The 72,089-nt window shown below is 44.2% G+C and overlaps 1 protein-coding gene across 2 annotated transcripts; it reads right to left on the reverse strand.

Annotated features, from left to right (window-relative positions):
* Window positions 1-12,885: 12,885 nt before the first annotated feature.
* Window positions 12,886-45,125, reverse strand: SLC16A1 (solute carrier family 16 member 1). Of its 2 annotated transcripts, none has more exons than XM_083172780.1 (5): window positions 44,970-45,125; window positions 28,049-28,294; window positions 20,966-21,109; window positions 17,711-18,571; window positions 12,886-15,702 (listed from the first exon to the last, which is right to left on the reverse strand). In XM_083172780.1, exons 2-5 carry the CDS (start codon window positions 28,263-28,265, stop codon window positions 15,446-15,448), a joined length of 1,479 nt encoding a protein of 492 aa, XP_083028906.1. In that variant the 5' UTR covers window positions 28,266-28,294; window positions 44,970-45,125; the 3' UTR covers window positions 12,886-15,445. The 2 variants fall into 2 exon arrangements, with proteins under 2 accessions (XP_083028906.1, XP_083028907.1); XM_083172781.1 differs by lacking the exon at window positions 44,970-45,125 and adding an exon at window positions 44,636-44,849.
* Window positions 45,126-72,089: the final 26,964 nt, after the last annotated feature.

The raw sequence follows: 72,089 nt of genomic DNA on the forward strand, positions 1-72,089 counted from the left end.
AATATACGGTACACTGGACGCTGGAGGGGGGGTAGTAGGCAGACGCCAACGTTTGACAACATCAGTGGTGATAAAACTCTCTGCTGCTCCTGAGTCGAGAAGAGCTGGCAACTGTCTGAACTGATGTTTAACTTGTAGAGAAACTTGGAGAATACAGTCTTTGTTATTTGGAGAGGTGATAACAACCCCTAACCTGCCCTCTCTCTTACAGGTTAGGTTCTGGCATTTCCCGGCTTCTTAGGACAGGAATCAACGGCACAATAGAGACAAAGGCGCTCGTCATGACGACGTTTACGCTCAGCTGGAGTCAATTTGAAGCGGATAACCTGCATAGGTTCCTCCGCTGCCAATGAAGTTTAGGTGCATGAAAAGCTGGACTGGGAGTGACCTGGTTTCTCTCTTTATTTCTCTCTATCTGAGTCTTAGGTCAATCTTAGTACAGAGAGAGATCAGATCTTCTAGTCTGGAAGGCAGATCTCTTGCCGCAAGCTCATCTTTAATTTTATCTGAGAGTCCATTCATGAAGGCCGCAAGAAAGGCCTCCTCATTCCAGGCCAATTTGGCTGCCAGGATCTTAAATTGAATTAGGTACTGTCCTACTGTCCTAGACCCTTGACGTAGGCGTAGAATTTCAGTTGCAGCTGAACTGAGTCGACCTGGCTCATCGAAGATGATTTTAAAGGTGGAGATAAAATGAGCATAGTCAGCGAGGAGGGGGATCTGCTTTTTCCCACAGGGGAGATGCCCAATTGAGAGCAGAGCCAGTAAGGAGGGATATCACATAAGCTACTTTGGTTCGCTCAGTAGGAAAAAATGAAGATTGAAGCTCAAAATGAATTTCACATTGGTTAATGAAACCTCTACAGTTTTTTGGATTGCCATCAAACTTGGTTGGAGTAGGAAGTTGTAGATGAGCAATGACTCCTGTCGTTGGGGACATGGGTCTAGGCGATGGCGTCGGTGTAGCTATTGACCCTTGGACCTTCTGCAAAGTTGTTTGAATAGTGTCCAGTCTTTTTGTCAGGCCCTGGAGGGCATGAATGACTTGCTCCTGAGCGGCCTCCTGTTGATCCAGACTAGCCGCCAGTTGTTGTACTGGAGCAGTTACTCGCTCCTGACCTGATGCTGGATCCATGGAGTCAGTACAAACTGTCACGTTTCGTGAAGCACCAGCTGGAGTGTAACAGAGGCTGGGTGCTTTGATATAAGGTTGTTGCATTAACGACAGAAGGGAGTAAAGCAATGAGATAAAATAAACCTTATTTAATGAAGATACTGCGATACAGGTTATGAATAATGGCACAATAGTAATACTGTAGTTTGTGAGATGATAAAGTCAATAACATACAATACTTTATTGAAGAGATTGAAGATGCTTGATAATTGAGAAGAAGTATTGGATGACTGGTTGAAGAATTGGATGATTGGATTAGGGTTGGATGATTGAATGAAGAATTGGATAATTAGATTAGGGTTGGATGATTGAATGAAGAATTGGATGATTGGACGAAGACTTGGAGAATTGGATGAGAATTGAGGGTTTGTAGGAATAATTGGATGGTTGAATGAAGAATTGGATGATTGAATGAAGATTGGATGAAGATTGGAAGAAATGAATAAGGATTGGGTGGTGGAGTCCAAATGATCTTGCCGAGTAGGATCGTGGCTGCAGAACCAGTATTGACCACGGAGAATGACCGTCAGGAATAAGGATAAAGATAATACCCCTTTGGGGGGCTAACCTTGTTCAGTCCGTATACGCGGCAGCAGGTTCCGTGATGGTGAGGTATAGCAGTGAGAGGATCAGCAGGGAAAAGGGATGACTTCACCGGAGGCGCAGGAACTGTAGTGAATGCTACAGAAAGCCTGGAGAGCTCAATGATGTGTGTGGATCGACATCATTGTACTGACTGCCGGTCTTGCCCAGAAAGTCAGTATTTGAAGGGTGAGCTGCGTGCTGATTGGTTGCTGTTTGACAGTACTGAGTGGAGCCGCGCAGCATAGGTAGTTGGATCCCAAAAGATGGCCGCCGCCAGAGAAGGTGACAGAAACCAGCCGGCGGTGATTGTGCGCGGATGCGCTGCTGCCAGCATTTCCAGCCAGAAGCCTGACCAGACACAGATCCATCATGGCGGCTCATGTCTCACGCCACCCGGACCCCGCATGGCACCGGAATACACACCACCACTGTCACCTGACGGTGACAGCGTGAGAGCATGCACACTACCAGCATGGGGCACAGCAGTGGAGGAGAGTGCCAGGGCAGGAGACACGCTGATATAGGTCTTAGGGCTAGGCACAGCACAGGGGAACCGGGTAGCAGCCATGGTGGTCGTGACATCTCGGTTTTGATTGTAATAGGTTTGTAATATTGGGACAGATGTGATTGGCTGGATGTTTATCTCTCTTTATCACTCTTGAATTTATCTCTTGTTAAGGCTTAATACATCTGTCCCATACACTCCTAAGTATTTCACTTGAGATTGGGCTATTTTGAATTTATTGAAAGAAGGGGGGAGGGAGAGGATATTAGGGAATAGTACAAAGCAATCAAATTAAACAATCATATAACAGTCTATGACTTCAGATTAAACTATTATATAGCAGACTGAGACCTCAGAAAGGAAACCTTTATAGTGTCCATACATTAGCGGGGGATTAAGAGAGGTAATTAGGTTGGTTGTGCTGTGTCAGAAATGTCTTCATCTTTATGGTGGATTTCGCTGCGTAGGAATTCGATGGCATCAGCTGGAGATGTGAAGTCATGCTGAGCATCTTTATAGAAGATTCTAAGCTTGGAGGGGTAGATTAAGGCGAATCTGATTTTTTCAGTGATCAGCTGGCTGCAAACTGGGGAGAATGCTCTTTGAGCCTTAAGTGTACACACGGCAGCGAGAGGGGCTGATATCACTGGGAATATGGTCGCTGGCGGCCATATTGCAAGCGATACAGAAATTATACAGTGATGATTATTGACTGACTATTGTATGTCCATAAAATTCTTAATAATAATTTTTTTATGTATGGAATTCCATAATTTTAACTACAGCTAAGTAAATTATAAATAAATTGTAAAAGATTCCATTCTAATAGCATTTTATTATTTCCACAAGCCTGCGCTGGTACACCATTCTATTTTCACATTCCATTTGAGTGCAGCTATTTTCCTTGAGGCTCTCCAGATGATCATCTTATGGGTATAATTTAAACATTTGAAGATGAGGACTCTGGGGCAAATTTCATTTGGACGTGGGGGAGCCCAACCTATGCGCTCGTTCGATAACCATAGATGCGCATTTGGTTTGGATGCCTAATAGCTGTGGCAATGTGTGGCCTACAAATTATTCCAGGGCCTGTCCCTTATGGATTCTGGTAATCCTATCAATCTTAAATTGCTTCTCCACAACCTGTTTTCTATTTCTTCCAGCTTATTAATATTATAATTTTCTTTTTCAAGGCGTCTAATTTCTCATTGGGCTTCTGCCAAATTGTGTGCCAGGGAACCAATGTTATTTTCTGTAGTGTCTACCCTGTGGCCAGTATTCAATGCCTCTGATTCGCCATATTTTCTGGGGAATCAGGCAATTCCCCGGGTTTACAGGGAATTTTCTCACAGGAAAAACAATTCGCCCTATTCAATGGACACAATTCTCTGCAAATGAAGAGCGAATGTCTGGCGATTCTCTGTTTGTGATTCTCCGCGATTCGCCAGTGGTTTTCATTGGGGTTTTTAGTGGAATTCGCTGAGAGTGTATTCAATGCTGAAGTGGAGAACTGCTTTCTCCAGTGATTTTCCCCGGATTCTCCATTTTACATTCCTCATCTTTTTCTGGAGAACTGGAATGTGATCTTTGAAAATAAAGCGTTTTTTATTTTTATTTTGGTGTAAAAAAATCAGAATTTTTTTCCTGTGAAGGAGCATGCTATTTTAATTCATGTGCTTGCAGCACTTGAATATAATTTAATATTTTTTTTTTTAAACTATATATATTTTCTTTACACATTCACCAGCAGGGGGCCGAGCCGGGAGCCGCTCATTAATATTCATATATTCACTGCACACTGATCCCGATCAATACACATGCACTATCGGGACCAGTGTGTAGCGGCTCCCGAAAACAGCACCCTGCCAGCTCTGGGGGGCTCTCCCTGTGTCCCCCACAGCCCTCCTTCCCCCCCAGTGTCCGGCGCAGGCAGGGAGGCTTCCATCTCCCTGCCTGCAGCCGTCCCTCAGCTCCCCGGCAGCATTCGCCGCCGGCCCTCCACCCTGTCACATTCGCCGCCCTATTAGTGCCTCCTGGCTCCAGGGAGCTTTCCCCCACTGTGGAGCAGAGCCAGGAGGTGAGCGCTAAACAAGGGCGGGAGGGAGTTCAGCGCTGTGCATACTCCCGCCCTGCGCACTGTCTATCACCGCCCGCCCTCCGCCCTGTCATTCGCCGCCCCCCCCCCCCCCCCCCCGGTCTCCTGATTCGCCCCCTATTCGCTCGCAGGGACGGAGAGCCCCTGGTGAGTTGAATAGGGCGGACAGGAGGCTGGGCAGCGAATCTCCTTACAGGGAGAATTGGGGGGAATGTGCAGAGAATCCTACACAGGATTCGCTGCCTTCCCCCCGTGAAAGCATTGAATACCTGCCTGTGTGTCAGGTTTTGTATTCTGCATTGTGATGTTACTCACCGCCTTTGTCAAGAGGGGGGCCATGGTGGAGGTAATGGCATCTTCCATGTCGTAGGTCAGTGGCATGCTGTGATGGGATGGCATCCCATCACTGTCATCTTCTTGAGTGTCCGGTGTTGATTTTTTGGAAGCCGGGAGAAATGCAGACGTCTCAGTGTCTGACGCCATTGCTGTGACCAGGCCTCTCTTTATCTGCCGTCCGCTCAGTTGTTGGGAGCGCGGCGGTTGCGGGGTGGTCATGTAGCAATCCATCGGGAGGGAAGGAAGGAGATTGAGGGGGTGAGGGCCCTGGTGGTCGGGAGGTGAAAAACGCCATGTAAGCAGGGTAATGTGCCGGTACACAGAAACACAGAGTGGAGCTGCGAGAGAAGCGTCTCACACCATGCAGTTGGAACCTGGAAGTCAATATAAGGCCATGTTAAATATAGGCACGAGGGTCTTTGGTTCATCAGTTTTCTGGCCGCCAGCATCCTCAGCCCCGGTCATCTGTATGGATCAGTTATAGGAATGAGTAGATAGCAACATGTGGTTTTCTGGATGCAATGCAACTTCCTATGTTTACCACATACTCCTCCTGTAACATTGGCAAAAAGTCTGCAAAGCCACCAAATAGAGGCAACTTTATGGAGTTGAAAAACAACCAGGCCATTTTCTACCTTAGAGCAGATCCTAATGCTCCCCCATCGGGGAACATGTAAAGTGATCAGGTGGAGAGGCCATGTATATAACTGCACCATCTGCACACATTACACAGAAAAAGAAAAACCATTGCATACCGGCTACTGAAAAACGTATTTATATATATATAAAAAAAAAATTAGTATGGAACGCTATACACAGAATATTTTAAAATTGCATTTCTTTGCCCAGTTACAATTTACCTAGATCAGTGGTTCCCAAACAGTGTGCCATGGCACCGTGGATGACTTGGGTTGGTGGTCCAGGACCAACTCAAATTATTTATACCAAGTCTAACCTGCAAAACCAGTGCTTTTTGCAGCAGATTAAGAATTAATTCCTGTCCCTCCCCACAATTGAATGAACCTAATTGTGCTCATACACTAGGGCGATATTGCATACAATCATTTGAATTTCGAATGCAGCGGTGCAATAAATTGGATGATTGGCTCTAACCGAATCAGAGGGCCACACAGTGTTTACATTTGTTTTTCAAATTCTGCTGCCGCTACACTCCATCACAGTGCTACGCTACTCAGTCTCCCTTTTCCAGCACCTGATGTGGCATCGCAGATGGAATGCGCTATCGGGTGCTGAAAGAGGGCACTTTAGGCACCATAAGATGCAATGGGACATTGCATTGCAATTCGTCACATCGCATCCAATCACATAAGTGTATGGGTACCATTAGAATGACAAATAAAATTTACTTCATTTTATATTTATTTTCAGAATTTCTCAGTTACAAACTTTTGACCTAGGAGTGCTGTGAAAAAAAATGAAGACAAAAAAAAAAAAGTTTTGGAACCCATGGTCTGGGTTCGTACATACAAACATTCCACATTTAGTCAGTCACTTAACATATTTGACTAGGGGAGAACATTGGAAAACTCAGGAGGACACACTCAAGCAAGAACTTACACACTGCAGATAGAGAAGGCCCTGGACCAAATCAATCTTGTGACCCCAGCAATGGGATTGAGTAATGTGAATTGAACAAATCTGAAATACAGAACAGTGCCAAATAGTGTCTGAAAAGGCAATTAAATCTTCAAGTAATCATGCATGGTACAAAGAAGTAAACATAACAACAGAGCACATGTAACCATTAGCAGCACATTTCTTAGTACACAATACAGCTGAGAAGCAAAAGAGTTGCTGCATACGACCAGGGACAGGTTGCAAGACAAGAGGGCTGTGAGAACAGTAAAGAGCTTAAGTCTAGACAAGGGAGGGGAGAGACTGACTGGTCATACAAGGAGCAGGCAAGGAGGCCTCAAGGCAAGACGTGAGCATGGCAGAAATAGCCAGGACATGAGTGGGCAGCCTCGGTACTAGGTTATGCAGGGTGGTACGCGTTGATGAACAGGTTGGGTTTCAGTGAGCAAAGGGAGCGCATTCCCGTGAAGAGGGCAGCTCGGGAATAATCTTTGATACGTACATGGGATGCAGTACCCAGCGAAGAGCAGAGGCAACTGTAATGGTTGACGAGATAGAGACAGACAGAGAAAGAAAAGAAGGTTGGAAATGTAGAGAGCAGTGGAGTTATAGAGGGCCCTTTATGCAAGGGTGAGTTGCTTGAGGAAGATTCTCTAAGGCAGGCATATCCAAACTATGGCCCTCCAGCTGTTTTAAAACTACAAGTCCCATCATGCCTTGCCACAGTTTTGCTATTAGGGAATGGTAAAACTATGGCAAGGCATGCTGGGATATGTAGTTTCACAACAGCTGGAGGGCCATACTTTGGACATGCCTGCTCTAAGGGAATGAAGGAGCAGAAGTGGAGCAGCAGGAGAGGAAGAGAAGTCTAGCTGCAGAATTGAGGGCAGACTGGAGGCTCTGGATGGAGGAAAGGAGTTTGGTTTTGTCCATGCTGAGCTTCAGAGAGCACAGACATCCTGGAGGAGAGGAAGCTGGGTAGCCAGGAGCAGAGAGGTACAGATGCATGGCAATCGGCTTAAGAGGGGATTTTGAAGGGCAAATGAGTTTGAGCACACACACAGGGAAGAAAAGGGTGTACAGGGCGAAGAGAAAGGAGTCTATGACAGAACCCTAAGGCCGGTTTCACACACTCCGGCTCCTGCCAGACGGTGAAATCCCGCACGGCCAGGGAGCCGTGCCACACACATTAGTTGTGAATGGACACTATTGTGTCCATTCACACGGGACGGCCATGTCCGCACGGCTGCAGCCGGATCCCACCACTGGAAGGGACGGCTGCCGGGCTGTGGCCATCCCCTCCATGATAAACTACTGTGTGCGGCACGGCTCCCTGGCCGTGCAGGATTTCACCGTCCGGCAGGAGCCAGAGTGTGTGAAACCGGCCTAAAGGGGGGAGAATACTCTGTAATAAAAAAGTGCTGCAATATTTTTATCATGGGTAAAAGGAGGCAAAAGCTACATATTACTATATAATAAATCAACTGGTAATTGAGCCCTTACATGCACATAGAAAACCTCTGTAGTTACACCAAAGTTGCATCAGACTTAATTGTTGAGTAATATAGCATTGTTCTCACATGTCATTATGTTTAGGTGATGACAAGTGCATAGAAAATTGCTTTTTTTATATTGTGGGTTTAAATCACCTGAATTTATTATTTCCCTTCTCTACTGTAATCAGTTCCTTTTCTGGGTTACATAGTTTCAACATAATAACCGCCAGACATTGAATGAGGTAAAAGACCCAGCCATTAATATACATTTAGCAAAGTTCCACTGGAGTTAAGTAGTGTTTTATAATTCCATGAGGAAGGAATTCCCAATTGGAACATTATTATTAGAAAATGGATTGCCATGTCACTTTCTCCTTCCGCTACAGAAGCTTACATAAATGTAACGGAATCCAAAGAGCGTAAAACACACAGAAAATAATTGAAAGCTTTAATAAAATTTACTTCTGCGCTATATTCAATTTAAATAATTTATTGTCACTACAACATTAAAAACGCATAAGTGAAATTACATAGTAGAATACTCACAATTTATACAATGATGCTTAAAATTCAAAAAACTTAAAATAACAGAATTTTTTTTTTTTTGCAACCGGCAACTATGGCACCCTAGGCACCCACAAGGTTTCTTAGAAGGCAACAGGAGAGGAGGGGGGGGATTAATTGAATAGCATAGATGACTAGGGTCAGAAATAATCTTGCTTTTACCCCTACTAGTAAAAATATCATCCACCCTAGGCAAAAGAAAGGCCAATGATTTTCTACGCAGCCTTAAAAGGCCCTTTCTAAGGGCTTTGAATTCGCATATCATGCCAGCATAAGTCAAAATATTTGATCACACAGTAATAGACATTGGCAAGCATGTGCTTGGATAACCCTGCTGCTCAAATCCTCCACAGGAAGAAAGGGCGTTGCTGAGCCTAACCAATGGAGATATAGGAGGATCATGGCATATGCTCTGTAAAAGGAATCCCTAAAAATGTGATGCCGCTGACCCTCTCTGCCTCCATTAAAAAAACAGCGGTTTAATGGTGGATCCCCTACATCTTCTCTAAAGCTATTACCACCTATTTAGTATTTAAGAATAAATTATTAGTCTCTCCCCACTTAACAAGTTGCTGCACCTCTGCTCTGTAGCTAGCCGTCTCTCCATTATCGTTCGGACTCACTAACATAGTATAAAAGAGTATTTAAAAAAAAAAAAATACTCAAAAACACATCCTTTGGATATACTCATGTTTAAAAACAAGGTCATATGAAAAAGATACAGACCATCGAAGCAGACTGGCCTTTGAACTGACCGTCCACGATTACACATGGGCACATTGTAACTGATCTCAAAGCTTTGTGATCAATACTGCGGGCACAACTGTGCTGAAAGCGGAGGAGCAATAACTTAATGCACTTACAAAGGAATCAGTTCTCTAAATGGCAACGAATCCTATGGAGAACAGTAAGAGCAGCATCCTCTGTAAATCTATTGGACCTATATGCAAACTGAAACTAATTACTACTGCTAATTAAGGGATAGGAACAATCATAACTTTATTTTTAAATAAATTGTATTATTTGCCATATATTTCCATAAGTTTACAAATATTTAATAAATTTGAATACTAAAATATCATTTTCAAAAAAGACAAACAATACAATACAGTTGTCACATAATGCATAGGACTTGGCCTATTCTAGATTTAACATATCAGTTTTACATTCACAAAGAAAAGGAAAGGGGGGGAGGGGAGACACTCACAGATATTCCTAACTTTGGGCCTTATTCTGATCGGTGCGGCCGGATCCGAATATGCGGCCAGGACCGTGCGTGCGAAACTCCGCCTTCCATACGGATCGCCAACTCCGTCCGTACGCGGTAAGAAGCTGGCCGAACGGACCGCACGTGTATTTTTCATGGAATACGCCTCCTCCATCTCAGGGAACCTCCCCCATCATTCGATGGTCGCAGACCATCGAATGCAGGACCGAGTGGTCCACCAGCTCCCGCAACCTCAGACCACACGGACATTTTTCCGTGCAAAAGCAGGGATCTGGGCGGGCAGCTGACATCCGGCGATGTCATATGTCCGCCCCCTACACGTGCGTCACGGCCGCATTACCATACGTACGCCCAGCGTTTGCATGGGACAGCCCATGAAACGCGGGGCGTATGCATATGGTAATGAGCCCAAATAGCCCTTCACGCCCCTCTCCACCCCCTGTTCGGAGTGTTCACATTTCATGCGGGATTTGGCCGTACGCCCCGCTCGCACATGCGCAGAGACGCCTCTGCACATGCGCAGACACAAAACATCGGCGGCACGAACGCACGCGGATATTACCGCACCAACCAGAATAAGGGCCTTTATCTTTTTGCCTATTGCGCAGTTATCGGATTTTGCTTTTCTCATGTATTGCCCATTTCTTCTTTCCTTTCTCGCTCATGTATTTTTATTTTGACGCTCTACTCATTCTTTTCAAATATTTTATTTATTTCTGCTTGTTGAGGATGTGTTAGTGAGTCTATATATGGTTTCCATTTCCTTAAGACAATTTTTATACTTAATTCTGTTATTGGAAGAGGAGAATCTGTCAAAGTATAGTGTTTTCAATAGAAGATTATGCACTTCAGTTACTGTAGGTACTATCGGTGTTATCCAGTGGTTTAATATTATTTTCTTTGCTACCGTTATCGAAATTGTCAAAAAGGGAGTCAGCTCTTTACTTTTATCTCGGGTTAAGTTTGTCCAATTTCGAAAGTTTACGCATGGTAATGCTGTTTTATCTAGTGTAATTTCTATGTGGAAAGTGCGTGTTTATATAATCTTTTATTTTGTTCCAGAAATATTGTATTTTTTTTACAATTCCAGAAATTGTGGATAAATGTCGCTTCCTTGTGGTTGCATTTTAGGCAAGTGCCTGTCTTTTTCTACATAGTTTAAAACATTGCGGGAGGACCTAATAAGCAAATTATCAACTAAAAATCCTGGTAAAAATACCAGATAACTTATTAGCACAAACGTGAAAGACTCTGCCTGGAACACAATCTGGACCAGGGGGCTTTTCTAACATTAGTTTATTTGTAGGAAGAGCCTAATCCAAAGTGCTGTCTGATGGAGGATCATAGATTTTAAATGCAGGTATCAGGTTCCCCTCCTCAAACCTGGCATAAAAGTTTAAAAAAATAAACTGCAGAAGGGCTATTTATTGTATAAAAGAACAGTTATTGGAACCTAGGTGATCAGTTATGTGCTTAATCACTTGCCACATTCATCTATCATTACCAAAATCCCTAAAAGGACTTTCAATGTTTTCCCGAATAGGCCTCCTTAGCCATGTCAATGCCCTTTTTCAGGTTTTATTGAGCAATCTTAAGGGCCCCATACATCAGCAATTAATTGTGACAATTTTCAGATATTGAGAGGATTGCCACAATTAATTTTAGATGTGTGGGCTCCCCCCTTTTGGCAATCCCAATCAAAATCGCCAATCGATTGCTTAATCAGGTTTTTAAACATGTTTAATAATCTGGTATTATCTGCAGATCTTTTTTATATGTGTGGGCATTCCCAATTCGTCTTCATCTATTTACATTATGAACAGCAATCGATTGGGCAATTTCCAGATATGAAGATGCAATCTTTAGATGGAAAAATCTGCCGATCACTGAAATAAATCTGTAATGTGTGGGCAAAGTCAGATAGATTATAAAATCCATTTATCTGGCCAAAAAATCCCTATATCTGGAAATCCATAAATTGTGATTGCTGATGTATGGGGCCCATTAGATGTACTGTAAGAGTCTGATGTTTGTGCAAACACAGACCAGAATATTACGCGTCGGAAAATCAGGCTAATTTGGAATGTGTACTCCTTCAAATTTGTATAGACTTTAAAAATCAATAGCCCCAGCAATAATGAAGGCACACTCTGGATGCAGTCTCCAATTTGAAAAAAACGTCAAACATGGTGCCCAAAGCTATAGAGAGTTTAGCTTGAGACAGGATGTAAACCGCTGCCACAGAAATGAGCAAAATTCCAAGGGCATATGCATAATTATATATACACACACACACACACACACACACACACAAATCATAGGCCATTCTATTCCAAATCAGCCAAGCAGTAGTTCTTAATTAAATCCACATCCGAACAACAGATGGGTGTATATACAAAGACCACCACCTTTTTTTCTTGCCAGACTCTAAACAGAACCCTCCCAGTTAATTCAAATGGACAGACATGGTCACCTATTCCTAGCCAGGTCTCAGTGAATATTAAATATAGAACAGTTATTTAGTGACTGAGAACCATTTATCCTCAGCCTATTCTTATCCATTTTATTAGGGAAAGCTCTCACATAGGCTTTTAAAAAGATAGGGTTTAAATTACTGCTGCCTTAATCTTGCCAAGGTTCCATCTCTTACCCCGCTTATGCTTCCTTAGCCTCTGTGGATACCACAGGCGCTGCAAATAGAATAGCTGCCTCTCCTTCTGGTTCCTAACTCGACCCATGTGAAGATCTGTGCCCCTAGCCATGATCTTGATGGCTCCTTTCTCCATCCCCAATGCCCCTGCCTGGCATTGGAAAAAGCAGGGCACCCAGCGTCTTACACCATGACCGCCGTGACCACAAGATAAACTGTCAATCTCCACAGCTCCCACTCCCCGACATCTCAGCAGGTGGTGGTGGTGGTTGCGGGCAGGCATACTGGATCTAGCCCAAGCCCCAGCAGCCTCTGCCCTCCAGGACACAAGAGTGTGTACGAATAATCCTGCATCTAGGTCGCCATCAGTGCACTATAAATCCAATAAACGGTTTAAAGTTATATACTAAAAGCATTGCAGTTAATAGTACATATTTCTCACTTGGAGTAATCCATGAATAAAACACCTTTGTGTAAAAGAAAAGCAGAAAAACATTCAAGTTCCAGTAATGCAAAGATGTAGTCGGCACAAAGTATTAGCAAGAATTACCGTTCTACTGGCAAGCACTTCTGTAGAACACGGTTATGCAAGAGTCCCAAGAGACACTGTTTTATATACATACAGAGCAAGAAATTTTATACACGAGCTAAAACCATTAGAAAACCCAAAAGTATTTTTTATTTAATTTCAAAAACAAAAAGTTACATAAAAAATACATCAAATCTTCCCAATGGGCTCACATCAAAAGTAAGACATAAATTCCATGTTGTTGCCAATGGTCCGCTGCTCTGGCAGTGAAGCAATTAACCACGACAGTGAGATTTTACCAGTTACAAAACTGTGTGAAGCAGTTTAGTTTAGGATGGGAGGCAAATCATGTCATAAATAGAACTGTTAATATGCTTGGGTTGTTACAGGTATTCAGTGAAGAATGCAACTGGGGAGAGGTTGAGCTCATGACCTTAAGCAGCATTTCGGGGGTAGGCTACTTTCTAAAATGTACAAGTAATACTTTTTAAATGGTGGGTTAAGAGAAACAAAGACTACATATAATGATGTAAATGATTGGATCTCTGTCTAATCTGGTGAACAGTGCTTTTGCAGTCAAGTCCGTCAGCACAAATAAAGGATCTGTGGTTCTTAATGTTAGCAGTAGATGTTGACACTTGACCTGCGCCTGTAAAATCACAAAAATGTATAACAGGGAGTTTGGCCATTCAGTATGTAGGGGAGCAGGGAATTTGGCATGATCATGTTTTAATTGGGTGGGGAGTAGAACCAACACATACCTATTGGTGTCCAGAATTGCCTTACTACTCTTTACATTGTTTTTTAGGATAAATACAAATGACAGAGAATGTCATAATTATAACAGTATAATTAAGCATAAGAACCACATTGAGTAGTTATCTTTAAAAAAAGATAATCTTTGAAGCTCTGCCATGATTTAACAAAAAGCAAAGCAGTTAAAGTTGTAGAGCTCAAAATATAAAAAAAAAAAAAAAGAAGGGGTACTTTTCACGGCGGCAGCTTACACTACGTTTGATAGTACGTTATCAGCGTAGCCCAACGGCTGCCTGACTGGTGTAGTTTCACGGCGGCAGCCTAAGCTACGTTATCAGCGTAACCCAATGTCTGCCTTACTTGTGTAGTTTCACGGCGGCAGCCTAAAGCTACATTATCAGCGTAGCTTAGGCTGCCCCAGTGAAACTACACAAGTAACTACTGTACTGTTGCCAGGAACTGCAGGCGTCCCTGGCAAGCCTGCGGGTGCCGGCAGAGAGGCGCTCCATCTGTCTGAGACGCAGGTGCGTCCGAGACACATATGCGTCTGAGTAACTACTGCTGCAGGGTACAGCAATAGGGGTTCGGTAGCCTGTGCGTCTCCTGCACAAAGTGGGGGTGCGGACGCAAGTACGTCTCATGCACAATAAAGGAGGCATTGGCCAGTGCTCCATGTTACATACTGGCAAATGCCTCCATTTGATACCCCCACTATCCACACCAGCCCGAAGCGTGGCGAGCGCACACTTTATAAAAAAATCAACTCCACGCCGATGTGGATAGTGGGGGTATCAAAAAGGTCGGGAGGACGTGTAACACGTCCGCTCGCCACGCTTTGGGCTGGCGTACTGCTGATTGATAACGCTGCCCGAGGGTACAGTACGCTACGCTGTTTCTGACAGGGACGTTCGCTAGGTTAAGCGGCCGCTGGAACACTACGCTACGCTGATTCTGACAGAGACGCTCGCCGGAACACTACGCTCATTCTGACTGACGCTACGCTGTCTACGTAGCTGCCGCCGTGAAACTACACAAGTACCAAAAATTTTGATCAACACAAAACCTCACTACACAAGTTACTAGTTGTCAAAAAAATATATATTTTTTCTTTTTTACAATCGGTCTCATTGTGAGTATTAATACAATAAATTAAAGACAAAAAACCCCTCTCATTAAAGTTGTGTGTGATCATGGATGGACTGATAAATTATTAACGAGTAAGATTTTACAAGGTTATAAACCTTGGAGAAGAGGTAGGACACAACGGATTAGGAGAGTTTATATTGATGCCACAACATTATGTCACTGAAGGCTTAATACTGTAATTGCATACCAAAATCTACACTTCTTAAAAACAAATCCACACAGCTTCTTCATTAAAAGGTTAACTATTAAAATATATATTAAAATAGATTAGCTTCTCTGCCATGATTCTGAAGCCTGTCCTCAAGGCCCATGAGAAAAAAAAGCTCACAAGCCAAGATTTCAATGCCGATTCATTCTAGCAGCATCTCATCCAATGGAAGACAGAATCCAAGCGTTTGATGGATTAGGTTTTTCCCACTTGTTCCTGTTAAATACAGTCTTCCAGTGGTTAGCAAATGCATGGCCACTCAAGTCAAATACAAAAATAAAACACTAAAAAATATATGCCTACATTTGAAGAGTTAAAAATGGTTTGTGAATAAACAGCATTATTAAGGCACGTGTTCATTCATACAAGGTTATAAAAAAAAAATGCAACAAGTTTTTCTGAAGAAATGTTTTGTAGAACAGCTAGGGAAATAAAACTAAAAAAATTAAAAGAATAAAAAAAAAAAAGATTCAAATGAGGCTTAAAAAAATAAAATAATAATAAAAAAAACTATCCTAGTTTGGGGTAACTGTGCAGTTTTAGGGTTTATCCATACAGCATTAGTTTTAATTCAGTCTCATATGTGGCTCTCTTCTTCTTTCACAACATCATCAGAATTCTGTGGAAGGACAGACAGTTCATTGTTGACCTTGTTTTCTACTTCGCCACCATTTGCCTCTAGGTTACGCTTTTTCTCTTCTGCTTTCGTCTCCCTTGCTACTAGTCTGTAATGAATGGTCATGCCGATAAAAAGGTAAACTGAAGCAATGATCAGCACTATCCCACAAGCTTGATAGGTGTACTTGTAGTCTCCATATATGTCATTTAATTTACCTGAGGGGAGGGAGAAAAAAAATGTAAACAAGTGTAAGCAAGTCAGAAACTGATACGGATATATTGCCACAACAATCATTACCTGCAACTTAAAAAATGTCATGAACCAACATCCGTAAGGTGATGCTCAGTACATTAGACTACAGATAGATAATTTTTTATTTATTTTTTTATAAAAATGGCACCTTACATAATACATAAGAAAAAATATATATAAAATTAGAAGATTCTAATTGGTTTATGACAACTATACAAGTTTGATTGATGTGAAAAATATGTTGTTTGAGTGGATTATAGTGGGATTTATGGTTCTATATAAAGCCCACTGTAGCGCCTATATGGCCACAACCACTGACAAAGACCAGGTTTCATGAAATGCAGTTGGAGTGCCTTATGCAGTACCAATACTACCAGTACCAAAAGAAGCTTCCAGTGGTTACATGCTGGAAGCTGCACAAGTCTCTAGGTGTCTGGTTACCATACTAACATATGTTTACCAACTGGAGTCCTGGATAATAGAAGGGACTATTGTGCATCTTCTGAGTGGTGCGTATAATAGAAGAGTCAATATTTTATTTTTATCAATTAATAAAATGTAAAGTGAATAAACAAAATAGAAATGTAAATCAAGTCAATATTTAGTGTGACCACCCATTCTGTAAGTGTACCTAGAAGAATGCGATTTTGAGGGCAAAAGCCCTTATTCTGGTTTACTTGCAAAGGAAAATTCCTTCTCAAATACACAAAACCATGTGCAGTGCAGGTGGGGCAGATGTAAAATGTGCAGAGAGAATTAGATTTGGGTGAGTTATTTTGTTTCTGTGCAGGGTAAATACTGGCTGCTTTATTTTACACTGCAATATAGATCTCACTTTGAAGTAAAACCCCACCCAAACCTAACTCTGCACAAGTTACATCTGCCCTCCTGCAGTACACATGTTTTGTCCATTTGAGAAGGCATTTGCCTTTGAACTAGAATAAGGGCCAATGGGGCAGATGTATTAAGATTTAACAAGAGATAAATGCACGGGTGATAAGGAGAGATAAACGTCCAGCCAATCACCTGCTAACGGTCATGTTACAGGCTGTGTTTGAAAAAAGTCAGTAAAGAGCTGATTGGCTGGACGTTTATCTCTCCTTATCACCCTTGCATTTATCTCTTGTTAAGGCTTAATACATCTGCCCCAATGTGTGGTCACACTAAATATTGATTTGATTTAGATACAACTAAAATTTGAAATACTGACTTTATTTTTCCTTTAGGTTTTCTGTTGCCCAATGGCTGTGGGGGACATTGTGGCTTAGTAGAACTAGAAAGGAAGGAGGATTCTGGCTAAAAAATACATCAGTATACTGCCAGTTGCGGTGGACTGTAAAGCGGAAATCAATCCAGCCATTGCGGCTATCCAGTCTGAGTCTTGACAAATTAAAGTTTGGTACAATAACTTTTTGTCCTATTTGAGTGCATGAAGTCACTTCAGATTTTGATGAGAAAGACGGTTAATAGTTGTAAGTACTTATAGAGGTGCTGGGCACTGGGGTGTCTGTGTCATGGGATATGTTCTGACAAAGGTCACTGTGCGAACCTAACACTGACCTCTAAGTGAGGACACCTCTACGTAAGTAATAAACTTGACTTTTGCAAAGACTCTGGTGAGTGCACTCTGCTTTTTACAATGAGAATCTCTAAATATTTCACCTAATGACAAGCATGGAGCATGCGTCCCAGGCAGTTTTAGATTATCTATGCTTGTGTGTGCCAATCTGCATGTGGAGATTTATTTTAGTATAGTTTAACCACAATTATAAAGAAGCTTGCATCAAGCATGCCATTCCTGTAGAATTTTGTTGGTACTAATTGATGGTGGGTTTAAAAACAAGCTTTAGAAATAAGCCACGTTCATACATAAAAGTGAACATTAAATAAAAAAAAATAAAAAATAAGTGCATATATAAAAAGGACACTTGTCATTTAGGCAAAACAAATGACTACAAGTTTTTACTTTACCTAGAAGGGGTGGTCCAAGAAGAACAGGGCAACATTCCACAATTGTAACCAAGCCGACAGCACTTGAGAACCTCTGTGCACCAACCAAATCCATCAACGTTTCAAAGAGGACAGAGCTGAGCCAGCCAAAAGCAAAGCCAAAAAATGCAGCATAGATTGCAAAGCCAACATAATCGGATGACATAGGAGCCAGCAGATGACATACCCCATTGTAGAGAACAGCTACAGCAAAAAAATACTGCACCTTGGGCCTTACCCATTTAGTGTTTGCTACAATCCCCATGGAAGGTCTTGCAACCATGTCTACAAAAGCAAGAATTGAGAGCAAAAAGGCAGCAGACTCATTGGAAATATTTTTGCTTTTTGCATAATTGCTGAGAAACACTAATGGTGCAAAAAGTCCAAAGAACATAATGGTGTGCCCGGATAGGTAAATCAAAAATCCCCGATGAGTAAAGAGAGAAAAATCCAAGAATTTGTTGATTGTCTGAAAGAATGTTGGCTTGGTTTTTGGCTTGCCATCAATTAAGTCTTTGTTGGCATCACCATCTTCTTTTGAGACACATTTTCCAGCTTCCTCCATAACTTCCTTTGTAACTTTCTTTTTGGAATCGTCAGGCTTTGGTCCAATTGGGCGCATCAAAGACCCAGCAACACAGCAATTCAATAGAAGTCCACCCAAAATTAAAAAGCTTCCTCTCCAACCAAATATGCTATATAAGTACTGATTCATAGGAGCTAGTGTTGACAGAAATACAGGACTTCCTGCCATGGCAAGCCCATTAGCAATTGGTCTCTTCTTGTAGAAATATTTTCCAATCATGGTCAAGGCTGGATTCAGGTTAAACGCTAGACCAAAACCTGCAGAAAACAAAAAATAAAGCTCTGTTCACGGGTTGTAATACACATAAAATAAATATATATATTTAAAAAAAAAAAAACGCAAAATATATAGATTTTCACAAAAAGAATAGGAAATTAAACAATGTGTTCCATATGCAAGAAATTCCCAGTTAGTAAGCAGAGTTTAGCTTTCTATTTAATACATTTTATATATTATGGGTAAGTAGCTCTTTCAGCAGTTACGTTGAATCAGGCATGTCCAAACTGCGGCCCTCCAGCTGTTGTGAACCTGCAAGCCCTATCATGCCTTGCCACAGTCTTGCTATTAGGGAATGCTAATCACCTTAATTTTTAGAAGCGTCAGTAAATTTACCCCTAAGTGGCTACTTTACTAGGTGCGTAATTCTGTGGAAAAGGCATTTTTGTTAATTGTATGCGGTCACTGGGTAAGACAATGTCTAGGTTGGCAGTCACTAGGTCGACCACTAATGGCCGACATAACCAAGGTCAACATAAGTTTTTCATGTTGTTTTCTTGTTTTTTCGAAAGAAGGGGATACTTTATTAAATACCCACTTGGTGGTAGTGTGCAGAGCGCAGCAAGGTACAGTAAGTGCCAGAAGCATGGCAAGTGCAGCGAGCCATAAGGGGAGACACAGTACACTTATACAGGGTTCATGTCGACATATGTAACAAAAACGTGAAAAACTCATGTCGATCATATTCATATCAACCATAAACATGTGATGTGTAGACCTTGGGTACATCGACCTAGTCACTGTCAACCATTTATACCGTAACCTTTGTTAATGAGGGGGTCAGAGGAGAATTGCCAGTCTCATTCATGCGAATGTGACAGTACCACACATAACCATGCACTACGGTATGCAGAAGAGCAACTCTTAACACAGCACACTGAACTGCCTCCACTCAGGTCAGCTACATAAAAAACAAACAAAACAAAACACAACATTATTGCCTGGTCTGCTGCAACATGCAGATGGTAAGGCCAAAACATGTTTTCATGGATTTGCTGGTGATTGCAGTGCAATGGTGCGGGGAAGGTTTTGCACACCTTTATAGAAATGGAGCATGGTTTTAAAATTCCACAGCCTACCTCAGTGTTGTTGCAGATTATTTGCATCTCTTTATGGACACAGCCTACCAATCTTCAGATGGCTACTCCACAAGAAAAATGTACCATGTCACAAAACACATCATCTCAAGCTTGTTCCACAAACATGACAAGGAGTTCAGCGTTCTCCAATGACCTTCAAAGTCCCAATTCTCAGACCAATAGAGCACCATCAGGACAGAACAGGACATTTGCAACATGAATGAATGCCAGCCATCACATTAATATGGGTCAGAATGTAGGGACTGTATACAGCAACGTACTGTATCCACGTCATGAATATTTGAGACTGCACTGGAGGAAAACTGTGGCACTCTTCCAGTGCCTATTTACCCAATGTAGTGGAGCTACTGAGCACATTAGGCCTAGCCAGGTGAAGATATTGTCCAAATATATATGAGTAAAGGAGAGATTTCCTATATAGAATCAACACTGTACCCAACCTATACTGTAAAGTGTTGTTCAGCAAACAATTAGAGTAATGCAGCAGTTCTCAAACTGTGGGTCCCAACCATCTCAGCATGGAATTCCGACTCCATGTTGCTGACAACCCGCTAATAACTTCTCTGATATCTCAGTCGGTGATTCAAGGAGTCTGAAAAATCTGTTGTTACCTCAAATGCTCGAATCATTTTGTGCCTCCAAAATGCTGCCATGTATGTGCAGTTTAAGACCGCAGGTTTCAGGACTATTCTGCTGTAGCTTGCTGGGGACAGGTAATCCTTTTTTATTGCCTGATGGGGTCCCAGAGCAAAATATTTTGAGGACCCCTGGAGCATTGTATGCTACATATTGAAGATTAAGGTTATTATGCAATTTGGGCCAATAATTCAAATTCTCAAAAGTGATAAAATGGAGAATAATAAACAACCAATCAGCTCATGCCTGACATATTTAATGTCTGGTAGGAGCTGATTGGCTGGCTGTTTATAACTCTCTGTTTTATCACTTTTGAAGTTAAGTGCATCTGGCCCTAGAAGAGATTGTAAACGATACTGCTCAGAAGGGCCCTTCAGTGCAATATCATTTAATACCTTGTCTAATGTGTATTGGATTTTATGCTCACATGTCAACTTCATATTTAGAGATTTTATAGGATACGGACAACCTTGGTATTAATGCAAGGATTTAAAGCTTAATTCAGTATTAAATTTAGGAGGGGAGGATGACTTTCCTCAGCTGGCTAGTCATTTATTTTCTGAGGAGTTGACAACACCTCTACCACCAGCCAGATCTGCGCACCACAAATAAAAAAATAAAAACACACCCACACCTTACCTCCAACAACTCCAATACATAAATATAGTTCAGTCACAGTGTTACAGAATGAAGATGCAATCAGCCCAGTTCCAGCAAGAAGGCCACCACACATCATGATGGGTCTGCTTCCATACTTGTTCACCAGAACACTGCTTATTGGACCTGAGGAGGAAATCGTAAAGAAAATCAGTAGTTTGTAGAAGACAAAAAAAGGAGTTTTATACTACGTTTAATTCAAATAAACATTAATATGGCTGCACGCTAGGCAATAAGAGAGAACAGTGTAAAGTATTGCCACTTTGCTTTATTTACAAAATAGCCACTTCAGCACTCACAGCCATCAAATGTCAGCAATGGGGTGCTGTAACAAATTCTGTTCCACATATCCTTAGGGCCACTGGGGTCCAATTAAGGGCACTTACCAAATTCTTCAATAAAATGAAAAAACTTTTATTACATCACCATTTTCTCAGTTTTTATCTCCTTACTCAAAGGCAAGTTGTTTGAGGTCGACGTTTCAGACACGTATGGCCTTTATCAAGACTGCAACTGTTGACAACCTTTCAGTTCCAGAGACCAGGGTATTATAGATTATAAAAATAAATTTGAGAACTAAAGTTTCTACTCACATCTGCCTCACAGGGGTGATACACACTGGGCGATTAAATCCCATTTCTAAACAATCTGACTAGATCGCTTAGAAATCAAGCGCGGATGTGTGTGTGTGTGTGTGTGTGTGTGTCCACCAGCGATACATGGTCCTACCGAACACCTGACTAGATTTATACTGCTCGCAGTATAAAATTTGGTAATCGCGTGTGTTCTCTCTGCAGAGAACGCTGGCCATTACAGATTGCTCAACACAACACTGCTCAGCATGGAGGCTCCTTCGCTCCGTGTTTATGGGGCATTATGGTTTAGAAGGTTGACCACTATCAAAAAGCTTTGCAATGCTTAATTGTTAGATTTTATGATCGGAAAGGACCTAAAAAAAAAAGGCACACAAAATTACACTGCAAACCACTCATTCATTAAACTGTTAACATGCTTTCCCTGGAAAACAAAATAACTTAATGAGCGCACACAGTCCATTAACTCTAAGTAATAAGTCAGCAGTTACTACAGCTTGCACTGAATTGAAAAGTTATAGTGTAAACGAAAAAAAAAATTCCTAACTAAATGACCATGCGTTTAAATCTGCAGTCATGCACGAAAGCTGTAAGTTCTGACGTTCACCATTAAATAGCTGTGCCACCTTAATTACCAGAGACAGAGGGCCAGATGTACCAAGCTTGAAAAGTGATAAAATGGAGTGATAAATCACCAGCCAATCAGCTCCTAACTGCCATGTCACAGGCTGTGTTTGAAAAATGACAGGTAGGAGCAGATTGACTGGTGGTTTATCAATCTCCATTTTATCACTTTTCAAGCTTAGTATATCTGGCCCATAGAGTTAAAATGCTGTTAGTTTCCTTGTATGTTGTATCTACGCAGTGACCTTCAGAATCCAAATTAGAGGACATGAATGATTACAGTTTCTAACCAAGTATAGCTACATGCACAATACAGGCAGTAGCTGGACACACAAGTCCCCAGATTTTCCAAGCTGCTAAACAAAAAGGGAAACATACTTTCAGAAGAAAAAAAGCAAGCATTTCTTTTATACACATCTAAGGCAAGGGTTAAAAAAAAAAAGAAGGAGGAGGTATAAAAATGGTAGACAGTGAAGTCCACCCTATTAGCCTTGGATGATTCATGAGTGCAAATCATCACGGCACCAGACGCACTTTACGGTGGGCAGAATTCACACTAAAGTGCTTGCAGCCCCATAGGGTTGCGAGCAATTTATGATGAATTAGTCCCTGCGAAGTTTGCAAGATCGGGTCAATTCAACCCCATTGTCTAGGTTGACAGTCACTAAGCAGACACCTTGGTCAACTTAACCAAGGTCGACATTGACAAAATGGTCATACAGACATCAATAAGTTTGATGAGTTTCACAGGGTTTTTCGTATCTATGTCGATCCATATAAGTGTACCGCATCCCCTCCCATGGCTCGCTGCGGTCACCATGCTTTGGGCACGGGGCCTCGCTGGACTCTGCAAACTATTATATTCCCAATTTATGCACACTTGGATAGTAAAGTATGAAAAAAACACATACATAAAAAACCTGATGTTGACCATAAGCTTGTGTCAACGTTATGGCAATGTCGACCATTTCAAGGTGTCGACCTAGGGACTGTCGATTTAGACATTGTTTGCCCAGAGACTGCATACCCAAGGCAATCCATAAAGAAATTAGCAGACAAGAGCAAAGTCTGGTAGTATAAATGCCCCCGTCATTGGTGTAGCCTTAACAGATGCTCCATTAGTCAATTTGAGACAATTAAACAAGATGCACATTTGTAATCAGTTTTAGGTGTAAGATAAATTAAATTAACAAGGAGGAACAGACAACAGTTATAGGAAATTCTCTGAATTTAGTCTAGTTACCTTTCGGCGACAACAGAATCACCTTTTAATAGCAACCGTACATCGCTTTAAATGCCATTAATTGTGAGATACAAAATGATCACTTTATTTAAACAGACCGCTGAAGTCTCAGTCTCATTGCCTTTCAATTGAGGTACTTGTGTATTAGCACGGCGCCCATGATTTCCATCTTATACAATTTAAAATTGTATACCATTGTATATGGCATACAATGAGAGGAGATGATATTTTAAATTGTATAAGCACACTAATGGGTGCTTTCAATGGTAATTGGCCCCCCTATAAGATTTTTAATTGTATAAGCACCCTAATGGGTGCTTACAATGTTAAATGCACCCCCACGCCACCCCCACTATTAACGCCAACCCGAAGCGTGGCGAGCCCGCGAGGGGCAGCGGTACGCGTCCTCCGACCTTTTCATACCCCCACTATCCATGTCGGCGTGGAGTTGATTTCATATAGTGTGGCGAGCGCAGCGTGCCACCGAGCCCTACGAGTGGCGAGCATCGCGTTTTACGTTACATGTATTACGCGTGCGCTCGCCACGCTTCGGGCTCGGTGGCTCGCTGCGCTCGCCACACTATATAAAATTAACTCCACGGTGACATGGATAGTGGGGGTATGAAAAGGTCGGAGGACGCGTACCGCCGCCGCTCGCCACGCTTCGGGTTGGCGTTGATAGTGGGGGTGCATTTAACATTGTAAGCACCCATTAGGGTGCTTATACAATTAAAAATCTTATATTGGGGCCAATTAACATTAAAAGCAACCATTAGTGTGCATATACAATTTAAAATCTCATCTCATCTCATTGTATGCCATATACAATGGTATACAATTTTAAATTGTATAAGATCGGGTCCCATCGCAGCACATCTCATCTCATTGCATACCATATTAAGCCTTATGGTATGCAATGCGATGGGCGCCGATAAGTATCTCAATTGATGCTCCATGAGTGATTAGCCGCAGGTAGACATCTCAGCATGCAGTCCCCAGGGGAAGGATGACCCATTTGGGCAACCTAATGACACTGCATCACGCCCATTAGTTTCGAAGAGTTAGGCCACTTTATACAGCTAACTCCGATTTGGGTACAGCCTGCATGGTTGAAGGTTTTAGACAAAAGCAGTTAAGAGCTGTATAAAAACCATAACACCGTATCACTACGACTTCACACACAAACACAAATATAAGCAAGGAATACGATTTGCACAAAAACCATGTGTATCACATGGTTTACTTTTTAGCACCAAAATTATGATTTCACACCTTCCATTCATACACCTTTATGACTAGACTTCAAGGTACAAGCCACGATAAAACATGTTCAACCAGCAAGATAGCCCATTCCCACCAAGCCCAGGAACTGGGAGAAACTCCGGTCCTGTGTATGTGTGAATTGGGTTACCCAGGTTACATGACCCAAGTCGTGACCAGGGTTTATCCTGGGTCCATGCCACAGAGTGAAAGAGATATTAAATGGACGTGCACCGAGAGACAGCAGCTTGATTAGACCAGCATAGTGGACCTGGGTCACATTAAACCGTTCATTTTTGTATTACTATTTTACTTAATTGCTTAATAACTGGCATCCGTGCAGGGCGGCAGCAGGTCACGGTAAGAAGACCATGGGTTTCTATGGGGTAACCCAAATAAACAGGGTTTCTACCACATTTTTCATTTAGTGCATCCCACCCAAGTTAATTGGTACGTTGTCAGTTGGCAAAATTAACCACATACCAAAATAAAGCCTATTGTTTCTGGTTACCATTTGTCCTATTACAGCAAAGCCACTTACTCCAACAGGAAAAAAAATAAAAGATTTTCTAATATAGATAGAGAACAAATACCTTAGGGGACACAGCACTCACCAGACTCGCAGAAAATATTCAAAGTACCAACGGGTCCAAGGTTTTATCATGGAGTAATAGCCTGCCAACATTTCGTTAAGGACCTTTCTCAAGGCAGTCACAATATCCAGTATATGCAAACAATGTCAGAACAATGACAAGAAAAAAAAAAAAAGGGGGGGGGAATAGGGATGGACACCCCCTCCTCCTTGTTCCCATTTTATTTTACATTGTTTGCATATACTGGATATTGTGAGTCTTGAGAAAGGTCCTTAACATACCGAAACGTCGGCAGGCTATTACTCCATGAATAAACCTGGGTACTTGATTTGAATATTTTCTATGAGTGTGAGCGAGAGAGAGAGAGAGAGAGAGAGAGAGAGAGAGAGAGACCGCGAGCGAGAGATAAGCTAGCCATACATCTACAGATCGATTGTCCGATCTGGATGGTTGTCAGATATTACCATTTTGTTCCAGTTTGTCAGTTTTCCAGCATTTTTAACCAAATGGTCAATGGTCATTTGTTCTTACTTATTACCGGGATTTTGTGCCAACCAGCCAGATCGGACAATAAATCTTTAGATATATGGCCAGGTTTAGTTAACTGGTTGTTGGTAGCCAAAGCATCAAGCGAGTTTTCTTTTCAAAATGGGTTAATGTGAATTGTGCAAAGCAATTTATATGGTCTACTGAAGCATATGAATTAAACATTAATATCTGCTGCCAGAAACCTAAGAAGCACTGAATCCAGAGCATGAGGACAGTCAATAAAAGAGCAGCAGAATCACACCACTGCAGGTAGGAGGGGCCATGACATACAAAGAGCAGTCTATAACTCTTTAGTAACTGCCTGAACTCACAGATCGGGTGCAGCGTTTCCTAATGTGGACAATAGTATAGTTATTCAAGGAACTTTATACAGACGAAAAGCTTTTTAGCTCTGGTTGTGCAAGTCATGTAATCCAGCAGGCATTTCCTATATACAAGTTAGTCTACTTTTCCAGACTTGCCGCTAAACAAGTGTCTTTGTAAAAGGTTTGTGTAAATACTAAATAAAAAGGTCAAACTGTATTATATAGTTAGGTCAAATAAACCCAAACTACCCCACAAAAAAGCTCATTTTATACTTCACATGTGGCTAACTCAGCAATGGAATTCCAGCATCATCTACATATATGCTTAAAGGGACGGAGTGGAATATTATAAAACATTCTCACATTTTTTCAGACAGGCAATATGTAAAGGGTAAATCTTTCTTGTAACAGAATAGATAAGGGCTGCTTTTTATATACTAGTTAACCTCAAACTAACCAAAGGTTACCCAGGTTCATTACACACCATGCCTTTGCTTAGCTCAGCAGTTCAGTGGCATGCTTTATCAGGAGAGGTTTTAAGTGCAAATAACTGCGAAATACTGCTTTGTCATTTTATCAACTGCTGTATTAGATGGCCTTCTGTAGTAATACGGTGTGGCTGGAATTTCCTATCAAATCCATATCTGGAGTTTTTTAATACTAATGCTGCCCATTAGGCCTATACCTCCTATGGCAACAGTATGTGACTTGCTTTTAAAACTATAAAACAAACCAAAAAAATAAATTAAAAAAAAGGGTGCCCACACATGGGAAGATTCTTTTTAAATGATATAGCCATTTCCAAACGATCAGAACAAACAATCGTTTAACTTACCATGTGTGGGCATGATATAAATGACAGTGGACACCTGCATTGGATAGTCAACAAGCCTGCTGATCCCTTCACCCATGTGTAGACATTATGAACGATGTGGCAATGGCAGCAGCAGTATCTCCCGCTCCCCCATAACCCCCACGCTGGCAGACTGAGAGAAAGGCTGGCAGCAAGTAGGGCAATTTTAAAATTCCTATTGAAATGAATCAGCGGTCACCCATTCATTTGCCTGTGGAGAGGGTGCGGCAGACCCTGAACACCCCTGATCATGGCCACACATTGAGTAAACCCTCTGATCGTTGACTCAATCGTTCTGTGTGTGCTAATGGTCAAGGATGTTCTGGATTTCAAGGGAAATTTAATAGATATCGAATTGTATTTGATATCTATCCATGTGGGGGAACCTTCAACATGTGTTAATGGCCATATGATATTCTACCCATATTATCCCCTATCATGCTTCTGCACCTATCAAACACTTTGCCATAGGAATGATTTGCACACAACGGTCACATTTCCAAGCCCTTCAAAAGCAGTCTGTCCTCAACAAATGCTTCAATCAGCCAATAAACAGGAAGACTCTGGGATGAGGAATTCTATGGTTGCTCGCATGAAAGTAATGGGCTAGCAATAGAGTTACTTAATGGCGTCTGAAGAAGAAAGTGAATGCCACAGTTGTCCATTATTTCTGCTTGCAACCTGCTAAGGTTGCAAGCAGAACTCTGCAAAATGTTGGGCTTTTGGGCACCAAAACTACCATTTGACGCACTGCCCAGTACTTTGCACAACATTTTACAAACCTAAATCTGGTGCAATTTGGTGAGGCAAGCGATAAATGGGGGCAAAAGATGCGGATGCCCATTACTTAAGGGCATGCAAAAAAACCCCAATACAATTCCTGTGATCCCGGGTACACTCATTTTAATGAAAGAACAGAACGTAAAGCTTCATAAACGTCTCTACCTTTGTAGTATGACATCATACAGACAATATTGCAATGATCTCTTGTATCTCATCTTTGCATATTGCAAGAAGTCCTGCGAACTGAACAAAGAAGTCTTACCTCCAGCATACATTACAGCCAGCATAATGGATGAAATCCAGGAAACCTCACTGCTTGTTGCGCCAAATATTACTTCTATGTCTTTAAAGAAGACTGTGATAGACTTGGGGAAGGCATAAGAGAAGCCTATTGAAATAAAAGCCCCAACAACCACAGCCCAACCCCATCCTCCTTCTGGTGGGGTGTAACCCACTGGACCGCCAATTGCAGGTGGCATCTTCCTGGAGTTTCAAGGTCTTCCGGACTCTAAAAAGAGAAGATAGAGCATAGTTAAATGTCATGCTAAACATTATGTAACGCAATCAGGACTTCCACACCACTTTCCCAATTGTTTATTTCAGAGGCCATAGAATGTCAACTTGTAGTGACAAATGTTGTCCAACACAAAATGGTTTTCAAATCACTCTCTAAAGTAAACTGATAAGCAGACTTCAAATAGTTCTGCATTATCTACTGGCATGAGGATAAAAGGAAAAAAAAAACCGCAACACTGAACATTTTAAAATCAAACGATATAGACAGATGATCATTTGTAATGGTCCCTTGACCACTTTCACTTCTGCCTGTGGTCTGGAGCAAAGAAACATTCTGGATGCGGATTGTGCCATTACCTGGAGTTAAGCATTGAACAAGATAATGCATTAATGCCCTTTGAGTGTTCTTCACAGATACTACAAAGTGTAATCCCTGGATAATCCCAGCGTATCAAATATTTAACATGTAGGGTCTCTGGAGTTTTCCCCCAAATTCCATAAGTGAATACACACTGTAGAGCAGGGTTGTTCAACATGTGGTACAGGTTTAAATTACAGCTACCTACCTACCAGTTTGGTAGTGTAATGCTGGCTCCCATCAGATGTTGAAAAAAAGACTCACTAATCCCAAAATAGAATTTTTTAGATATGTAACAGAAGTGCCATAGAATATATTATATTTTCTATTGCTGCGCCAAGTATCAGCTCTGTATGAACTAACCGATGCCTGAAGTGCAACACACACACACACAGTTACTACCGAGGACTAGTGTAGGGCTGCACTTCACACTATGGCCGAGAGGGAGTGATAGTAGCTAGGGACAGACTGAAAACACTACATCACTATTGATGCACCAGGCTCTCAATATTGAGCCTAGGAGGCAGCCTGACCCCTAAATCCATCCTGGATTAGTGGAAACTGGATACAAATAAAAAGACAATCTGCGGTCAGCGGACTGTTACCTAGCCAGCCCTGCTCCTTTGTGTGAAGCCACAAATCAACCACCCATTATCTGCCTTGTGAGCTAGTGAAGCACCTATCATCGTAACATTACATTTCAAGGATATTTAATAAGGGGAGAGGGATCCATTTAGAGCAGGCATGCCCAAAGTCAGGCCCGGGGGCCAGATGCGGCCCAGGCTGTAATTTCAAGTGGCCCGCAGCCTCCAGTTGGAAGCAGGCAGAGCACCAGATGTGGGAAGCACAGCACAGGACACTAAAGGTGGGGCCCTGGCGAGCGCACCTTTACCTTGGTGTCTGCTGCAGTGAGGAGGTGCCGGGCGCCACAGTCAGATGTGTTTGGCGTCCTACCCCTGCTGCTGCAATCGTATATCACCCTACTCCACAATCACAGTGAGTGGGGAGCAAGGTGGAAGCTTGCTCCTGTAACATGCAGAGTGGAGGAGTGCAGCAGCAGGAGCCCAAGCATCTCCTGTCCTTGCAGTTCCTGCTTTGCCTCTCCTTCCTCTGACTCACACAAGGGGCTGGAAAACATACAGAGAAGGGAGGGGGCATAGTGGGGGACATACAGTGAATGGGGGCAGTGATGGCCATTCAGAGAAGGGGGGGCGGGCTTGGGGACATACAGTGAATGGAGGTATAGTGGGGTACATAGTGAATGGGGGTCATACAGTGAATGGGAGTCAAACAGTGAAGGAGGGTCAGGCTTGGGACATACAATGAATGGAGGCACTGATGGACATTAAGAGAAAAGGGGCAGGCTGTGGGACAGAGTGAATGGGTGCAGAGTGGGGAACGTACAGTGAATGGGGGACATACAGTGAAGGAGGGGCAGGCTGGGGGACATACAGTGAATGGGGCAGGCTGTGGGGGACATACAGTTAATGGGAGCAGAGTGAGGGACCATTCTGATGTGATTAATGATTTTAAGAATGTCAGGCTGAATGGTCAGCCCCCCCACATTTTCACTTCACCAAATCTGGCCCTCGTCACAAAAAGTTTGGACACCCCTGATTTAGAGGAAATGGCAATAAATAATTTCATAATACTTAAATAGATAATATATTGAAGAATGAGTTAAGTGGCTTTCAAGCTTTCTACATCAATGTTATCAATATTTCCTTTGTAGGTATACATGGAAGCACATAATGCAATTCAAGCTTTGCCAATTGAAAATTATGTCTACACCCAAAGAACAAACATGGGTGATGTCCCTAAGAATGTTCAATATTAACCTATTATAAAAACCAAAAGCTAGCAATAGTACAGACATGAACTTTCAGTTGCAAAAAAAATTATGCGAACCCTTTGGAATTTCCTGGATTGTGGCATAAATTGGTCATAAAATGTGATCTGATCTTCATCGAAGTCACAACAATAGACAAACAGTCTGCTTAAACTAATACCAAACAATTATTTTCTCATGAAGCCTTGACGTGGCTTGGGGACATATCATACACCTGAGCAGGTATATGTAACCAATATCTCTGAATTCTATTATCATTAAAGTGTTCAAGATTGGTTACTAATACCACTCAGTGAGCTGGGGGTAAAAAAAGGTCTTGTTTTATTTACTCAGTATTAACCCTTCCCTTGCATGCACCTGAGTGGTATTACTGAACTAATTGAGCATCTATCACTATCTGTATGAAGGTTACACCATTGTAAGGTTTCAGAAAAATAAATAAATAAACAGAGACACAGACACACACACACACACCTTGCTCAGAACTCAAACTGAAAAGGCTAATATTACAGAACACTAAGGTTATTTTTTTTTTTTTTTTTAATATCCCCGAACAGTGTTCAAAAAATGTAAAAAAAAAAAAAAAAGGGAAAGTCAGGTCATTTTTCACTTAAAAAGGTGATTTCTGCAAAACCAGGAGAATGTCAGAACAGTCCCTGTTGCCTCCCAGGTAACATCAGGCCAGGTAATTAGGATTAAATGGTTACTTTGTTCTACGTGTAAGACATGCCTGTAGGATTAAGCAAACTATTTGGTTTATCTTCTATAACCTGTTGTTCCATTAGCACACCCAGGAAGAGAATGAGCACATATACAGTAGAGATTTTCCAAAGAAGATGACGCTCAATGAATAACTGCTTAGTCACAACAGTTTTGTCTGTTAACCGCCTGCCTACTTTACTAGAGTTTTACCCATGTCTACAGCTAGCAGTTGAAGACATTGCTGTGAAATTGTATGGCTCCCCCCACCCCCAAAAATGAAAGCATTTAATGCTTAAATAGCTACATCCTGATTCGGTTCACTGCAGTCTCTGTACGTGTGTGGGGGCATAAAGTGTCTCTTGCAGGTATTTGTCCATCTCTGCAATGTTTCTAACACAGTGGTCAGGGAACTCGGTCCTCATTACCCCACGCAGTGCATGTTTTGCAGGTCTCCTCACAAAATCACAAGTGAAATAATTAACTCCACCTGCGGACCTTATAATATGTGTCTGTGAGTAATTAGTGCACCTGTGCACCTGCTGGGTTACCAGTAAAACATGCACTGTGTGGGGCAATGAGGACCGAGTCCCCTGACCACTGTGTTAGAAACATTGCAGAGATGGACAAATACCTGAAAGAGACACTTTATGCCCCCACACACGTACAGAGAAAGTGTCTCTTGCAGGCATTTGTCCATCTCTGCAATGTTTCTAACACAGTGGTCAGGGGACTCGGTCCTCATTACCCCACACAGTGCATGTTTTACTGGTAACCCAGCAGGTGCACTAATTACTCGCAGACACATATTATAAGGTCCGCAGGTGGAGTTAATTATTTCACTTGTGATTCTGTGAGGAGACCTGCAAAACATGCACTGCGTGGGGTAATGAGGACAGAGTTCTCTGACCACTGTTCTAACAGAATTCGCTGCAAATGGATAGAACGCCAAGACACACAATGAGCTACTCTGCTGTATTTGCAGAAACTACAGGTACAGGTACATTGTGACCAGGTTCTCTGTAGGAAAAAAAAAAGGGGGGGGGGGGAGGGGTAGGGGGGTCTACAGACGACGACTTAGGAACCCTAACAGCACAAAGCAAAGACTTCCGGCTCTTCTCAGATTGGAATGCAGTCGGCAGGTCGTCATTAATAAGGTTCTCAATAGGTCAAACTATTGGTCGACAGGCCAACACATGAAAACGCTCATCCTGGTCAAAAGGTCGACAGGAAAAAAAGGTCAACATGAGTTTTTCACTATTTTTGTGGACATAGAGTTAGATTACCCGTGCTTGAAGCGGGGCCATGCGAGGAGAAGCGGTACACTTATATGTTGTCTATGTCGAACTAGGGCATCAGACACCAAGAAAATTTGAACAACTCATTTCTACCTATTGCTTGTGTCGACCTTTTGACCTTAGGTCGGTCAACCTAGAGTTCACGCTAGGCTTCTTTTGCAGGGTGCCTGATTTTCTAACTTCTAATTGCGCCCTGGTCGTTTGTGTGGTATTGTGTGCCCTTCCGCTGCCTGCTGTGCTGAGAGGCCTGCATCCCCCAGCCCCTCCGCAAGTGTATGAGTGCGAATCGCAGCGGTGCAGGCTTCCTCCCACCACTCCGGCATCTCTCAGCCATTTAAAATGCTGTGTGGCTCCTGAGCCAATCAGAGCTTGCGTACCGCCAGCCACAGTGAATGGCTGCAGTGCTGTGAGCTCCGATCGGCTCACTAGTCAGTGCGCAATATTTTAAATGACCGAGGGCAGTCGGACGGGTGAGAGAAGCCTGCGCCGCTGTGACCTGCTCTCATACTCACAGTGGTGGAGGCCACGCCCCATGTGCACTATCAGTACCACTAAGAAAACATCTCTACTTGCACCACTGCATAGAACGCACACTCCACACACTGTCAGTAATGTGCCTGTTTATCAGGCACAAACTGAATAATCTGGCAGCCTGAAATTAGCATACATATTATAGGTGGTTTATATTGTTTAATGATTGTCTTGTATTTTTCTGCAATGAGGCTGTGACTGGTGCTCTGCTGAGAGCAGCAGGTCAGCTATTCCCGGTGCCCTCCATGTAACCCTAAAATAATCCTGAACACTATAACCCTTTCATGTGTCAACCTATGGTCTGTCAACCATTAATGGTGACCTATTGACTGTGGACCCATACCCACTCTGATTTAGTATAACACTTGAATTGGCCATTACGTTATTTTAGCGTAGAGACTTCACTTTGGTTTAATTAATGGTTTTAACTCATTACAGGTTAAAACAGCAGTATACAGTTGTTCGGTCAACAGCACTAAGGTCGACATGCATTGGGTCAACCACTGAAGGTCGACATGAGCCAAGGTTTAGGTCGACAGTCAAAGGGTCGACATGGGGGGGGATGACACTTTCTTGGGCAGACAGGCGTATTTCATGCCCTACCATCCACTAAGGTGCAGTGGGAGAATAAAAACAAAAAAAATGTGCTGAGCATAGCAAGGCACTGTGTCCAAAGCATGGCTAGCGCAACGAGACACGCAAAAGGCACGTGGTGCACCAATACGGTGTCCGTGTCAACATTCAGGTAAAAAAGTGAAACACCATGTCAACCATTTGCCTACCTAACTCATGTTGACCGAATGCTTATGTGGACCTAACGACATGTCAACCTTCAGTAGTCGACCCAAGGCATGTTCACCACATGATCCATAGACAAAACCGCAATGTGCGGCCCTTAAGAAGGTTCTAGGAACTTCCATGCAGCCCTAGAAGGATATCAGGTTGCTTAACTATATAGATAGCAAAGTGCAAATGGCTTTCACAGCTCACTACAAATAGGATATGGAGCAGACTGGGTAAGAAGATTACAGAAGTGTTTCGAGCAAAGTAAATCTGTCTAGACGAAACGTAGGTCTGTAAATAGACAATCAGGAGGGGGGGGTGGCTGGGTGTCAAGACGACAAAGCACTTGCAATTTTATACAACTATATACATACAAGAAATGGTAATACTCAAACTGCCAAGACTATCTGCAAATATCATTTATTGCGTTATGGGTTGAAACCCATTATCTTCATAGCACAAGGCTGGTGTCACACTAGTGCAGGTCTAGCTAACCTATGGCTCTCCAGCAGTTGTGAACTATACATCCCAGCATGCATTGCCACAGCTATAGCATTCTCTAATGGTGCCCATACACTGTGCGATAGCACCGTGCGATGCACGATCTTGCGTGCATCTCATCGCACAATACGAAAAGTAGGTACTGCTCATACTTTTTGTATTGCCCTCAGATCACATGCGATGCGATCCAGCCCATAACGGGTGCAATCATCGCACTGTGGGCCTTATTCGAGTTCACTCTTTCTGACAAAATCCTTCTTAGATGGACAAAACCATGTGCACTGCAGTGGGGCAGATGTAACTTGTGCAGATCTAATTAGATTTGGGTGGGGTTTTACTTCAAAGTGAGATCTATATTGCAGTGTTAAAATAAAGCAGCCAGTATTTACCCTGCAAAGAAACACCAAATAATCACCAAATCTAATTCTCTCTGCACATGTTACATCTGCCCCCCTGCAGTGCACATGGTTTTGTCCATCTAAGAAGGATTTTGACAAAAAGAGTGAACTCGAATAAGGCCCTGTGTGTGGGCACATAAACAACTAAACTGTGGCAAGTGAAGCTGGGACTTGTAGTGAAAACTGAAGAGCCACAGGTTGGCCAGGCCAGTGCTAGTGCATTTACACCTCCAGTATTGACTATAGAAATAATGAAGGATAGATGGAAACATTTGCGGTACTTGTTTCCTAGCACGGCCACAATCGGGAGTAATCGTGTACCTTAAGTTAAGGTACACGATTAACGCGATGGACCCGATTTCCTTTGAAATCAGGTCCATTTGGCCGGCTAAGACAAAATATCGGGGGCATCGCGTCGGTCGGGACCATTAACAATGGTCCCGACGCGACCGACACGATGCCCCCGATTTCCCCATAGGCTTCAATGTTAAAAAATATTTTAACATTGAAATCGTGTCGGGAAAGGTAAAATATCGGGGGCATCGCGTCGGTCGGGACCATTAACAATGGTCCCGACGCGATGCCCCCGATTTTTCCATAGGCTTCAATGTTAAAATATTTTTTAACATTGAAATCGTGAGAAAATGTGAAAAATGTGAAATGGGCCAATATGACCCATTTCACATTATAGATGTCCCCGTCGTCACCCCACGATAGACGCCAACCCGAAGCGTGGCGAGCGCAGCGAGCCCGCGAGGGGCGGCGGTGCGCGTCCTCCGACCTTTTCATTCTCCTACTATCCACGTCGGTGTGGAGTTGAGTATAGAATAGTGTGGCGAGCGCAGCGAGCCACCGAGCCCCGCGAGGGGACGCGTATAACTTCACAGGTATACGCGTCCCCTCGCGGGGCTCGCCACACTTCGGGCTCGGTGGCTCGCCACACTATTCTATTCTCAACTCCACACCGACGTGGATAGTAGGGGAATGAAAAGGTCGGAGGACGCGCACTGCCGCCCCTCGTGGGCTCGCTGCGCTCGCCACGCTTCGGGTTGGCGTCTATCGTGGGGTGGGGTTTACGCCGTTAAATTTGGGGGGGTTGGGAATATTTTACATTGAATCCAATGTAAAATCGGGTCCCAGGGACCCGATTTACATTTCATTCAATAAAAAAATCGGGTCGGTCGCGTCGATCGCATCGCATGCGACCAAATCGCATGCGATGCGATCGACCCGATTTTTCCGACACGACCACCCCGATGTAAATCGGTGTGGCCGTGCTAGGAAACAAGTACCACATTTGCTACTGTACTATAGAAATTTCCAGGTGACTTGACAGCTGTTCCAAAGAAAAAGAAATGTGCCAGCACTGGCTGAATGATTTACTAGACTGTATTCTTAAAAATTAGGTATTTTGATTTCTAATAGAACAAAAATGTATCACAATAAACCTATTATAACATAATATGAAAAATAAAATCAAGATAGGTTTTAATATCTGGAGCTATATTTGCTAAGCAGTCACAATTCCAACTGGATGTATTAGTTGAGTTTATATTACCAGTCCACGATTGTAGATGTGAGTTCATAAGAATTATTCCATGATGGAATAATTCACAACGATATTCAACTCCTCCCTGGACTTGTGCAAGGTTCCTGCCTGCTTCAAACGCTCTATCATCGTCCCGGTCCCTAAGAAAACACCCACGAAGGACCTAAATAACTTCAGGCCAATTGCACTAACCTCAGTGGCCATGAAAGCATTTGAAAGACTAGTACTGAAGCACCTGAGAGAAGTGATGAACTCTCACCTTGACCCCATGCAGTTCGCCTACCAGGCAAACAGAATTGTAGATGATGCTGTCAACCTCGGGTTACACCAGGGCTGGGCAATTGCGGCCCTCCAGATGTTGATGAACTACATATCCCAGGATGCTTTGCATTAGTTTTGCTATGTGGCCATGCTGAAACTGATGCAAGGCATGCTGGGATGTGTAGTTCATCAACATCTGGAGGGCCGCAATTGCCCAGCCCTGGGTTACACCATATTTTACAACACCTCGACCACCAAGGCACCTATGCGAGAGTCCTATTCGTGGACTTCAGCTCAGCATTTAACACTATAGTTCCTGACCTCCTGCAGCCAAAACTCCTCTCCTTAGGGGTCCCAGGATCAACATGCTCATGGAAAGTGGACTTTCTAACAGCAAGGGAACAGGTGGTCAAAGCTAGCGCCTTCTCATCCAGCACACGAACAATCAGTACTGGAGCCCCCCAATGATGCGTCCTCTCCCCTCTGCTCCTCTCTCTCTACACAAATGACTGCACCTCAGCTGAGCAGTCAGTGAAAATCATCAAATTCACAGATGACACCACTATCAATCGGCCTAATCAAGGATGGTGAGGAGACAGCGTATAGGCATGCAGTGGAGAGGCTGACACAGTGGTGCAGCAGCAACAACCGCGATCTAAACCCCACCAAAACAGTTGAGATGGTGGTCAACTACAGGAAAAAACCAAATGCACTAGTCCCACTAACAATAGCCAACGCAGTGGTGTCATGGGTTGAATCCTTCAAATTCCTAGGGACAACCATGTCCAGCGACCTAAGATGGGGATTTAACATAACCACAAACTTCAAAAAGGCCCAACAGCGCCTGTTCTTCCTGAGGCAACATCCCACAGGAGCTGCTGTGCGTATTCTACACCACCACCGTGGAGTCTGTCTTATGTTCCTCGATCACAATCTGGTAAGGTGACGCAAGCGAGAACAAACAAACGAAAACTGCAGAGGGTAGTGAAGACTGCGGAAAGGATCATAGGGACCGACCTCCCCCCGATAAGGGATCTGTTCTCATCCAGGGTAACAAAACGTGCTGAGAAGATCGCGAAGGACAAGCTGCATCCCGGTCACAACCTGTTCGACATCCTACCATCCGGAAGGCGGTTCAGGTCCATCCTCGTCAAAATGTCCAGATCCGCAAGAAGCTTCTTTCCGTTAGCCGTCCATCACCTGAACAATCCAATCAAAAGCAAATGCAATCCCAATATCAACAGCCAAACAACGTGTCCCTACTTGGCGACCTGCCCACCATAGTCCTAGCTAGAAATGGAATGCATGTAATGCCCCCCCCCCCCCCCTTCATCCCTGCTTGATGCTGCACTGTTTTCCACAAAAAAATCCTAGTGTGTGCAAGCATACATGGCCAATAAAGTTGATTCTATGGTAGGTTGATTTGTAGTGGCTGAAGACGATGGGGAATGGATTGTCCCACGTCTGCAAACGTGTCCCCTGTATCCTCCTATGAAGTGTACTTTAAATTACCAGGATTTCTGGAGTCTTTGAGAACTGCAGCTTGATGAACTGATATAGCACTCCGGCTTCCTCAGGAGCAAATGTATGCTGGCCACACATCAGACCAACTTTCCTCCAACCATCCAACTAGTGACTAGTTGGTTGGATGGAATAAAAACCTGGTACTGGATAGCAGCAAATGTCATTTGTAATTAAGTCATTTGTTTCCCAAAATCGGAAAAAATGGACAACAACTGTCACTCAATGTAGTGTAGTTGGACCCATTAGATTTAAACAATTTCACTGAATGTTTTCGTCCATTCTCTTGAGTTTGTGAGCAAATTGCTTATTGGCATTTGCCCACATACAGAACCAGATTTTCAGTCCAACCAACTAGTTGGAGGAAAGTTGGTCTGATGTGTGGCCAGTATTAGTTAAACGCAGCTCAATATAAACCTCTCCAGTGATTGGAAAATGATACACACTTGTGGAGAAAACCAAATCAATAAAATAAACCATCTTGTAAAACTTTCTTATTAATAGACTCAGAAGGTAGATAGATTTATTAATAATGATTAAGGAATGAAATATTCATAGATAAGTACCTTACACACCTGTTTAGAGGTGTGTGGTTAAATGAAGAACAATGAATCCCGATCACGTGACCCGGAAACATAATGATGATACAAATAAAACCCTTTTAGGAATGAGATAAAAAGCGATTTTTTATTTAAAAGCTATTCTGCGGATGTTGCGGTCATCTGGGTGATGCCCCGGAAGAATCCAATGGCGGACAGTGTCACTGAGCACCTCCAGCGTTATCGATAACCCGGCAACCCAGTTTGGGTTCCAAATTGACAGCTGGCCACTTTAAAGCTCTTACCTAGCTGGTAACAGGCTAGCACCAAAACTGCCTCTCCCCCCCCCCCCCCCCCCCCCACCCACACACACTGCTTTCACACAGCGGTGGCCGAATAATCCGGCAATTACCAGCTTTTCAGGCACCGGGTCATTCGGCCAGCCAGCTGTCAGACCCCCCCACACACACACACACACACAGGAGAGGAAATTTATACCCAGAGATTTCCTCTATTACACAGGTTTTTCACCTGTGTGCAAGGGTCGATCCAGATCTGAAGGTGCCCACAGACGCACCGATCCCGGCGTGCGTTGTGGGCTTAACTAGCACACATAGCATCGCATCGTATGCCTTGTGCATACGATGTGCATGCGATGCGATGCTATGCTAGAAAAAGCTAGTACAAAAAAAGTATGTGCAGCACATACTTTTTGTACTGTACGATGGGGTGCCGCGGGAGCGCGCAACCCATCGTATAGCATCGCACCGCCGGGATCCGTGCGTGTGTGGGCACCTTTAAACTCCAGGTCTCTGACCTTGGTCTTTTGCAGGGTCAGAGACCCGGATCGACCCTTTCACACAGAAAAATGACCTGTGTATTTAATAAAGCTAACGGGTGGAACTGCTTCACCCGGGAATCTCATTTTCTATGTGAAAGGGGTATTAAACAGTCACTAGAAAATACTAGTAGATAATTTAATAACAAAGTCCTTAGAAATTTGCAGTGTATTGTAAATCTTGCCTACCTAGGAGGAACATTGTGTCCTTGGTATGTGCACTGATAGAGCAGAAAATTAATGATCCAGCACCAATGGAGATAACCAAAAGATGTTACTTAGTGTTGTACACAAAGGAAAGTTACTTAAAAAATAAAAATGAAAGAAGAAAGGTAGAAGGTCTAAACTGCATCACCTATGTAGATATGTAATAGAAGGTACCCATTAGGTTAACACTGATATCGCCTACTACCCTCATCATGCAACATTAATTTGCTAAAATATAGCAATAAGGTATTCCACGCACTGGTGCTTGCTACAGATCTGAAAATGCATTATATTAGCGCTTACACTGTTAATAACCCCGTAATTCTATGTTGTGTTGCAAACGAAGGTGGTTCCTAAACACCAGATACTGTGCTCTAAGCTAAAGTATGCCTTGGCACCAGCACAAGAATGAGCCCAGCACAAGCTCGGGAATTGTTAAATTTAACACTTAAATGTCGTGACAAGGACAAATATTTATAGCTGAAGGGGCCATTGAGTTATGTCATTCAAGCAGAGGTATTAAAGATACTTTAAGAGTGAACTTACAGCATATTGCATCACTCATTAAAAAGGAACAGAGCATGTGTCATAAAGGTATTTCATTAAGGGAATGCAAGAGTATCCAATTGTTAGAGGGAGATTCATCTGGTATCACTACATACAGCACTCCAAATGTGAGGGAGTCACATGAGTGATCTATAAGTAGCATGTCAAAACATATATTATTAATGGCGCAAAGTATCAGCTGTCAGGATCCATGGATATAATAATGTGCATTGAAATATTTACACATTGCGTCTAGATGGCAAATGTACAGCGGACCTGCAGAGCCCAACATTATCCAGTCATTTACCATAACATGCATCACACAGCAAAGATAAGCTTGTTATGCAATCATGAAGATAGGACTGGTCCTTATCACAGGTCCTATCTGCTAAGCCCCACCCCCACCCATCCCTAGAAACAAGTGTTCAACCATTAGCAAGTGATTTCTACTGGCAATGGAGATGAGGATCAGTGTAGGAAGAGGAGGGTACAAGTTGAAGACTTTAAGACACATAGAAGGCCTTGCCTGGAAACACAACAATTGAGGAGAGAGTAGTAGAGATAGAGATATATATATCTGCATGGCATCGCTAGAAACATTAATCCCCAGCTTCAGCTGCAAGTACAGGCGATGCAGGATGTAACTAGTGACCCACAGGGGCGTGCATGGCTCGCCATTTAGTGAACACAAACTAGATCAGTTTAAAAATGTTGTGTAACAAATGAACGTTACCAGCACATTTTAAAAGTGTCATCTAGTGTGCACCCGGCTTAAGGTGAGTACACACGGGTGCAATTTCATGTAAAATCGCTGGGAATATGGTCGGCTTTCCCCGGCGATCGCTGTGCCGGGAAGATCAGCGTTGATCTCCCCAGCCCCGTGCCGCTGCTCCCTCCCTCCTCCCATCAAAGTGACAGCAGCAGTGTCTGCTGCGCTCCCCCTCCGCCCTGTAGCAGTGTCTTCTTTTCATCGTTGATGAAAAGGAGACACTGAGCAATATGATTGCTGGGGATATATTGCTAGCAATATATCCCCAGCAATCATATTACCCTTATCCTAAAATGTGCTAGTTAAGTGACAGGAAAGGACAAATTTGACCTTTTATAGTTCCCAATTACCACTTTTTACACCAAAACTGCCAGGTCGCACCTGGGTTTTTGGACTTGGCTCCAACCCGGATCTGACCAGTTAGTTGGCCCTTTTGACACCGGCGTTGCCCAGCATTATGCCGGAAGAGTCGACTCCAGTGAAGACGGGGACGGCACTTAAAGATGACAATCTTCAAGCACCGGGAAACCAGCAAGCCGGGACTCCCACGATGCCAACTGACATGCTTCCCTAACTTTGTTCTGTGAGGTGAATGAATACCGCACACAGGCATCCATTCACCTCCTCCCAGCCTCCACTGCTGTCTGCATAGTATTTTATTTATTAAGTTTCTTATATAGCACAGCATATTCCGTTGCGCTTTACAATATACCAAACCAAACTTTTCTTCTTACTCCACCCTGCACTCATTGACCATCCTTTAACTCCTTCCTCCCAGATCACTCCTATTCTCATCTTCAGCATTTCTGTCCTGCCCCAAACATCTGGAATGCTCACACATGCTTAAATTAGCCTTGTTAACCACCCTGGAAAAATGCATTTCTTCGCTCAAACCTAGCATTCCACTCTGGTTTTCTCCAATTCTTACTGCCCATTGCAACTTGACACAGCACTTCAAATGTAAGCATTGCAAGTAGAACCCTCTCCCAATTGAATTCTCTACATAAGTATACATGGTTTGTGGTCAGGTATGTAATTCTGTAAAGGTGTGTGTGTGTGTGTGTGTGTGTGTGTGTTAGATATACCATGTAAATTACAGTAGCACACCCTTAAACAAGCAACCAATGCACGACGCCCACCCCCTCTAGTTCCGGCACACCCAGTGACCCCCTTAAATACACAGTATATCTGAATTTGGGCACTATGCAAAGAGCTGCATAAGTGCTGAAAATAGTGATGGCTAAAGTGGCTCATTGCGGGCAGGATGCAATAAAAAAGAAAATACGGCAACATTTCCCATTTGTACCAAGCTCCGGATTGTGATCCAATACGCAGCTTGGAACCAACAAGTAACACCATCTTTATGAGTAGTTACAATACAGAAGCCTACGGGCAAGAAAGGGGAGAATTTAGAAATATCTTAAAATGCGCCACCTGGTGGGGTGCAGCTCTAATGACACAGAGAAAAACTTTCACCAAAGTTTAAGGTATACAGAAAAAACAATGATGGTGTCACACTGAGCGATCCCACACATAAATAAACGCTCTTACACAAATGTTTTCTATATATGGAAGAGGATTCAGAAATGAGTCCAGATGGTATTCTGAAACAACTCAGAAAAAAAAAAAAAAAAAAACACGTTTTCGGACCTAACTGGTCCTTCCTCAGAAGCTCCTGAAGAAGGACCAGTTAGGTCCGAAAACACGTTTAAGCTTAAGACACACCTTACTGGACCCTGTGGAAGAAGTTTTGGATTCTGCTTGGCTGTTTTTATAATCTGCTGTCTTGGAGGAGCCGGCATCCCCAGATCAAGCTAGCAGCAAGTATTATCCCTGGCTGATATCCACCTTCATTTGTGATACACCCTCTGTGGTGTTATATGCCTAATTTTAGTTTGTTAATGTGAGTGTAAACCTGTAATAAAAGTGTATATTTTTACCTATACAGTGTTGCACTATATATACCTTCTAAGTTCTAGGTAACTCCTGAACCCTACCATCAGTGTCAGAGGGATCAATGCAGGTCCTGTGTCCCCATTGTGCCTATATAAAACCTACAACTATGTGAGTGGGATAACAAAATTTTTAAATATCTATGGTGACCGTACCGTCTGCACTATTTTTGTTTTTTTCTGAGTTGTTTCAGAATACCATCTGGACTCATTTCCGAATCCTCTTCCATATATAGAAAATATTTATGTAAGAGAGTGTTTCTTTATTTATGTGTGGGATCGCTCAGTGTGACACCATCATTGTTTTTTCTGTAGAAGCCTACGGGCACCTATTTGTATTGACCCGTCCTGAGATCCAATCAGATCCTTCCTGGCATCATAGAGCACATGGGCAGTGGATTCCTAGGCCCTAAAACCAGAAGTCGTAAGTATTACTCTCCCGATAACAACAGAGTATGTACGGGCATTTGTAAAGTAAGCATACTCCCGATAAGTGGCATGACGCATCACGTACATCCCACCCTGCTTATTTCAATTCAAGCTAGTCAGGAAAAATGTTACTATTATGGAAGCCACTATACCAAAAATATTTTTTGTTACCAAGCTGCAAAGTACAGGAAACAGTTAAAAAGCTTTGTTCGTAATAAAGTGGCGTCACAAGTTCCCGTTCTGTTGCTAAGCTACCAAGACGCCTTTCCATAAGACAGTTACTGAGCAGCACGCACGCACTGTATGAAGAAAGTGACACTTCGGATTACCTGATGTTTACAAAATGAAAAACCAGCATTATAAAGAGGTTGGAGGGAAGCACAGACCAGGTTAATGGAAACACAAATATTGGGGGAGCTCAGGCACCCACAGAGATGGCCCTTGGGTCACATGCTGCCTATTACCTGTATTTTCAGTTCTATGTAGAATTATCTTTAAAAGTATTGAGCAGCTTTAGGCCTCACATACAGATTATTTATTTATTAACAGTTTTTTATACTTGTGCCTACAAGTGTACCACAGCAGTGTTGACTTTCTAGCTCTTTTCGCTGAGAAAATATTGAAAGGTTTAAGTTATACATATACAGCTTATGTAAGCTTATTAGCTTATGTAAGCAGGCCATGGCATACTGCACATGCTGCCCCTCACATACAACGCCGGTGTCCGCACTTCCTCCGAGTAACATGTAACCCAGGTTACTACATAGCCTTACAGTCCCCACATCAAGGTGACACACTGGCAGCACTCCATCACCGAGGTCACACTCCGTGGGTACTGGCATCACATGGTACCCTCAGTACAGTAGAATAGTGCTGCTACAGGACGACACCAACAAGACCCTCATCAGCAGCACCACTGGGCCCAAGCAACCTGCTACAGAAATGTACAGACAACAGCAGACTGGATGCGGTCAGCAGGTCAACATGGGGGGGGGGGGGGGGAACCTAAAGTAATAATTATAATAGACTATAAAAGTGCAAAAGTTCGCTGTACACTTTCAGCGTCCATGTCAACCCAGGCACCAAAAAAAAAAAAAACATGAAGACCTCATTTTCCATGTCAACCTTTTTTCATGTGTCAACCAATTGCAGTCGACACTATGACCCATACCCCATCAGACAAGGACGGAACAATCATCCATAGTAAAATTTGGTCCTGTAACGCGCCCTCCACAAGGTGACCCCCAAACTTCATGCACAGCCATCACTATGCTCTGCTGCCCTCTGCCAGCTAGGAACAGTCACCTGGGGCAGTACGGGAGGGCGAGAGCCACAGTCCATCCGATCCCAATGTCGTCAAGTTAAGATGGTGAAATAACAAAGAAGGTTGTGTGCATTGCGCTGTGCCGGGAGGAATACACAGCCCGCACACACGTGGGCATCACGCCGGCCGGAGCAGCGGGTCACACAAGAGCATGGGGGGAGGGATTATCTACTGAACAAAGGGTACCCGGCGACTACACTGTGCTGTAACGGCCGATGAGGTGCCAGCAGCATCGCACCCCGCTACACGTGAACCAACGGAAAGGCCGCCGCTGCTGCCACAGCCCCCAGGCAGCGCTGTGCCGCAGTATCTTACCTGGGACTGTAACGTGTCCTAGAGCCGCCACACACCGGGGGCGGAGATCTGGCTGCAGCAGCCCTGCCTGCACTGGGCGATATGATATGCGTGTGACTGTGATGATGAGCAGCTGTACATGGGGAGATATACTGCGCCTGCCCGGCACTCCCCCTGGGCTAAACCGCGCCCTGTCATTCACATGCATTGTATACTGTATGTGACTTCGGCTCTTCAGCCCTGCCTGCCTGGTGTCCGAGCCTATGCCTGATGCTGCTGTCCACGGATTGCTCCACTAATCACATGGTTTAATCATTAATCGATGGTGTCATCTCCCAGGGCACCAGCAATTATACTGCTGCATCGTTATAGGGTTGGATCGGCTATTTATAAATTACATAAAACGGTCAGATCTGTGGCTACATTATTGTATCATGCACTAAATATCCGACAAGTAATTCTGGTTGGAACGAAAATATGGTAATTTATGGCAGCAAGTAACGATTGACCACTTGCTCTCAAACACTGGAAAACAGGCAAAAATTAAAGTTCAAACAAATAAGTTAAATACATTTAATTTAGCCAATTTATTCGAATAACCATTTTTGGCTAATTTTCTGGCTTTTGGGAGCAAATAATTGTCCTTTGCTCACATTCATTACCAGATTTTAGTTCCAACCAGATCTGGATTAAAGGTCTGAAGGGCCTGATGTACTTAAGACAGTGGAGCCCTAAGGGTGGTTTCACACTGTCCGGCTCCTGCCGGACGGTGAAATCCCGCATGGCTTAAAAGCCGTGCCGTCCCTGCAGTGTGTAATGGACAGCTATGTGTCCATTCACACAGGACGGCCACGGCACGGCTACCGGGTAGCAGCCGGATCTTTCCACTGCAGTGTCCGGCTGCCGTGCCGTGGCCGTCCCGTCCTCACAGGTCAGTGTGTGCTGAGGGCGATGGGGGCCTTTCACACACACCGGTCATTTGGTGTCCGGTTTTAGCTCTCCACCGCCCCCAAACTGACGTCACTTCAGTTTTTACCCTCAAATTTACATAGCACCGGCTCACTGAGCCGGTGCATGTGAAAGAGACAACTGTCAGGCAAAAAGCCGGACAAAATGTGTCCGGCTTTTTGCCTTCCGGACAAAACCGGAGTGTGTGAAACCAGCCTTAAGGTTCCCATAGGCTACTTTCACACGCTCCGGCTCTTGCCAGGCGGCAAAACCCCGCTGCCGCACTGAGAAGTTTACAATGCAGGGGATGGCCACAGCCTGGCAGCCGTCCCTTCCAGTGGTGTAATCTGGCTGCGGCCGGGCCGTTGCCGTCTCGTGTGAATAAACACACTCCTGTCCATTGTTAACTACTGTGTGTGGCATGGCTTTTGACCGTGCAGAGTTTCGCCGCCCAGCCGGAGCGTGTGAAATAGCCCATACACGGTGCGATAGCACAGTACAAAAAGTATGTACTGCACCAATGTTCACTCTAATTTTACAAAGGCTGTGTGCGGCAAAAGATATTGGCTGTGCAACTTTGGAAGGAAATTAAAAATTTTGCGCGTCACATAACGTGTAAAGGCCTAGGTTTCGAGTTCTGTTGAGTTAATAAAGCAATTTGAATATTTACAGACATCTCAGCAGGAAAAAGTTTCACTACGGGACTTGTGATATGCAAAAAGTCAACTGCATTAATGTCCCTCCATCCCTCTGTCACCCCTGCACCTCTCCCTCCCTCCAACTCGCCATCCCCTGTCAAACCCTCATTTCCCCTTTTCTGCACCTCTCCACCCGCTTGCACCTCTCACTTCCTCCTTTACTTCATCTCTCCATCCCTATAACCTCTCTGCCTCCATCCCTAGACTTTTCAGTTCCCCTGTCACCCCTGCACCTCTCCATCCCCCTGCAGCCCTCCTTCCCCATTACACCTCTCCATCCCCTTGTCCCCCCCTACATCTCTTCATCCCTATAATAACCTCTCTCCCTCCTTCCATGCACTTCTCAGTCCCCGACACCTCTCACTTGCCCCTTCTCTACCTCTCCATCCCCTCTGCACCTCTCTGTCTCCCTGCAGCTCTCTTTCCCCATTGCACCTCGCCATCCACTTGTCCCTCCTGCACCTCCAGGCCCCCCTGCACCTCTATGTGCTCCTGACCTCCATGCACCTCTGTATCCTACTCAAATTAATTATAAATATTAAACATATAAAGTAAAGTACTCCCCCAAATTTCTGCCAATTTTTTAATCTTTAGACAGTAGGCAGACAATAGAGTGGGAGTCAGGTAGCAGAAGGGTGGGCGATGGGATGGGCAGCAGGCAGCAGACAGGCATTGGGGCGGGCAAACAATGTAGGTGAAGTCCCACTATAGCAGCCTCAGCTGGGTCCCCATCTCATTCATTCACAGTCAGCCATTGCAGCTCAGCACTACACTGCAGCGCCGGCAGCTGTGATGGCTGCCACTGAGGAGAGCAGTGCCACGGTTGCTAGCGCTGAACTTTATCTCCCCTGATCTGATGGTGGCTGGTCAGGGGCCCTTGCAGAGAGGGTACTGACCCCCAGAGCCCACCCTTTAACCCCCTCACTGGTGTTTTTTTTTGGGAGCACTCCCCACAGGGCAGGGTTTTTTTTGGAGAGCGCTCCCTAAGAAAAAACCCGTTGTGTCTCCCGGGGCCGTGCAGCACTGCTATGCAACCTGGCTGTGTGTGGCATGACATTAGCAAGTTCATGCTGCACACAGCCAGGAGGAAGGAGCCGAGGCCACGGCTGAAGCTGAGCACAGCGGCGTTGCCCAGAACCAAGGAGGGGCAGACAGTGGCAATCTCGGAAATTGCCAGGAATGCCAGTGTTACCACTGAATCATAGCCAGGAAAATTTCTGGGATTGCCAGTGAAGGGGTTAATCCGGCTCTGGTTCCAGCTACAAATATTGGAACGAAAGGGCTGGATATACTGAAGGGTAAATTCTATGGGCTTCATTTTATGAGGAAGGGTTAATGGTCAGCATTACTGCCTCACAGCAATGATGTCATAGGTTCAGTTTCCATCATGGCCCTAACTGTGCAGTTTGTATATTCTCCCCGTGCTTGCGTGGATTTCCTCCAGATACTCTAGTTTTCTCATACAATCCAAAAATATACTGGTAGGTTAGCAGGTCCCAAAAAATATTGTACAGTAACCCTAGAATGTCTGTGTGTGTATGTGTGTGTGTACATGTGGTAGGGTATATAAATTGTAAACTCCACTGGGGCAGTTATATAAACAACTGGTAATAAATAATAAAAGAGGGAACCAATCTGATGCAGTTAGTGGCAGGATGTACTACAAAGGCTTGGTGCATCCCGCCCTTATGGGAATATTCTGTTACCCACAATTGCTGATTGCATATAATAGGCTTGCTCCAGGTGATCTAATTAGCCCCAAAAAGCTGGCTGTGCTGTTTCTTATAGGAGATATTGTTTCACCTGCCCGAGGCAGGCAAAGCTAAAACCCCAAAACCAGCCCTGCAATCCAAATCCGATAAAAAACCTTCAGAAAAAGTATGAAGAATCTGAGTTTTCTGCAACAGATGTTAAATCATGCATATTAGGATAACGATCAGTGGCGTAACTAGCGCTCCGCAGCCCTCGCAGTGGCGGGGGGGAGCCAGCCCCACAGGGGCACAGGATTTGTGTGACAGATATTTAGGGGACTCAACAGTGCAGGACCGCTCGCCCATTACTACGCATACACGTCTGAGAGCGAAATATTGCAGCGGGCGCCAGGCAGCCATGATGAATGATGTCGGCTGTGACTTAGCCAATCGTGTTCGTGTTCATAACAGCAGCCAATCAGCAGCGGTTTGGCCAGTGCCGGATTTCAAATGCTGCCTGCACTATGCGTCCTTTCACTGTGATTAGGAAAATTGCATATTTTCACTCTGCCCGGTCTGTGACACGCTGCCCCCCCCCCCCCAGCACCTGTGGGTCTCCCATTAGACTAAGGCAGGCAACTGACACTCTGGCCGCCGCTCATGGGAGAACATCAAGAGATCAGTCAGAGTGGTGTGCCAGCCCGGGATAGGAGGAGCAGCAGCAGCCGGGGTCTCCAGATGGGGATAGGAGCAGCACCTGTGGAGTCACTGGAGGCACAGCAGAGCGATGCCTGGGAGCAGCCAGTCCAGGCAACTGTGGGTCGAATGCATGCTGGGAGCTGGATAAGTGGTCGCGGGCAGGTGACACTCAGGAGTCAGCTTGAAGGGCGTCCAGTGTTCCCCGAGAACAGGGGGGATGGCCGCGAGCGTTCCCCAGGTGTCTGAAGGTCTGCCGTGGAAAACGGGTAGGGCACCCTCCGGGAGCTTAAAATTCGTTGTGGGAGGTGGACAGTGGTCGTCCAGGAGCGGAGCTTCCAACGGGTCTGGGAGTGGAGTTTCTGACGGGTACACGGATCCGGGGTCTGAGGCAAGGCCAGGGTTGTGCTTCGGATGGGGACGATAGCCAGGTTTGTGTATAGTTTTGTAGCATGGGATGTAGTCCAGGCATATTGGGAATTATTCTAGTTCAATCTTTCTGCTAAAATCCTTCTTAGATGGACAAAACCATGGGCCTTATTTTGGTTCACTCTTTCTGACAAAATCCTTCTTAGATGGACAAAACCATGTGCACTGCAGGGGAGCATATGCAAAATGTGCAGAGAGAGTTAGATTTGGGTGGGGTTTTATTTCAAAGTGAGATCTATATTGAAGTGTAAAAATAAAGCAGCTAGTATTTTCCCTGCACAGAAACAAAATTACTCACCCAAATCTAATTCTCTCTGCACATGTTACATCTGCCCCCCTGCAGTGCACATGCTTTTGTCCATCTAAGAAGTATTTTGTCAGAAAGAGTGAACCAAAATAAGGCCCCATGTGCACTGCAGGTGGGGCAGATGTTACTTGTGAAGAGAGAATTAGATTTAGATTGTTACTTTCACTCCCTGAGGAAGCCGCTGATAATAAAAAGAAGGCGGGGAAACGCGTTGGTGGAGCTATTCTGCAAAATCATGAGAGGGATACCTAATTGATAACCTACCACTACACACTTCTCAAGAGTCTACTCCGGATATGGTTGCATCTAAGAGGTAATTGGCACCAGCGACTGGGAGACCTGAGAAGAAGGTGACATCTGTAAGGTACCTCTGATATAATGTCTGGCCAGACACAAAACTGGACATTTTAAATCTACAACATTACATACCATCTCTGTTAATTGAAGTTATCATGACTAAACCGGCAGGCTTATTCATTACTAACAACTAACATTAACACTTGTGACACAGGACAGCCCACTAACAAGTTGTTATGTATTATTGCATTTTTCCCACGCATTAACTAACTACAATTACAGTGCATGCTGCTTTTTATTAGCAATATATGCCGATTTTAGGTATTTTTAATTTCAGGAGTTTTTTGTAATCACAACTTGTGTCTTGTTTTTTTCTTGTTATTTTATATGTTGTATGTGATTTTTTAGATTATTGTGTCATTTATTGAAACCAAAAAACATTAATAAATGTCATATTATTATTGAAATTTGATCCTGATATTGCGCAGCTCTATCTTTCTTTTTAGTCTTTCTCCGATATTGGGGCATTGAGCCGTCCCTAGTAGAGCAGCTGCAATTGAGAGGAAAAGGTGGTGCAGGGCCGGTGCTAGGGTGTCCGGCGCCCTCCTGCAAACCATACATTTTGCGCCCTTTCACATTGCCATTGCAACAAGCTGCAGCCAGATTGTGGGAGTGTATGCAACATGCGATCCTATGGAGAATCTCGGGTGTATGTACATGTATGCATACACCATCTCAGTGCTGTGTCCGCAAAATGCTGCAGCCACTAAAGGTGCCCAAACACGCTGCGAGAATTGCATACGTTATGGGCTAGATCGCATCGTACGGCATGCATGCAATGTGTGTGCGATGCAATCTGAAAGCAGTACAAAAAATATGTGCAGCACTCATGACTGAGGCGCAAAGGAGAGGAGGAGGAGATGGAAGAAGAGGGGAGGAGATAGAGGGGCCGGAGTGTTGAGGACTGGCAGTGACACAGCACACTGAGAAGAGGGAAGGAAGGGGAGGCAGCGCTGCTGCCTGTTCGTCACTTGATTGACAGCTGACAGGCACAGGGATCAATGGGTAGGGGGCAGATCCGGACATGAGATGTCATCCAGGCATTCACAGACAACGCTACATGCCTCAGCGCAAGTGTCCATGAGGAAGAGGGGGCAGGTCACAGGAGGAGGACAGTGTGTGGGCGGTGCAGGGAGCTGCTCAGCCTCTCCATACTGCCGCCCACTGTCAGACAGGCGCTGCGGGCGGCATGCAGGAGGCAGTGACAGTGAGGGCTGAGGCAGCTTTAGCAGAGCAGGGAGGGAGACAGCGCCTTTTCAGCATGGCGCCTCCCTGCTTTGCAGGAGCTGCTGAGTGGGTAGCGCCGGCCCTGATGGTGGTGTAATATTGCCAAGTCTGTTCATTTTTTATCATACATTTGATCATAAATTGTCGGTCTCTTACAGCGCAGGACTATACATAGTTTTTTTTTTTTTTACATTATAGATCCATTTCACATTCCATTTGAATGTTTTTCTTCAGAAACTGAGAGTCTTCAAAAACTGTTTGCAAGTGTAACTAGAAGAATTGAAGGCAAAGGTTGCTCACGTCAAATTGAATTACATTTCTGTAAAAGTACTGTAAAATTACAAAAAAATATGCTTGTGATATACAGCAGTCCTGCTCATACCCTACCAACAATAGAAATGTAATCCTACACCTTTCAATCATCATTATAGTATTATAGTGTATATATACAGTATAATATATATTATTTGTTATTTACACAGTACCTGCCTAGTGCACTGTGTGAGTCTATGTCATCCAGATCCTGATTCCTCATTCTTCCAGACTGACTCCCAGTTTGACTCTGCTTCTTTCCTTCCACTCTTCACCGATAGGCGGTGGCAGTGGCAGCTGCTACTGGGCCGTGGCTCCCCCAATCCACCCCCCTCCCAGCCTGAGAACTTCGGCCAGTGGGTTGGACAGTGAGCCATTGTCCAAATATTGGGCCAGATGTATCAAGCTTCAAAAATGATAAAGTGGATAGTGATAAACAACCAGCCAATCAGCTCCTACCTGTTATTTTTCAGACCCAGTCTATAACATGGCAGGTAGGAGCTGATTGGCTGGCTGTTTATCACTCTCCATTTTATTACTTTTTGAAGCTTGATACATCTGGCCCATTGTGACTGTCATGCTGTTATCGGGATAGTTGGGACATATGGTAAAAGTGTGGTGCGCTGCAATATTTACCTGAGATTATTAAACATGAAATTAAAGGGGTTATTCAGCAGATGTATCAAGCTTCAAAAAGTGATAATGGGGAGAGTGATAAACAACCAGCCAATCAGCTCATACCTGTCATTTTTCAAATCCAGCCTGTAACATGACAGTTAGGAGCTGATTGGCTAGCTGTTTATCACTCTCCACTTTATCACTTTGTGAAGCTTGATACCTCTGGCCCCTAATATCTAGGCTGCGAATTCACAGGCCAGGTGATCAATAATTGACTGTGCATGCATGTAGATCAGTGTTTTTCAACCAGTGTGCCGTGGCACACTAGTGTGCCTTGAGCTGTTCTCAAGTGTGCCCCCACATCTAGAAATGCCCAAACCCATTTACAGCCACCACCAGTTCAATTGTTATTTACTGGTCTCTTCTTTTCATGTAAAGGGCCAATGTATTTTATTTTTGTTACCTGTGGGGACCAGTGTGATTGTTTTTAATGTGGGGGCCAATAGGTTTTTTTTTCCCTGTGGTGGCCAATGTGTTTTGCCCTGTGGGGATCTTAGGGTGTGCCTTGGAAATTTTAAAGTCTTATTTAGTGTGCCGCAAGGTAAAAAGGTTGAAAATCACTGATGTAGATTGTAGCGCCCAAGCAATTTTTTGATCGCTGGCCATACGCAAGTCGGTTGACAGAACGCCGGCGTTTTGTTGTTGGTGACTTGCCATTGTCTGGGAGTGTCAAGGAAAGTGCAGGCATTTCCAGCATCTTGAGTGGAATTCGTGTGATCAGCCTGTTTCTATCGCAGCTGCCAAGTCCTGGGCTACGCACAGACTGCACACACTGCAAAAATCCTTCAATGGTGTCTTGCAAATGGATTTGCAGCGAATACATGATCCAGCTAATTTTTTCGCAGGCAGTACTAAGCAAATTGCAGGTTTGCACGGGGCGGGATTTCTATCAGACCGGGCAGTGGCTCTCTAATCGCAGGGTGATCGCACGGCGCTGCTAAATCGCGCTGCACAGATCAGGTCTATGTAATCCCCTTAACACTAACATATATTGTATAACAATTTTAAGTAGGCTGTATGGTTAGTAAAAGAAAAATACTATTTATTATTTTTAAACGAAGTACAGTATTTTTCCAGTAGCAGAAATAGGTATTCTATTTTAACTCTAAAATACCATACAGTAACATTTTTTTACATGGAAATGTAAATAAATACTGTTTTTCAAAAAAGGATTCATGTACGTGTTAAAGAAAATACTGAACACAATGGCCTCATTCCAAACATTACAATATATTGTTAGAAGTTCAATTTGGCCGGACAGGCCACAACAGTAGTGAATTACCTCCAGCTGAGTTCCTCTCAAATGCACAAATTTCCTTTATTTCATGTAATCAGCATGCGAGCCTTGAACTGGCAACAAGTCAAATTATACAAAGTGCCCAATCTTTTGTGAAGCAAAACACAATACAATACAGCCCATACACCAGGGGTGGGGAACCTTTTTTCTACCGAGGGCCATTTGGAAAATTTGAAAACCCTTCGGGGGCCATATAAAAATTATCAATTATCGGCATATACGGGTGGGCATTATACACAGGGCAGCGGCATATACATGTGGGCATTATACACAGGGCAGCGGCATATACATGTGGGCATTATACACACTGGCAGCGGCATATACATGTGGGCATTATACACACTGGCAGCGGCATATACATGTGGGCATTATACACAGGGCACCGGCATATACATGTGGGCATAATACACAAGGGCAGCGGCATATACATGTGGGCATTATACACAGGGCACCGGCATATACATGTGGGCATAATACACAAGGGCAGCGGCATATACATGTGGGCATTATACACACTGGCAGCAGAATATACATGTGGGCATTATACACAGGGCACCGGCATATACATGTGGGCATTATACACACTGGCAGCGGCATATACATGTGGGCATTATACACACTGGCAGCGGCATATACATGTGGGCATTATACACAGGGCACCGGCATATACATGTGGGCATAATACACCAGGGCAGCGGCATATACATGTGGGCATTATACACAGGGCACCGGCATATACATGTGGGCATAATACACAAGGGCAGCGGCATATACATGTGGGCATTATACACACTGGCAGCAGAATATACATGTGGGCATTGTACACAGGGCACCGGCATATACATGTGGGCATTATACACACTGGCAGCGGCATATACATGTGGGCATTTTACACACTGGCAGCGGCATATACATGTGGGCATTATACACAGGGCACCGGCATATACATGTGGGCATTGGCGGGCGCATAGTACAGAACGGAGCCATACACAACGGACCGTGTATGGGCTCCTTTATACAGATTGAGTATCCTTTATCCAAAATGCTTAGGAGCAGAACATAATGGTTTGGATAACGGATTATTCCGTATTTCAGAATATTTTTATATTTCAATGATGTATCTTGCGGAATCTTGTATTTATGTTGTACAATCACATCAAACACATGAAATACACAAATATGTGTTATTTGTGCATGAAATGATGGCCCTTAAGCAGCCCATACACGCTGCGATGCGGACTGTCCCGATGTGTGCTTTGAGGTTCACGCTCCCGTGGCACCTCATCGCACAGTACAAAAAGTATGGGCTTGCCCATACTTTTTGTACTTAGTTTTCCTCACATTGCATGCACAACGTGTGCACAGGCAATGCAATGCGATGAGATCCGTGCTAATTAAGCACGGAAAGCACGCCCGTATCGGGGCGTGTATGGGCAGCATTATTCAGATCTGATCGCAGTGCAAATTTGTTCTCAAAATGGGCAAAACCTTGTGCACTGCAGGTGGGGCAGATGTAACGTGTATAGAGAGAGTTAGATTTGTGTGAGATGTTTTGTTTCTGTGCAGGGTAAATACTGGCTGCATTATTTTTACACTGCAATTTAGATTTCAGTTTAAACACACCACACCCAAATTTAATTTACTGAGATCCAGTTATAGCATAGTAACAAATTTGTGCAACATTGTAAAAACCTCCATTTCACATTACCACACAGTACTTATAATATGCTCAGTGTGAAGATTGCAACATCCAAATGTTACATTATTATCCTAATTCACCAGCTGAAGATCAAGCATGCACTGTAGGAACAGAGGAGCAGAATTCAGTAATTGGGAACATCGGACTAAAAACATTGCGATAAAACACAAGTACAGTGGTAATAACTGTGCATTGGTTGCAACCTCAAAATAATTAGGAATGATACATGGGGTGACATTTATTATAGATCGTTGTTGGGTTTTTGGCGATTTATATCGCAAAAACGGCCGTTTTTTTTTTTTTTTCCCCAATCGCCTACTTAATGGGTGTCGATTTGCGGCATAAATCGCACTTTTTGCCGCTAATTCGCACTTTCTGAAGTGCCGATTTACAACATCGCATCCAGATGTTTTCCCATTGAAAAAGATACAAATCGCTAATTTAGTGTCTTCCGCATTTGGAAATCGACAGCAAAGTGCGATTTCTGGCCAAAAAAAACCAGACCAAGTCCAGGGTGGCGGTTTGCAAAAAATCGCCACCGTTTGAGCGTAGATACGGAGAAATCTCTCACAGGTGACCCACATACCACTTACTAACTCCACTACATATACTCCCACATGATTATGGACACCTGTGAGGCTGTTTGAGATGGACATTTTGCACAGTGGACTGGAGGTGCTAGTGTGTGAGCTGGCCCATTTGTTGGAGCTACGCAGGAGGGATGCTGCTGCTGCCCACCAGATCCAGGTACCCCGACCACTCCATGCTTCTCGTCGGTACCGTGCCAGGGTGTACCTGGACTCCCTCTCTGATCAACAGGTGGTGGACATGTTTAGGTTGAACCGACAGAACCTGTTGAACTTATATGAGCAGGTGAGAGATGATTTGGACCCTTGTGGGGGGGCCAACTATGCAGTGTCTGGGCTGCAGAAATTAATGTGCGCCCTCCACTTGTTTGCCACAGGCTCCACTCAGTCTGTGAGCTCATGGGCCTTGGGGGTGTCACAAGCCACTTTCTCTAAACATTTTTCTCAAGTGTTAAATGCATTAAAGAAGCTGTGGCGCACATATATCACATTCCCACGTTGTGAGTCCGAGTGGCAGGACCTGAAGGTGGCATTCTATCGGCTCTCAGCATTTCCAAATGTGCTGGGAGCCATAGACTGCACCCACATTGGGATTCAGGCCCCGCACGTGAGGGAGCATGTCTATGTCAATCGCAGGGGCAGACATTCCCTCGATGTGCAGGTGGTCTGTGATGCCAACCTCAGAATTCTCAGTGTGGTTGCAGGCTACCCCGGGAACTGCCATGATGCCTATATCCTGCGGCACTCAGCTCTCTGGGACCGTTTCCACAACCACACCATGCCAGAGGGCTGGCTACTTGGTAAGTCACTTACCACTGTTTACATGCTGTTTGCTTACCTATGTCTTTACCTTTAACATCCATGTGTGGAACCTTCTAATCAAGAGTCATTTCTGTTGTAATTGTTTATACCAGGCCAAACAATGTAGTATAGGCTGCTACTATTATGTACCAATTACCCACATGATATGTGACCACACAAATCCCTTTACATGTTAGGTGACTCAGGATATGGGTGTCATTCGTGGCTCATGACACCTCTGCGGAACCCACAAAGCCCTGCTCAGCACCGCTACAATGCTGCACATATTGCTACCCGCAATGTAGTGGAACGCACCTTTGGGGTGCTGAAAAGCCGATTTCGGTGTTTGGACAGGTCAGCAGGTACACTGCTATACCACCCTGCCAAAGTGGTTTTGGTTGTCCAGGCTTGCTGCATGCTGCATAACATAGCTTTGGGTCAACCAAATTATGTTGATGTGGCCCCTGCAGCAGTCGTGCAGGAAGCTCAAACTACTGATGTTGTAGTGCGAGGTACACGGAGGGGGGATGTGGTTCGTACACGGATGATCCGGCAGCATTTCACAGGTAATTTGTGTGTGTACAATGAATAGTAATGGGGAACCTGTAACACACATACATTGCTAACATTACACTTTTCCCTGTCCATGTTAATTGCCCAGAAGCAGACCAACACTAATGGCCAACACCTGAAAGCTACCCCACCACAGCATACTTTATGCCTGGCAACATGATAACACCTATAACAATGTCAAGTAAGTACTGTAGTTTTCAGTGTGTGCAAATGTTGGCAACTACAAATTAACATAGGCTTCATGGATGGAGTTGACATGGATCATTGATCTCAGGTGCTTGAAATGGTGCAAAAAAAAGTGGTGGCTACATACAGTATGCATTTCCCAATGCTTATCCCCTTCAAATGTGAGTATTTCCTTAAAATCCCATTACTAATAAGCACAGCCAACCCAAAGTCCCATGGCTGCTAAAAAGTAACTAGTTGACAATACATAATCGAACAGTGTGGGTAATCATATGTAAAAAATGACAACAAGTTTGCTGGATGCAAATAATTTTTACTTGCAGAAACATTTGGCCATAGGCCATAGCATATGAAACATATGCAGTAAGAATCACTGCAACAGTGAATGCAAAAAAGAATAAACATGATACACATGTAAATGCAAAGAAGATTATTCATGTTTAAATACTGCCCCGGGTATTAGCACCCTTACCAGTAGTGGCACCACCACCCCTAGTACGGACACTACGCCGTGGGGGAGTAGTGGGGGACCCACTCATGGGTGTGGAGGATACACTACTGCTTTGGGTAGATGTGGTTTGGTGCTGACCTAACAAAGTATTAGCACTGAGGCTGATTTGCGTTTGTAGGGACATCAACGCAGTTGTTTGCCCATTAATTGCTTGGGTCTGTTCAACCATGTTGGTATTTAGACCTCTAAAACTAGTAGTTTGACCCTGAATGGCTTGGCCAAATTCTGCTAATAGTGTGTCTAATGTAGAGACAAGACGAATTTGTGTCCCTACATTAGCCCGCACACTTTGCGAAATTCTTCGCATTTGCAGAGCTATGTTCCGCACATACCCCTTCACCGTTTCTAGTTGGGTGGTCTGCACCTCCATAAAAGCGAGTTGTTTCCCCTTAAAAATATTGATGGATTGCGCCAACTCCTCCGCACTAGTGGGGGTGTTGGTGGGTGCAATGCTTGTGGGCTGCTGCCTATGTGACTGCGTATAGGGGGCTTCATTGACTGGGTGTGCTTGGTTTTGTGCAGGCTCCAACGATGGCACCGTCTCCAGTATGATTTCACTCATGTCGTCGATATTTTGCATGGGATCCGTTGGTTCAGGCATCGGTTGTGAAGGACCTACACATGAGAAAAGAGTGGTAAGTATGCTATGCAGATTGGTGTATGGTGGGTCATGTTACCTTAGTTGGAATGGTTAGGTGTTGCTCATGCATTATGCATTGGCACAGGCTACTGTGGTGGGGACAGGCATGTGTGAAATGTGCAATGTGTGTGTGTAACACTATGATATCTCACCTGCAGACTGGACAGTGTCACCAATCGGATGTGGCTGATGTTGGTCAACAGCAGGCTGGGACTCCAGAGCTGGAGCTGTTTGAAAGAAGAAGACAATTTCTATTATTATCATTTGCACCTAACTGCCATTTTTCGCATGATACAGATAAAAACTTTTCCTCAATCAAACTTTTGGACCCTGATATGATTACATAAGGAATTTGAAGAGTTTGAACTGAAGTGGTTATTTGAGTATTATGCCTGTGAACAATATTTTGCATCCACTTGCAAATAACAGGAAAGACCAGCAGATTACACATGTAAAAGTGACTGTAAAGTGCTTTTTCAACTACCCAGAGGATTGATAAGGATTAACAATCAAGTACACTGCAGGCCTACAGTGTTTAGGACAGCACACATTAATAGGATCTGTGGAACTACATAACCCAGCAACATGCAGAGTCCATTATTTAGCAATGCAAGGTAGCAAAATGTGATTTTGCTGGGAGATGTAGTTCCACACACAGCAATCTTTTGGACACATAAAGCATAGCAGCATAATAGCATGCGCACATGACATAGCAAAATATTACATTGACATGTGTGGACACTTACCAGTTGGCGGTGGAGTGGGGGGCCTGTCTGTGTCGGCAATGTGGATGCCGGGAAGCACCTCCGGTGGGATGATTCGGTGTAGCAACCTCTCATATGCCTTAAAGCGGACCTCCTGCCTAGGGCCACCTCCTGTGCGACAGGCCTCTTTCTTCTCCAGGGCAAGCTTGGCTTTGAGGAGGCGCTTGATGTCATTGTAACGCTTTTTGACGTTGCGCACACTCCTCTTGTGTGCGCTAACTGCATTTACCGCGGAGGTGATACTGTCCCACATCCCCTTCTTCCTTGCCACACTTGTGCGATGATGGTGAGGACCAAGTAGGCGGTCATACAGGGGCAGAAGTGCACGTACCAGGGCCATATTCTCCTCATATGAGAACCTGACTTTCCTCCCACTAGCTGTACGAGCTGCATCATCCTCCTCCACATTTCCAGGCTCACCCTCTTCCTCCTCCTCCTCCTCCTCCTCCTCCTGTCCTGGTTCTTCACCCAGCACCTCCAATTCAGCTTCCTCTGCCTCCTGCACAGGCCAGTCCACCTCCGAGAAATCCCCCTCTTGCAGCTCCTCCTCTGTGTGCCTGGTACTCTGTTCCTCCTGTGAGGACACCTGGCTTGTGCCTGCTTCCTCCTCATCCTCCATAGCCACCTGCTCAGCTTCCACCATGTGGCCTCTCCCTGGCGCAGCTCTTGCCGGGAGCATGCTGGCTCTCCCTGTCCTGCCTCTGCCAGTGCTGGCTCTCACTCCCCTACCTCTCCCAGTGGTTGGGGTGTTTGGGCCCAAGCTGGCTGTCCCTCTGCCTCCTCTGCACCTTACAAAACCTCCTCTCCTCTCCATCTCAAACGCCTTACTCCCTTTCAAAGGGTAAAATGGCGTCTGCGCCCCTTTATATAGGGGGTGTGATGCGTATTGCAAGGGACTAAGGTGGGCCAATAGGTTAGCATGTTGTATGGGCTGTTCAGGTGTATTGGTGTAAATCGCACTCCGGTTGGCCGCTAATACGCACATGACCGAACCCGGAAATCGCACTTTTATGGCGTATTACATCGACTCAATTCACACCTTATCGCCGTCTATCGCCATGTATCGCACTTTTCGGGCGGCTTTGCGCCAGCCATTCAATATGCGATTTCTGGGGAAAAGTGCGATATAAAAAAATGTCGATAAACGGCGATTTGAGTTTAAATCGCATTTTGTCAAAAACGGTAAACCCAATAAATCTCGCCCAAATAATCCTACCCAACTTTAGCTACTCCTGTTTGACATGTATTGTGTAAATAAGATAATTTGCTTTCAGATACTTTGGGGTAAATTTACTAAAAGTCCTATTGAAGATGGGATGTTGCTCATTACAACCAATCAAAATCGACTTCTTATTTATTTAGCAACTTCTAGAAGATAATAGATAGAATCTGATTGGTTGCTTTAGGCAACATCCCATCTTAAATAGAACTCCCATCTTAGTAAATTTAACCCTGTGTATCTTGGTTCCAATATGTAGCAGGCTGATGATAGCGCATGCTAAGAGAGATGGGCATGTTCAGTTTGCTGCTCGGTTTACCCCACAGCTAATTGCAGGGGACAGTGTGCTTCAGATAGCATGAATCTCCGATGGTGTACTACTCATCACAGCTATAGGAGCTGCAAGGAAAAGTTCATGAGAAATAGGCACAATCGGGGTTCAAACATGGGGAAAACACACCGACTGCCGGCGTGTAGGCACCCTACACGCCGAGGGGAGGGCGGAGAAGGGCTGGGGGTGCCTTGCAGCCTCATTAGCATATGGGAATGCCCAGCGTTCCATGGACGTTCCCATGAGAATGCTGGGTGTTCCCAGGCTAATGAGGCCGTGTCGGACATGCTGGGGGTGGGTAGCTGACATCACCGGATGTGCACCTGGTGAACCGAAAGTTCGCCGTGGGTGCACGCACCCTGTGTCTGCACATGAGTAGAAATGCGCATGTGCATGCGCAGACACTAAACATCGGTCCTCTGTGCGAACGCATGGAGGACTGAATGAATCAAAATAAGGCCCACTGCCAATAGGTCAAAATGCACTAGGTCGGCATTGCGAAAAAAGGCAACAGTGAGAAAAGGCCAAAGTGTACAAGGTCAAAGCAAGAAAAGGTCAACGTGATTTTCTCGGGGATTGTGTCAGTGTCGACAACCACTTTACGATTCACGTGCATGGTAAAGCATGAAAAAGATAGGGTTCTCTTGGGTGCATCAGATAACACTGTATGTGTGTATATATGTATAGCATATATATACTGTATAGATATATATAGATATCTATTACTCACACTCACAGGACATGCAAAAAAATAAATCAATCCCACTCAAGGGTTCTTTGGCTGACTTTTATCAAGAACTGTTGCATACAAAGGAGCTAGTGACAGTGCACCACATATATACTGCCATAGTGATTAAACAAGATCAACTTACCCCCTGTGCTCACTCGCAGCCCACCTAGGGAATTGCCAGCCTGTCTTTCCTTTTACCAATTTATACACAATAAATAGTTTTTCATTATAAATAAAACATTTATTGATACAAGCATAAAAGATGATAATAAAACAAACTTTTTGCAGTTATTCTTGTCTTTGGAAATGTTATTCTTTGATAATAGGTGATATCAAGTACCCGATGCGTTTCGTCTCGTCAAGAGACTTCATCAGGAGTATGCCTGTAATTTTTTTTACAATATTAGGTTGAATTTCTTATGGACTAGATAGAATAAATGCTATTAACTTTATTGTATTTCTCCCGACGACTTTTTGGTTAGTTCTTATCTGTTCTTAGAGGTTCATTAACATACTGTCAGGACGTATATCCTTATAGGATCTTTAAATCCTTATAGATTCTTTTTTCTTTGATTATTGTCAGGAATTAGTACCTATTAAGCAATGGTCATATTTGCAATATATTATTGCTATTCACTCCTGTTGTGTGCACATGATTCCATGGGTATAAAGAATCACGTGTGTCCCACTTTTTAGGTTAAGGACAAAGGTGTAATTGTGGAGAAGGTAACTCCTTGCCTGTGCCTGTGTGCCTGGACCTGTGCTCCTCAATACCCAAACTGCAAGTGTATATATCCTGGATAAGGTTGGCACTCACTTTCACATACAACATCCGCACATCAGTGATACTTTATACAGGTCACAAATACAATACAATCTAAAAAATAGCACTCACCAGGGCTTCAGTACTTTTTCTTTTTCCAAAACATTTTTCTTTTATTTTGAAAAAGAACAATCAAAGCAGTGGCGTAGCTAGTGTAAGGCAGCTCCCGCTCCCGCTTGGGGGAGCAGGGGCTGCGTGGGCGCCGGCACCCACTTTACCACCCCCCCCCCCCTAGCATACTGTAACTGTACCACAGTGCACCTGACGTCGCGGGAAGTTCATAAAACAACAGCAGCATCACAATGTCTGCTCTGTGAAAACTGCCTGACAGCGTGAAAGATCTTCCAAAGGTGAGCTGCCGTCCTGCTGGCTAGCAGTGCAATAGCCAGCAGGATGGCAGCTCGCCTTAGGAAGATCTATCACGCTGATGGTGAACCGGGTCCCAAGCCAGTTGATGGGACCCGTTGCCGTCCGCACCGCATACTGTTTTTTTCATCCATTTTCTTTTGGAAACTGTGGCACTGTAACTTCAAGCTGTCACTGCCGCTGGCGCTTCAGATTCACCAGTGCAGGCTGTGACGGCTGAGCTGTGTGAGCAGATCCGTGCAGCCTGCGCTGGTAACCCCTGCTGCGGCAGCCCGGCCACCTATCCCTGCAAACGAGAGCCCCTGGAGACTGTCACCAAGCATGAGAGGATCCTGTAGGAGATCGAGAGCAGCCACGGACACGGCCTGCATGTTGCCCACGCTGCGGTAAGATGCCGGGCAGGGGGGGATCAAGCGAATGAGGGCTCCTTGATTCATTGGGGGTCGGATTTCCTTTGTCTCTCTGCTCCCATCCCACCCTGGCATGACCTGGGTCCTGCACACCCACTGCATGCAGCCCTCTCCCATCCCAGTGCCCCGGGCGGGCATCTTATTGACTTCCAAGTTATTGCCAGTATTTTCTATGTGTGTTCTGTAAGTAGTATTGCAGGGTTATAATACTGGCTGCTGTGCTTTACCTGGTGAGCACAGTGCTGTGTGTACTGTAGACTCAGGACTGCCCTGTGCCAGTGGCCACCCACAGTTGTGCCCCTTCCATGCTGCTGCCGTATGAGGGTAGTGCCACTTCCATGCTGCCACTGTATAAGATAAACTGCCACCCACAGTAGTGCCACTTCCATGCTGCCACTGTATAAGATAAACTGCCACCCACCGTAGTGCCACTTTCATGCTGCCACTGTATAAGATAAACTGCCACCCACCGTAGTGCCACTTCCATGCTGCCACTGTATAAGATAAACTGCCACCCACCGTAGTGCCACTTCCATGCTGCCACTGTATAAGATAAACTGCCACCCACCGTAGTGCCACTTCCATGCTGCCACTGTATAAGATAAACTGCCACCCACAGTAGTGCCACTTCCATGCTGCCACTGTATAATATAAACTGCCACCCACAGTAGTGCCACTTCCATTCTGTTGCTGTGGCATTGCCAGTCACAGTAGTGCCTCTTCCATGCTGCTGCTGCATGAGGGCACTGCCAGTCACAGTAGTGCTTCTTCTATGCTGCCGCTGCATGAGGGCACTGCCAGTCACAGTAGTGCCTCTTCCATGTTGCCACTGTATGAGGGCACTGCCAGGCACAATGGTGCCGCTTTCATGCTGCTGCTGTATGGGGCAGTGGTGCTGTGATCATATCATTCTACACTGTCACCTACCACATCTGCCCTGTAGACAAGACTCACAAACCACATCTGCTTGGCAGACACTATATATACAGACACACAATGTATGTGTGTGTATATATGTGTGTGTGTGTGTGTGTGTGTGTGTGTGTGTCTTTGTGTATATATATATATATATATATATATATAATATATATATATATATATATATACGTGGGAAGCGGGGGGCGCCACAACCTTTTTTGGCTGGGGGGAGCAAAATTTATAGTTACGCCACTGAATCAAAGGTAATTGACAATACAACACTTTTCTGTAGTCTTATTTCACAAACATCTGTTTGTGAAATAAGATCCACATTCTCAGTCTTGTTCTTTGAAACTGTAAAGTTATTTAACATTATAATCAAACAATATAACATTCCCCAAAACTCCCCACCCCTGCCCCCTCCCTCCCTTTTCCCTGGCCCCCCTCAGGTCACAGAGATGTCGAAGTCATACTAAGAGATCTAGTCAAGTACCAAGTCGTTCCCTCATATAGAGAAAATATACGTCTCTGGGATTCACCATCTAGCGATTCAATATATACCTCCCACTTCTTCATAAACTTTTTGACTCCCTGTTCAATATGTGGGACCGTGGAATGCCTATCCAAATGTAATAAATCCAGCAATGTGGATTTAACAGAATGTAAAAATGGGGGGTAGACACTGTCCAGCTTCAAAGTATAATTTTCTTAGCTACTGTTACTACGACTACAAGAAATGGGGTTAATACAGTCTTGTAGATTCCAATTCGCAAAATTTGCACAAAGCATCGCGGGTGGATCTTTAGTCAATTTCAGGTGACACACTTCGTTGATGAATCCCATCACTTTATCCCAAAATTTACGGATGCATCCACAATCCCACATACCGTGGAAGAAATCTGCATTTGATCCTTTACATTTCAGGCAGAGACCCGTTTCCCCCGGTACAAAATGTTTCCTTTGTGCTTGGGAAATGTATGCCCTGTGCAGGGTCTTAATATGTACCTCTTGCAGTTGGGCAGAATGAAGGGTTTTTAGTATTTTTTCCAGAGGTTTACTCATAACCTTAGGGTCCGAAATACATGGAATGTCCCTCCCCCAAGCCACCACGGCCTTAGACCACACCACGTCAGCCTGGATTAGGAGTAATTCCGGGTAAATATATTTAATCCTAAAGGGGCCTGTGGAGCTAAGAATGAATATGGAGTGCAGAATATCAGGTGATTTAGAATTTATCATGGGTAGCGACATAGATTGTGCATAATGTCGTACCTGGAAGTACATAAACAAATTGCTATTAGGAAAGTCGTATTTCTCTTTAAGGGTTTGAAAATACATAACCGTGCCCCCTAGATCAAACACATCTTTTATCGACAGAATCCCCTTTCCTTTCCATCTAGAGTAGCCAGAATTTTCCATCCCTGCAGGGAAAGAAGGGTTTTCCAACAGAGGTGAATATTTAGAAACCGTATGTCTCCTCCCCAGCCTCCGATTAATCTTAACCCAAATACAATAAATAAATAGCACATTGTCAAGAGTACCAGCAGGGAGAGCTTGGCGTGGTAAATGCAGTAACGCTGCCAGGGAGTACGGAGCCACCATATCATTTTCCAATGTTCTATGAGTATAAGACTGTCCATTCTGCAGCCAGTCCAGAAAATACCTAAGAAAGACCGCTTGAGTGAACGCCAGTACATTGGGAATCCCTAGACCTCCGTCCGCCTTTTTAAGAAATGTTTTGTGCCTAACTAGTCGGGGTTTCTTCCCCTGCCATAGGAATTTAGAAAATAAGGTGTTAACCTTGGCCATATCTTTTCTGGATAACGAAATAGGCAACATTTGTATACAATAGGACAGTTTTGGAAAGATAATAGATTGTAGAACAGCCGTCCTACCCATCATGGACAGTGGCAGGCCACTCCTGTTGTCTAACATAGTCATTATTTGGACTATGATCGGGGTAAAATTAAGTTGATATAGTTTTGACATATCATTCGGAATACGGATACCCAGGTATTTAATGATTTCTTTAGAAACTTGGAAATGGTTGGTTATTAACGACGGTAATGGAGGATCAATATTCGGGGAGATTAGTAGAACCTCGGACTTGCACATATTGATTTTATAGCCAGCTAATGACCCAAAATCATTGAGTAAGCCTAGTACAACAGCCATCGATGATTCTAGGTCCGAAACGAATAATAACATGTCAAGTGGTGCTCCCTATCTGAATGCCTCTGAACCGTGGGTTGGAACGTAACACCACTGCCAGCGGCTCAAGAGTCAAGGCAAACAAGAGGGGGGACAGGGGGCACCCCTGCCTAGTCCCCCTCTGTATTTTAAAGTGGTCAGATAAATAACCATTACAAACAATCTGAGTCTTTGGGCATCTGTATAAATTCCTAAGCAAATCAACAAAAGTGGGCGGGAACCCAATCCTAGACATGGTTTCATAGAGGTGGTCCCAGATGAACAAGTCAAACGCTTTTTCAGCATCCAGTGATATAATTGTCTGGCCACCTGGGAGGTCTCCACCCTGCATTCTCTCTCTCGCCGCCAAAACCTTCCGGACATTCACCACCAAATGCCTACCACAAATAAACCCAGTCTGGTCATGGTCAACCACTGTGGGCAATACGTACTTCAACCGTTCGGCGATGATCTTGGTAAGCAGTTTATAGTCTGCATTAACCCCTTCCCGACATTTGACGTACATTTACGTCATGGTCGGGATGTACTTCCCGACGCATGGCATAAATGTACGTCATGACTTTAAAGTGTCACCGCGTCTATAGACGCGGTGACAGAGGGGAGATGGCTGCTGTCCCTGACAGCAGACATCTTCCCTCATTGCCCAGGGGGGGCAGCGATTCCCCCCCCCATCGGCGATCGCTGCGATTGGCTGTTCAAATGTGAACAGCCAATTGCAGCGTTTTCTTTGTTCTGTGTATAATTTTGTCTCTGCTGCCCCCTAGTGTCCAAAAAAATAAAAGGAGGTTGAAATAATGATGGCAACATAAAGTAGACATATGGTCTTTGTTAGTTATTAACTATTTTGAGTGGTATGATTATTTGTCTCACAAGCAGAAAATTTAACATTTTGCAAATCGCAAAATTTTCCATTTTTTTACGACAGTTTGGTATTTTTCACAAATAAACACAGACTGTATCGACCAAAATTTACCACTAACTTAAAGTACAATGTGTCACGAGAAAACAATCTCAAAATCACTGGGATAAGTAAAAGCAATAAAAAGTTATCCCCACATAAAGTGATACATGTCAGATTTGAAAAAAAGGGCTCTGTCAGGAAGGCAAAAACAGGCTGCGGCGGTAAGGGGTTAAGCAGAGAGATAGGCCGGTACTTGTTTCCTATCTGGGCGCCCAGGTTTTCAACGTACGGCACCGTAATGAAATCGGATCGCATCGCATCGGATTCGGTACTCGATGATGTACGATGGCATACGATGCTATCCGATCCGATCCGATTTCATTTTAAATCGGATCGCATCGCATGCGGTGACGCGATCAACCCCGATTTTTACATTGGAATCAATGTTAAATGGTCCCTGAGACCCGATTTTACATTGATTTCAATGTAATAACCCCGCAAACCCACGATTTGTATAGGAAACCCCCCCCCTGATGGTTTAAAATGCGCCTCCATTGTTAACGCCACCCCAGTATTGACGTCAACCCGAAGCGTGGCGAGCGGCGGCGGTACGCATCCTCCGACTTTTTCATACCCCCACTATCCACGTCGGCGTGGAGTTGAGAATAGAATAGTGTGGCGAGCGCAGCGAGCCACCGAGCCCGAAGCGTGGCGAGCGCAGCGAGCCCCGCGAGGGGACACGGATACCTGCGAAGCCCGCGAGGGGACACGGATACCTGTGAAGTATCCGCGTCCCCTCGCGGGGCTCGCTGCGCTCGCCACGCTTCGGGCTCGGTGGCTCGCTGCGCTCGCCACACTTTCTATTCTCAACTCCACGCCGACGTGGATAGTGGGGGTATGAAAAAGTCGGAGAACGCGTACCGCCGCCGCTCGCCACGCTTTGGGTTGACGTCAATACTGGGGTGGCGTTAACAATGGAGGCGCATTTTAAACCATCAGGGGGGGTTTCCTATATATCCTATGGGCCAACCATAAAATCGGGAACGAAATCGGATCGCATCGCATCGTTCAATATCGTGTATGTGCATTTATGGTATCCGATGCGATGCGATCCGATTTTTATACGGAGAATAGCATGGTGCGCAATTAACGTAGCGGGCGCCCAGATAGGAAACAAGTACCGATAGGCCTGAAGGATCCTGGATCCTCCAAATCTCTGCCCGCTTTGGGCAATACCTTAATCACCGCCGAGTTAAAACACAATGGTACCTCGTGCCAGTCAGAATTGCATTAAAGACATCTTTAAGGGAATCCCCTATCTTTGGAGCTAGAATTTTGTAAAATTCCCCAGAAAAACCATCTGGTCCCGGTGCCTTAAGGGGTTTTAATAAAGCAATGGCTTGTTTTACTTCCTCATCTGTAATAGGGGCCATTATCCGTTCTCTGTGCAAGTCCGAGATCTCGGGGATAGTGACTGAGTCCCAGAATATATTTCTGAGTCTGGTCTATAGCAATTTGGGCATATAGTTTGGTATAGAGTTCATTAAATATTTGAAGAATCTCCTTACCCTTATGTGTCCTCTCCCCCAAATAATTTTTCAGAGTTTTAACTATGGCTGTGGGCCTAGTTCCTCGCAGTAGGCATGATAGATAACGCCCAGTTTTATTACCATGTTTGTAAAAGTGAAAGTTGGAGTTAGAAATTCCCTTAGTTGTCTCCACTGCAAGAAGGGCATCATAATGAGATTTGGCCTGCTGATATTCCTGTCTATGGGGGCCGTTAATGTTGGACCTATAAGCCGCATATGACTTAGTTAGGGCGTCCTGGGCTTCTAGCATAAGGGCCAATCTTTCCTTGCGATATTTCCCTACATAAAACATTATTTCCCCCTTGAGAACCGCTTTCGCCGTTTGCCACAACAGCAACGGGTCGAGGCCAGCCTCTCCATTGTTATGTATAAATTCTGCCCATCTAGCTTCCAACCTATTGTGAAATTTGATGGATGAGGCTAAGTAAGATGGGAAACGCCATTGGCGATGCTGTCCCGTGTCCACCGAGGTGGCTATATCGCACCAAATCAGGGCATGGTCCGATATGCACGCCGTCTCAATACCTGCATCTAGTATTTTGGATAGCATAAGAGTTTATGGTAGAATATAATCTATCCGAGACATAGTCCCGTGTGCTGCCGAAATACAGGTATAGTCTCTATCAGTGGGATGGAATAATCTCCAGCAATCAGTTAAATTTAGTTGATCAGTAATAAATCGGATATCGATAGGAGGAGTAGTAGGGGGGCGTCTTGGGAAAGAAGATCTATCTAGCAAGGGATTAGCTACCATGTTGAAGTCTCCGCCCACAACCAAGTTTGAGTCAGAATAGGGATACAACTTAGATAATACCTTACGATAAAATCTCCTAGCTGATACATTCGGGGTATAGAGGTTACACACAATATAGTTTTCATTATGAATCTGGAGTTTAATTATGAGGAGCCTGCCTTCCAGATCAACACATATAGAAGTACATTGAGCCTGTAAAGACCCATCAATAACCCATTGATCCCAATTTAACATGTTCAATGTCGGTGAGGTGCGTCTCCTGCAGAAGTACTATGTCAGCCTTCTTTTTCTTAAGATATAAAAGTAATTTTTTCCGTTTTATCGGAGAGTTCACCCATGTTCCATGAGCACAATTTCAGAATAGACATCTAGATCATGTAGTAAAATAACACATCATCATACCCCGTGACCTGAAAACCCCCCTTCCCTCCCCCCCAAAAAAACAAACCCAATCCCACCCAAAAAACAACAAACAAACAACCAACAAATACATTTTGGAGGAGATCCCTCCTCCACAGCATTATGTAGCCTGGATATAGACTACCGGTAGTACATACCACCTTCCAAGCTTGCCTATATCTCCAGGACTGGCGAAAAGGGACGGCACCCCAATAAATTTGAATTAAACGCGAATAATAGTGAGTGAAACAAAAAACTTTTGTAACTTTAGCCCAGGATGACATTAACCCGCCCATGCAGAGCCAGTGTATCAGTATAGCAACACAGCAATCTCAACAGGAGAGGAAGAAGATTAACGAAGATTCCCATACTCATCCATTCTCCTCTCTTGTGTCAAGAGAAAACCAACTTGTCTCATGTATGGTACTACATCTTCTTAGGGAGGAAATAAAACATATACATAGTGCAGTCAAAGCTGACATCATCCTGAGCCCTATATATAATAATTAAATGACCTCGCAGGGCCTGTCATGTCATTCCCCCTCCGGGGTTTGGACGGTTGTAGCCTCCAGATAAGCCTTGGCATCTTCCGGAGTTGAGAAGTCCTTAGGGGAGCTTCCATCAAATAGCCGACAATCTGGCCGGGTATAACAATGCAAACCGTTTTCCATCTTGAATAAGTTGGGTACAAATTGCAGAGAACTCCCTCCTAGCTCTGGTGACCTCTGCGGAGTAATCTTGGAACAGATGAATTGGTCTCCCACTGCAAATTTCTTATTTTACGGGAGGCCGTCCACATCAGCTCTTTGTGAAGATAATTTAGTGTCCTGAATATGACCACTCTGGGTCTTGCGTGTGCACTGTCCTTCTCAGGGCCTAAGCGATGGGCTCGCTCTACCACCATATCTGTGCATTCCTCTGTCACTTCTAGGAGCTCTGGTAGGGTCTGCCTATTAAAATGCTGCAAGGCTTGTCCCCTTAACGATTCTGGGAACCCCACCAGCCTTAGATTGTTCCTCCGTGATCTGTTTTCCAGATCATCTATCTTATTTGACATCATATGACATGATTTCTGCAGTGTAGCATTGTGAGCTTTAAGCTCCTGCACCTCATGAAAAGTGGCCCCAATTTGAGATTCATTATGAGTAACCCTCTGTGTGAGCTGAGACAAATGATCTTTTAACTCTGCTACTGACGCTTTTAGAGATTCAGACTGCTCTTTAAACATAGGCGCCATTGTGTCTTTAATAGCTCTTACCATCGCTTGATAGGAGGCAGCGTCTTTGCAGGATCCAAACTCTCCGGTCTCTCTGGGAAAGGAATAGAGGGCGATGCGCTGGCCTGGTTAGTTGTCTGCTGCCGCTGGGGTGTCGCAGGTGACAGCGTGTTCACCTGGGACGCGCGTCCCGGCTTTGAGGAAGATGCGGCCACCATCTTGGATTTTGTGGGAGCGGAGCAGGTTTGCTGCTGACGACGGGGCATGGGAGAAAGAAACCTCTCCATACAGCAGGATGGGCTCCCGGTGTCTCTGTGCGTGCAGCCCAGTGTGGAAGGACGCTCTATGGTGAGTCTGGGGTGCCGCCCAAGTCACCTTCCACGGAGCTGTCTCTCCTTGCTGCTGCTCACTTGCCCGGCAGAACCAGAAGTCCAGCTTCAGTACTTTTATAATTCCAGTAGGATTTTTATTCCATACCAAGAAAAACTTCACATATATACAGTCAGGTTGACGTTTTGGCCACAGAAAGTGGCCTTAATCATGGCCACCTCGTGTAGGACGAACAGCCTTGTAACTATAAAACAAACCTCCGGAGTTACCCCTTATCCCTCCATATTTATTGGAATTATTGGCGACCAACTGCACCATACCCACTACATACTGGTGCGGACTACCCTCCTCATCCCCATCCCCTCCCCAATTTTTAATTTTTAATATATGTCAGTGTGCCATTGTTTCAATAATTGTGTATTTTTACTTTCATTTAATTAAATTGATTGAAATTGAATTTTGTGCAGCGCTGCTTTCTATGCTTTTGGGTTACCCATCAGCATATCTTGTGCATAATACAAACAAAACAGCAAAGTGCAGGGT

The sequence above is a fragment of the Crinia signifera genome, chromosome 2 (assembly GCF_055691185.1).
Source record: "Crinia signifera chromosome 2, ASM5569118v1, whole genome shotgun sequence".
Taxonomy (NCBI): Eukaryota; Metazoa; Chordata; class Amphibia; order Anura; family Myobatrachidae; genus Crinia; species Crinia signifera.

Bases quoted from the DNA above. Each gene is read 5' to 3' on its own strand.
- SLC16A1 (XM_083172780.1), bottom strand. From the start codon at position 28,265: ATGCCACCTGCAATTGGCGGTCCAGTGGGTTACACCCCACCAGAAGGA. The intron at 21,110-28,048 runs GTAAGACTTCTT...TTTCCTCCTCAG, and splicing joins GGCTGTAATGTATGCTGGAG to GTCCAATAAGCAGTGTTCTG. The intron at 18,572-20,965 runs GTAAGGTGTGGG...TGTTTTCTGCAG, and splicing joins ATGTATTGGAGTTGTTGGAG to GTTTTGGTCTAGCGTTTAAC.